Genomic DNA, 70,906 nt, shown 5'->3' on the forward strand with positions numbered 1-70,906 from the left:
GCTGCCCCACAATTCCTCTGCTATTGTCACTCGAGCTAGCTTTGATCTAGCTAGCTTGGGTCTGCCTACGTGTGCTGCAATCACACCTCCAATTGCAGTGCAGACATACCCAGCGAGTGACTTGTCATGGGCATGTAGGAATTCTGTAGCAGAGCCAGGAATTTAACCCAGATCTTCTGAGTCCCAATCCAATGCTCTCCTGACCATCCCTCCTCCCCCATGCAGGCGAGTCAACACCACTAAGCCTTTAATACTTACAATACATTGCTATTGCAAGCTGGGCATCTCTTCCACTTTCCTTATTTAAATGTAACTACTTGGTAGCTGCCCCATGTGCCAGGTAAGTCCCAGGATCAGGGCAGCTCCAGAGCTGCCCATGCACCTTCTGAAGTACTAACTTGCCAATGGAATGGCAGCACTGAGAAGTTTGTCACTGAGTTCTACTACAGAAGCCCAGAGATTAAAGTAATGGTGCGCCACTTTCTTGTTGAAAGTAAAATGTTTAAAAGAATTTTTTGCCTATGCTACTGTTACCATCTCAGATGGTTAAAGACAAAAGAATTCTTAAAATTCCATTTACTTTTCACCAGTTATGGTACTTGTAGCTTTTTAGTCAGTTTGGACTGTGAAATTAGATTGCTTAATTTCACTTTCTGGTTGGCATGCACTAGCACCATGCTATTATCACACTGCAGTGTAACACTTAAGGTCTTGATCCTGAAACCTGCTCCACATGGGCAAACCCCTGGGCCTCTGTGGAACCACACTGGCTTGGTCCTTTGCATGGGAATGGTTTGCAGGATCGGGGCCTCAATTTTCATGTACTAATACAATGCTGCATTTGGGGCTCACAGTATTTGAGGTTTTTAAAGTGTTTAGAGCATAAAACATTTTTATTCATTTTACAATTTGGATTTTGTTTAAAAAAGATTCAAACGGGCCTAAAATTTTTAGCTGACACATTCCATTTAAATCAAGCGTGTTCTCAAACATCACACACACACATAGGCTCTGGGGAACTATGTTTGTTTTCTAAAAGCAGCAAAGAATCCTGTGGCACCTTATAGACTAACAGACGTTTTGCAGCATGAGCTTTCGTGGGTGAATACCCACTTCTTCGGATGTTTGTTTTCTGTTGCTTAACAGTACTGGCGTGTCACCACCAGTACTTGCCGCAAGAAGAAAAGCTGCTGGAGAAAGCTTTTGTGTGCATCATATCAACATTCATCTACTGTTTATGTACTGATTGTGTGTACATTTAGAATACAGGACCTGGAGGAAACAAGGGGCTGAACAGTGAGCAGTAAGAGCTTTTAAAGAAAATTCACACCACCACAGATGGTAGGTCAGAACATTTTATTTACACATTTTACTTAGCACATATTATTGTACATCTGTGGCAGAGATGAGCCACAGTTTCATAAGCTACAAGCAAGGAGAGACATGATGGCAAAATGTGTGACCTGAGTTGAATTTTTGCCATCATTACACAAAGAGTCTCGCTTAACTGGGTGGAGGGGTTATTTTTACGACTGTCAACAACTGTCCCAATTGTGCCCCAATTCCAACTTTTGCCACCTTGTGCACATACCAGTCTTGACCCCCTTGTCCTCTTTTCCCACACTACCTCTTTATGCTCAAAATGCTCTTTGTCAACCCCTCCTTAAGACTCCCCTCTACAAGCCATTAACTAACATAGTGGGGAGGGAGGAGGCATGAAGAAAACTTTCACTGCATGTTTTATCCCTCTGCCCTACCCTTCACCTGTTGCTTGACCACAAGATTGTGAGTTCTGAGAAGCAGAGACTATGTCTTGTATATTTGCACAGTGGTTAGCATATTTATGGGGTTCATTATAAATAAAATTTGTAACATGAAGTATTTTCTACAGCCTTTCACACTGAGCCCATTAAATCAAGCAGATACACAACCTGGTGTAATGGACAGAACCACATGGATCCAGGCAGAGATTCCTAAAAGGTGGCCAATATTTTGTTTTCTTTATTCTATTTTTCCATCAATGGCCAAATGTAACAGGCCAGAGCAACCAGTGCTTATAAAAAAGCCCTCTAATAAATGGAGGCCTGGCTCAATGAAATTGCAGCCTTAATTTTGACAACTGAATTCCAACCTCAATTTCTACCTGTGATGCATGACAAGAAAGGGTTAAGCGTCCTGCAGGATGAATGACTCAAATTCAACCCTTAAAAACATATGGGGAGATAATGTTTGTGTTTTTGTGTATTTACATATATATTGGTAGAGGTCAACAATGTAATCAAACAGTCCCTGTCTATGCTGTAAATTCAGAGATCAAAAGAACATTTTAGCATTTAAATGAACTGTAAACATGGGATATGTTGTATTCATCCGTCTTTGAAATGTATAGCCAATCATCTGTGAATGGTGGAAAAACAAGCAATTGCCTTATGTTAATTTATGTAGCTAAGTACCGGTGATGGACCTACTTCAAAGTTGCCCTGATTGCCTATTGTAAGCCAAGGGACTCTGAACAATCAAAGGCCTGAAATTGTATAAAAGATCCTTGGGTCCTGATCCTGTCATCTCAGATCTGCTTAAGCTTCATCATGGGAAGTTTGAGTGCAAGACTGAGATCCCAGTTAAACTGGAACACCCTGAATATATTGGACTATAATCTATGGACTAAATTCTAAAATAACTCTTTGCAACTACAAAGCTCACCATCTCTGCTATGAATCTGAACCTCAAGAATTGAACTCATGTCTGTATGTATACTGATCTTTTAGCCATACTCTGTCTCCTTTCTTTTTTGATAAATTTTAGTTCATAAGAATTGGCTGGGAGGTAATGTGTCCAGTCCTTTGGGATTGGTAGAAACTTTTTTATATGATGACATAAGATTTTCAGAAATCATCATACCCAACTTGACTGTCTAGGTCAGTGGTCTGCAACCTTTTTGGCTGGCGGGTGCCAGCCGAAGGACCACAGCGGCGTCAGAGCACCTGCCGAAATGCCGCGGTGGCGACGCCTCTCGATGACACCACTTTCAGTCGACAAGCTACGTCATCGAGAGGCGTCCCCGCTGAAATTCGGGAGCAACGCCTCTCGATGACGTCACTTGTCGACGGCAAGCAGCATCATCGAGAGGCGTCCCCGCCGAAATTCGGGGGCGACGCCTCTCGATGACATCACTTGGCGACAAGTGTCGTCATCGAGAGGCATCCCTGCCGCAGCATTTCAGTGGGTGCTCTCCCGGGGGCCAGGACGTATTGGGGACCACTGGTCTAGGTGGATGCCTGAGGCTGGGTTACTTTAAGGGAACTGTGTTGTTGATTTCCGCGTAACCAGTGAGGTACAATAGAAGCTGCTTTGTGCTGGCTTGGCAAATCTAACTATTGGACTATCCATCAGTTTTGGGGCTTGCCTGCCCCATTCTTTGCAGTTCACCCTGAGTGACCTCAGCTGGCTCCCCTGGGATCGCAGTCACTACCATTTGTCAGTGACACTGAAGCATAATTATGCAAGCAGCATTCAAAAATCACTGCTCTAGAGCAACAGGAGAGAAGACAAGGGACCTTTGTGTAAGACACCAGTCTGTCTGCCACGTCTGACCTGATTTCCAAAGTTGCTGAGCGAGCACAGGTAGCTCCCACTTTACTTCCATGGGCTGTTTGGCTAAACACTTCCAAAAATCAAGTGAGTAGGAGCCAGTCAGCGTAGCCCGCCCCATATCCTCTTTAACACTAGCCTGACTGCTCAGATTCAAACCAGCGGAGGCAGATCTGCACCAGGGGAGCTGGGAGGAATCAATGTTTGCAAAGCACTTTAAAGGGGCGGGGATCTAGGCCATGCATGGGGTTGCACTTTCCACTGTGGATTAAGCAGTTCTAGGGGGAGGGCTCTCACCCCCCCGCTCGCTCACACGCGAACGGTGACTGTTACATTTGTTAATGAAACACCTTCTGCGTCTGCGCAGCCACGCAGAGGACAGCAGCCATGGGGACGCAGCTATTTATAGCACGGGGGCGATGCCCAGGGCAGCTGCAGCAGCACACGGTGCAGTAAGGCAAGCGGCCCCCGCTCCCCCTGCCCCGCTCACCTTCGCACTGAGCTTCCTGTCCCCACGGGGCAAGGGCGGCAGCGAGCCAGGGGCCCGTGCACAGCAGGGCCAGGGCCAGAGCTGCACAGGGGCTGCGCACAGCGCGCGCGGGCTGCCGCTGCATGGTGCCGGCGGCGCTGCCTGGCACGAGACGAGACCCGGCCGAGTGACCCCGCCCCCTTCCCTCCTCCCGGGCGCGGCTGCCGGGAGGGAAAAAGTGCCTGGGTTGCTACGCTCGGTGACGACAAACACCGCTCGATTTTTCATTGGCGGTTAGCCGCCGGGTCCGTCCCCGGAAGCACGAGGGAGAAATCTGACCCTGTCTCTGGGATTGGTCCTAACGATAGGCTCGCCGGGGAGCAGAGGCGGAATGTGATTGGCAGGGCGGGCGAGCGGCCGCGCAGGATTGGCGCGGACGGCGTCGCGGTGCATTGTGGGAGGGGAAAGCTGCGGCGGCGCGGAGTAAGGGGCTGATGGCGGCCATAGGCGTCCACTTGGGTTGCACCTGCGCCTCTGTGGCCGTGTATAAGGTGGGCCGCGCTGGGGGGGCTGGGGGCCTTGCCCCCGAACCAGCCGCTGGGGGGGCTAGGGTGACCAGATGTCCCGATTTTATAGGGACAGTCCCGATTTTTGGGTCTTTTTCTTATATAGGCTCCTATTACCCCCCACCCCCGTCCTGATTTTTCACACTTGCTGTCTGGTCACCCTAGGGGGGGCGGAGCCATCTCCGGTGCTGCTGTGGGGGGCGGGGTGCCGGGGCCACCGTTGGCAGGACCCCTGTGGCCACGGTGCGTGTGCGGCACAGTCAGGGGCCCGGGCTGACTAACCCCTGGACAGCCCAGCGAGGGACGTGACGGATTCTCCCTCCCTCCCTTGGTGTCTCTGGGACCCGCGTTACACGGGGGCACCTGGGGGCAGTTCTCTGGGCGGGACCGGGCCGTACGGGGCACCTCACGCTGGCCTCACAATGTGACAAAAAGCAGTTCTGGCGTCAGTCGGTTGCTGTTAGCTGTTCAGTGGAGGCATTTAACTGGTAACGCTCAAGAAAAAGATTTTGGAGTCATTGTAGATAGTTCTCTGAAAACATCCGCTCAATGTGCAGCAACAGGCAAAAAAAAAAGAAAAAAACCCAGAATGTTGGGAATCATGAACAGAGGGATAGATAATAAGACAGAAAATATCATATTGCTTCTATATAAATCAATGGTACGCCCACATCCTAAATACTGCGTGCAAATGTGGTTGCCCGATGTGAAACATGATATATTATAGGGATCAGCAACCTTTGGCACATGGCCCGACAGGGTAAGCAGCATGGAGGGCCGGGCCAGTTTGTTTACCTGCTGCATCCACAGGTTCGGCTGATCGCAGTTTCCACTGGCTGCGGTTCGCCGTACCAGGCCAATGGGGGCCGCAGGAAGCGGCGCAGGCCAAGGGATGTGTTGGCCGCCGCTTCCCGCTGCCCCCATTGGCCTAGAGTGATAAACTGCAGCCAGTGGGAGCCGCAAACTGCCGAATCTGTGGATGCAGCAGGTAAACAAACTGGCCCGGCCTGCCAGGGTGCTTACCCTGGCGGGCTGCGTGCTAAAGGTTGCCGATCCCTGATATATTGGAATTGGAAAAGGTTCTGAAAGGGGTAACAAAAATGATTAGGCGTATGGAATGGCTGCCATATGAGGAGAAATTAATAAGACTGGGACTTTTCAGCTTAGAAAAGATGACTCGGGGGAGGCGGGGAATATGATTGAGGTCTGTATAATCATGACTGGTGTGGAGAAAGTAAATAAGCAAGTGTTACTTACTCCTCATAACACAAGAACTAGGGGTCACCAAATGAAATTAATAAGCAGCAGGTTTAAAACAAACAAAAGGAAGTATTTTTTCACACAATGCACAGTCAGTCTTTGGAACTCTGCCAGAGGATGTTGTGAAGACAAAGACTATAACAGAGTTCAAGAAAGAACTTCATAAGTTCATGGAGGATAGGTCCATCAATGGCTATTAGCCAGGATAGGCAGGGATAGTGTCCCTTAGCCTCTGTTTGCCAGAAACTGAGAATGGGCGACAGGAGATGGATCACTTGATGATTACTTGTTCTATTAATGCCCTCTGGGGCACCTGGCATTGGCCACTGTCTGAAGACAGGATACTGGTCTAGATGGACCTTTGGTCTGACCCACTATGGCCGTTCTTATGTTCCCAATAGAGTATCTTGCTCTGCAGGATGGAATGATGAAATACTAAACTCACTCATAGAGCACAGGTTTTTAATTGGCACCATTGGCTGTGTTTGGTAATAAACGTTGATGCTACATATTTCATTGCTAAGGTAGGTATGTTAATATTTCACTGAATGACTTCTCTCTACCTTTGGATGGTATATTTGTTTTTAGGATGGCCGTGCAGATGTGGTTGCCAATGATGCAGGTGATAGAGTCACGCCAGCTGTTGTTGCTTACTCAAAAAATGAAGAGGTAATTTTTTTTCTCTCACTGTAGCAGTTTTCGGCAGAGAGGAATGTCCATTTTTCATTTCATAATTTCTTTTCCATTTTGCAGGTTGTTGGTTTGGCAGCAAAACAAAGTAGAGTAAGAAATATTGCAAATACAGTAGTGAAAGTAAAGCAGATTCTTGGGAGAAGGTAAGTGAATAGATACGAAAGAAAATATTTCATTTAAGGAGTGTGTGTATGTATATTACAATTTGGGGATGTAAATAGCAAATGCTTATTTAACTCATATCTGTTCACAAGTCTTCTCACTAAAGCTGGTCTGCTAATGATATATATAATTTAAGATCTAAAGGTTAATCAATTTAATAATCTGGCTTTGATAAGAGAGGTCACTACATCCCAAAAATTGTTTCTGGTAGTTTCCTTTCTTTAATGAACTGTGGAATAAGAAGTTAGAGACTTTGAATATTCTTTGCCTGCATTTGTTTGCAGAATCAAACTAGAATAAGACTTTGCCAATAGGTAATCCTCACACTTCATAATTTGCCCAAAATAATGGTGGGTTTGGGCTACTTGTCAACTGTAGTGAGGGCTCTTATTGCCAAGACTTCTGTATTTGTATGCAGAAAATGTTACAAAGGTTAAAATATGCTGCAGTGCATTTACTGAATTATTACTTTGAATTTAAAGTAAAGTACAAGTAAATCCAGAAATTAACAAAGAACATCTTGTGAACTACAGTGAACACAAGACTCATTCATCATTGCAAATTATCAAAGTTCTACTTTATTTGGTTTTAATCCTGCCTAATAAAATACCCAACCGTGTAATCAGAGAGGTGACAAATAAGTCAACAAGAAAGATTTGTAACAAATTAAAAATAAATTAAAATTCTTTATGGCAGGTTGAATGAGAGAATCTACCTGTGTATAGTCTGATTTTTATTTTATTTTCCTTCTGGTGTCGAATTTTAACAGTTAAACTTTCACTCATCTTTTAGAATAAGTTAATCAGCTTGTAACTGCTATGATTATTTACAATTGATATAACAAAAATTATATTGAAATATGGTCCTGAAATAAAAATCATGTTGAATGCAGAAGGTACTGTTAATTGTTCAGATTGTATTTTTTATCCATGAGGGTAGCATTAAGTAAATAAGAAGTTACAGATATTTTTCCAGGGTGCACTTTCTTTTCTTTTTTTAAAATGTAATTTAGGCTTTGTCTGCGCTCCGCACCTTTTAGCGACACAGCTGTGCTGCTAAAAGGTGCGCAATGTAGCTGAGCAAAGCACTCCTGATGACAAAGCACTGTTCACACCGGTGCTTTTCGTCGGTAAAACTTTTGTCGTTCGGGGGTGTTGTGTGGTGTTTTTTTTAAACACCCCTGAATGACAAAAGTTTTGCCGACACAGTTCCAGTGTAGATAAAGCCTTAGAAAAGTTGCCCCTTTCTCTTGGGTTTTTCCATGACAAGGGTGGAGCCCCAGACCTGCTGTTTATTAATAGTAATTGCAACAGGAGTTTTGACTAAAATAAATAAAATACAAGTGGACCACATAGACTGAGTGTCATAAGCTGAAAAAATAAACAGCTAGATAGGCAGAACCACACATCCAATGCCACCTGCAAAATTATCACTCTTAATTTGCTTTGACAGCCCTGGTGACCCACAAGCTGAGAAATATATTGCAGAAAGCAAATGTCCAGTAAGTATGATCCAATTTCTTTTTTCTCCCTAGAGCTGAAAAAATCTGCATTGATTCCATCATTTATTTTAATATCATAAACACCTCATTACAGTGTCTTAGTGATCAGACCCATATGGCACAATCTGAAGCTCTACAGGACACCATGTGTGATAGAAACTTCTTTTTTAACAAGAGAGGTTTTGCTATATTCTGCTTCAAACCCTCTATTTGTCTCTCTCTTGTGGAGTTAGAGCCATCCATTATATGTGGGTTCTCCCTTGGGTAATATGTCTGAAGGAGAACTCCAGAGAGGGTGATTCTTTAATGCAGTCAAAGAGAATAGTAACCATCTTTTTAAAAACATTATAAATAAATGCAGAAAACGCTCAGCATAGGAAGCATGAAATTAAAAATGTTTATTACGCAAGCAACCACATTACTGAATCTTAAGACCACATTATCCTTGCTACAAGAAAGCTTTGTTGCAAAGAAAGATGAAAAGAAAACTTTATTAAATCAAGATACTGGCCTGATCTCTATCTCAGGAGCTCACAGGCGTGGGAGAGTCTGAGTAACAGATCAACGATCAACTGCCCTGTATCCAGCCCTTGCCTCACCTCCTTCCTCCCAGAGGAGTGACAGCCAGGTTGTGTTAATCCTTGACCGCCCATCTTGATAAATTTATGTAAATTGGGGCAAAAACAAGATAATATGGGGGTCTCAAAGTCCTCCCTGTATGCCTGGGAGAAATTGTGTCTTAGGCAAACATTCTCCAACATTTCCGTGATGTTTGAGGTCCAGATCCTTAAGGGTTTTTGCCCTTGTGTTTAAATGTTATGTGCCATGGGCCTGGCTTCTTGATTCAGGCCTGGATAATGTAAGACATCTTTATGAGCCCCTCCTTGGTCAAATCTGTTGGGGAGCCTTCATACCATTTGAGCTAAATACAAACATGAAAATGTTTCCCTGGTCTAGTTTTCTTTTCTGGGAATGGAAACCAAATTTGACATAAACATTAATTTTCATTACAAACAAAATGAGTCTTACCATTTCACATGCACATATGTTGGCTTTATTCCTAGGTCACTGAGAAGAATGGAAAACTCCAGTATGAAATAGATAACAAACTTGTTTGCCCGGAAGAAGTTGCAAAACTCATATTCAGTAAAATGAAAGGTAAATAGGGAGTAAAACTTTAAAAGTTATCAACACCTTCGCTATATTAAGCCACCTTTTTAAAATAGTAATATTTTAATCAACATGTTCTGCCTCTGTTTGTAAACAGAAACTGCTCAGTCTGCGTTGGGTTCCGATGTCAATGATGTGGTTATTACTGTACCATTTGAGTTTGGAGAGAACCAGAAAAATGCCCTTGGGTAAGAAGAATGACTTCTCTTTTCACTTAGATGCAGGGGGATTGCTGATGGGTAGGGCCCTACCAAATTCATGGTCTGTTTTGGTCAGTGTTGTGGTCCTAGGATTTTAAAAACTGTAAATGTCATGATTTCAGCTATTTAAATTGAAATTTCACGGTGTTGTATTTGTAGGGCTCCTGACCCAAAAGGGAGTTGGGGGAGGAGGGGGTATCATAAGGTTCACACACACAAGCTTCACATTGGGTCAGGACCCCCCATTTGAGAAATGCTGGTCTCCCCCGTGAAATATGTATAGTATAGGGTAAAAGCACACAAAAGACCAGATTTCATGTTCCTTGATGCGTTTTTCATGGATGAGAATTTGGTAAGGCCCTACTGATGGGATATGGAGACTTCCATATCTGGATCCCAATCCTGTAACTAATAGTGCATGGGCAGGTTGCTGTGCATCTATGGAGCCTTCACAGGTGTAGCAGTCTGATCGTCCACTAACGATTACAGGATTGTACGCATGCATCCGACGAAGTGGGTATTCACCCATGAAAGCTCATGCTCCAATACATTTGTTAGTCTATAAGGTGCCACAGAACTCTTTGCCACTTTTACAGATCCAGACTAACACGGCTACCCCTCTGATAGTTACAGGATTGGAACCCTAGTTTGCTGGTTCAAATTTGGTAATTTGAATTTGGTTATTACACACCGGTAATAACCAGGGGTAGAATCCTGGCCATGTTGAAGATAGTGGGAGTTTTGCTACTGACTTCAATAGAAAAGACTTCACCCCAGAGGTTTTATCACCTGGTGACTGTTGTGTTCCACTTGAAATGCAAATGACATTGGTGCTGTTCCTCCTTAAGTTTTTACATCACAAATCTGAGCATTACAGTTGGCACCAAATAGCACCTTTATGGGCGATCTTACCAGGGAGGTTAGATGCTGTATGAGTATGGAGACTGAACTCTTATCCCACCATGCTAGGTTTGAAGCATGCTGGCGGGACAATACAGGGCCACTTGCTGTACCACTGTTTATTCTTGTAGGGGTTCTCTCTCCAGGGCTGTCACTCCTTTTTATATTACACAAGTACAAGTCATTTAAAAAAAACAAAGTATTTTACTATAAGTTGAAATGCTCCAGCTTTTAGATTAAAAAAAAAAAATTAGATGCCAGATATCTATTAAAAATCCCTTTGGACAGTAAGCATTGTGAGTCTTAAACCAGCGAATGGTTTTTAAGAGTCGTTGAGCAAAGCGCTTCTGAGGTTTTAGTGCTACTCAGAACATTTCGAACTCGCCAGTTAATCTGAGAGAGGCTAAATTAGTTCAATGGCTATTACAAGATGCATATTGGAGTGTGTCAAAATGACTTAGAACTGTACTTCTGTTTCAAGCATAAAGGTAATAGACTTTTACTTGGAAGAGATGAATTGTAGGAGTTTCAGAGACATTGAATTTTCAAGAGATTTTTTTTTTTTTTTTTGAAGCAGTCAAGGTGGTTTGGATCAGATACAAAACCAAACTTTCCTGCTATATCAGTGCTCAGAACAGTTGATGGGGATTTTTTCTGGAATGTTATCAGTTAGATTTTGTTCTTAAAGTTAAAACTTCTGCTGTCAAATAAAACAGCCAATTTCACTTTGTTATATTTTGGGTCAGAGACTCTAATGCATTACAATACATTTTTCCTTGACACTTCATATATACAATTAAGGCAGTAACAATTTGCATTGTAGACAGGACTTTTAATAGTGTTCCTTGACTAGGTCAAAACCTTGAAAATATCATATTATATCCGGGTAACATGGCTCTGTGATATATGTGCATTGATGAGGCCTCACTAATATGTACCGTTACAGTACATGAAATGCAGACCTTTAGCTGTGGTGTGTCTTATCACAGGCAAGCAGCTGGGGCAGCTGGATTTAATGTTCTGAGATTAATTCATGAGCCATCTGCAGCTCTCTTGGCATATGGAATTGGACAAGATTCACCCGCTGGGAAAAGGTAAAATGCTTTTATCTTATTTCATGTGTGCTTTTTAAAATAGATTTAACTGTGGTTGCTTGAAAACTGGAGGTTTGATAAACAATAGTGGTGTAATTATTAAGGCTTTATGATTACTATAAAAATGGGGAGATGTCATTGTATTCTCATAAAAATAAATGCAAAAATCATAACTTTGCTAGGAAATGCCCAGGGTACACAATATTATAGTTAACATTAAAGTTTGTCATTGGAATTTGAAAAGTTTTTATAGCCTTCATTTTCAATACAGATTTGTTTTAAATTACTTACATGACTTTGAACTGATAACCATAATTAAAAACCCATACTGTGCTACACTGGATATGGAGAAAAATATGTACAAAAATTAAGTCTTGCTCAGTAGTGAGCTGTGATTGGATTGACAAAAGACCATGCCTACTTAACTTGAAAATAAAAACCAAAATGTAAGTCAATTTGTTATGGAAGTCATGGCAATAGTAAACATGTTACTGTTCTATCCAAATTTTAAGTTAATATATGTAACTTCTATTACCTGAGTGTTCAAGTGCTGGACAAAATTAAAAAGTTGAGATCTGCCTAGGCGTCCATTTTCTATCCTGCTGTAAGTATAACTAGGGCTCGTAACGGCAAGTAAATGTTGGTTCCCAGTTATGCTCTGTTTAGTCATAGGCGGCTTGCTACTTGTAAGCATGCTATCAACTATTCTATTTCTTGGGGGAATACGGTAAAATAATAGCCATAGATATGATAGATGTATATATTTCAGTACTTCCAATCAAATGTTATTGACAAGCAATTTAAAAAACTTACTTTATATTGTGTGTATGTGTTTAGTTAGAAAAAAATGAGTATGAGTAAATGTTTATATTTTACTGATCTAGTTTTCAGGTGTTTTTATTTTGTTTTTTTTAACCTGGCAGCAATGTGTTGGTTTTTAAGCTTGGAGGAACATCGCTCTCTGTTACAGTTATAGAAGTAAATAGTGGAATATATCGTGTTCTTGCCACAAACACAGATGATAGTATAGGTGGTGTCTGTTTCACAGAAGCCTTAGCACAACATTTAGCTTCTGAATTTCAGAGGTAAGTGCTGAATATTTTACAGCTACAGAAAAACATACATTGCTATTAATGTTAGGAGGACTACCTTTTTAAAAATTCTCTGCAATGCCCCGTTGTCGAAATAAGCTGTGTTGGAAGGGATGTTGCTCGTTACTCTGAGACAATACTAAATCAGTGGGCACCATGCTTCTGGATGTTCCATATTATAGATAAGATGTAAAAACTAAAGGAGGACTACCTTTTTAAAAATTCTCTGCAATGCCCCGTTGTCGAAATAAGCTGTGTTGGAAGGGATGTTGCTCGTTACTCTGAGACAATACTAAATCAGTGGGCACCATGCTTCTGGATGTGCCATCTTCTAGATAAGATGTAAAACCAAAAGGAGGACTACCTTTTTAAAAATTCTCTGCAATGCCCCGTTGTCGAAATAAGCTGTGTTGGAAGGGATGTTGCTCGTTACTCTGAGACAATACTAAATCAGTGGGCACCATGCTTCTGGATGTGCCATCTTCTAGATAAGATGTAAAACCAATGTTCTCACCAATTATGATCTTCCAGGTTGTAAATTAAGCTCTTCAGGGCAGGGACTGTCATTTGCTGTTAGTGAGGTGCCTTGCATGGTAGGAACCTCCACCCGGTTGAAGGTTCTAGGTCAGTGGTTCTCAAACTTTTGTACTGGTGACCCCTTTCACAAAGCAAGCCTCTTAAGTGTGACACCCCCTTATAATTTAAAAACACTTTTAAATATATTAACACTGTTATAAATGCTGGAGGCAAAGTGGGGTTTGGGGTGGGGGCTCACAACTCACAACCCCCCTCATGTAATAACCTTGTGACCCCCTGAGGGGTCCCGACGCCCAGTTTGAGAACCCCTGTTCTAGGTGCTACCACCATATAAATATTGACTAATAATCCCATGCACTTCAGCAAAAGTAGGATAGGGTGAATTCTAAGTTTCAGATGGATAACATTCATTTTCTGACTCAAACTGGTGTGCAGTGTTGCTGTAAGCTTTTTTTTTTTTTTTTTTTTAAACAAGCTGTCTCATTCCAGCTCTGGGCTGTTGGAGTGTTTTGTTTTGGTTTTAAATAATGGCAGCTTGTATTAAGAAGTTGGTGAAGCAATTGCTATATATTGTTCTTAATCACTTAGTCAAGTTTATAGAATGCTTTGAGATCTTTTGGATGAGGTTGTCACAACTTCTGTTTAATGTTCTTCTGTTTCTTGTAACAACCCTGATAATTGAACTTTAAATTGATTAGCTTCAGGGATCTTTTTCCCATATTACATTCATTTAGGTTAGGAGATTGTTCTGAGGAGAGACTGATGAAATCTGTACTTGTTAAAACACTAATTCCTGGCTTTCCCCAAATAGCACTGTAGAATGTGTCCTTTGCTTGAATTTGAAGCAGAAATTTTGCTTTGTACATGTTGAATGTCATTCAGTGGGGCATTACAAGAATAATTTACTGAAGAATGGGGAAAGGAGCCACTTTAATACTAACCTCTTGAAAGCATTAATGTCTAATGTATTATGTCTAAAACAGTTTCTCAGTCACCCTGAAGACTTCTTTCTAATACAGATCTTATAAACATGATATAAAAGGAAATTCCAGAGCTATGATGAAGCTAATGAACAGTGCTGATGTTGCAAAGCACTCTTTGTCAACCTTGGGAAGTTCAAACTGTTTTGTAGACTCATTATATGATGGTCTGGATTTTGATTGTAATGTGTCCAGGTAAGGGTGATCCTTTTTGAAATTACTTTTGATATTTTTATTATGACTGATTTCTAGGATTATATTTCAATTTTGATTTTGTTTTTTGGGTGTGTTGGGGGGGGGGGGGGAATTTAATTTCAGTGGCAGGGGAGTACTGAAGATGAAAACTGGGTTTTTGATCGCGCATTCCTGCAATATCTAGAAGTCTCTGCTTATGTGAATAGTTCCGTTGGCTTTAGTGTCAGATGAGTAAAGGCTGCAAGAATTGGGCTCTGAGTACTAAGGAAGGCTTCTAGCATTGCATTGCAGGTTCTGACTGTTGACGTTTGAAAAGGTGCCCCAGAATTTAGGTATACGTTTGGGAGCAGAATTTCACCTTTTTTCCTTAGGCACTACTTTCCAGACTTTTACTTGAAAGATGACTAGCCCTAATATAGCATAATGACATAGCATCTGACTTTATTGAAGATGGGGCTTGAAAACTTTACCAGAGACCTGCTGGCCAGAGCTAGATATCAAAGAAAAGTATATAGGGAGCCCTGATTAGTGAGAGGTGTAGGGAGCTGGGATTTGTACCAGCTGTTCCGTTCCAAGACCCTGCACAGAGTAAGTTTTATCTCTTTTGCTGAGAGGGGCAGAAACTTTCTCTCCCTTCACCCCTCCTCAGTTCTCTGGTGTGAGAATGGACTGTTTATACTACTCTACCCCTCCCTGGAGGCTTGCTTTTTTTTTTTTTTTTTTTTTTTCCCTCTCTCCCTTTGGAGGCAGATTGTCATCCTCTGTGAATTCTGCTACTGCTCATTGCTTTCCCAGTTGGCAGTAGAAACTGAATAAAAATAGGATGCTTGACAGTTTCTTAACTGAATAGCAGCAGTTCCATTTTGCTGCTGCAGCCTGGTATAAAAACAAATTTAAAAATAAAAACAAAAAAACCCCACCGCAGTAGCAGAGACAAAGGAGAGATCCATCTGCAGATTTAAGAAAAAACAGTTTGGATTGCTCTAGTTCAGCATTATGGACTAATATTTTGTTTTAATGAAAGTGATTCATTATATACCTTTCGACCACATAGAACTTCCCTGGTCACCTTTGGCGAGCAGTATTCTCAAGCCCTGATTAAAGGTAGTAAAACACATTCGGGTCCACAGTCTACTTGCTTGTGAACATAAAGCGAGAGGTTGACAGTTAATTCTTAAGAATTCTTCTTACTTTTATCTACAGAGGTGAAACAGTGTTCTAGTGTTTCAATGCATCTTCAGATTAAAAATCAAAATTCAATTTTTCCACTTTGTCTCACCACCTTGTTGCACCCCACAACTTGCATATGGAGACTGTTTTCTGTGGACCATCTGGGGTATGTCTTTATAGGAGGAAAAACTGGCCCTGTAATTCTCTACTGGTGTACTGCCACTGATGGAGTTCATAGCATGCAGGCACTTTCTCCACCACATTATCTCATCAGGATTAATGTGTATTGGTGAAACTTTGAGTGGGACAAAACCAGGGTTTTTTTGTATGTCTAAACTGCTGCATTTTTTTCGGCTGTTCTTCACAAAAACAAAATCCAAGTTGAATCCACAGCTTTCTTGGTATATTTGTGAAGCCATAACACTTCTGAGACTCTTTCACACCAGTACATTGCTCCTGCTGTTACTTAATCCTACCAGTTCATGGCTATGGAAACAGAGTATGTGGTGGAAAATATCTTTCTCTTCCATTTTAACTGCTGATTCTTCCAATGGGTGAGAGATTGTATTTGTTGTTTACTTAGCATTTTCTCTCTGTTTTGCTAAACAGGGCCAGATTTGAACTGATTTGTTCTCCACTTTTTAATAAATGTGTAGAAGCAATTAAAAAACTCTTGCAACAAGTTGGATTTACAGCAGATGACATTAACAAGGTAACAGTCTTTATTCTCAGGATGTTTATGAACTCATTTGGAAGAACACCTGGGGAATATATTAACAAGAAATTAGCCAATAGCTGTTAATTTCTGGAGCTCAAAGTATATCATTGTATGTGAAGCATTTTCTGGCTGCTAAATGTCATGATAGTTAAAGGTACACTTTACCCTCTGCGTGTGTGTAGCTCTTATTGCTGAGGGGTGTTGTGTTCACATTAAGGGAAGAACCTAAAACGCAAGACTTTGGGTTTATAAAAATTAAAGGATGACTAAAGCCTTATAGTTTAACTGCCCTTTTCATCTATGTAGCACATTGGTAACAAATCCTTGATCAATTCAAGGAAACTAAAATCAGTTATATGATTTTTTTAATGTTGTGTTTTATATGCCTAAGCTGGGACAGGTACTGTACTAACCTTATCTAAAATGTTGTCTATCAAAAATATTTTATACTTGGAGATTTATTATAACTAGTGATTTCATAGGTTTATTTTAGGTTTTTAAACATTCTTAAAACTTAAACCATGTACATCATATAACTGAGGGCTAAAAGTCTGTTCCAACACCCACTGAAGTCTGTGGAATTTTACATTTGTCTTCATCAGGAATTGGATTGTGCTCTGAATGTGTGAGAGGGGCTTTTTCGCATGTCTTTAAAGGAACTCCTGAGTTCTCGCTCATCTCTGAAATTCACTTTTTGATTGAGTAAATCACTTAACCTCTGCCTCATTGGCCCATTAAATTGGGTTGATATTTACCCAAATCACAAAAATATGAGCTGTTTAGTTAGAGTTAAAAATGTCTTAAAGATGGAGAGGTATGTAAAGTACATATGTATGTATGTAAAGTATGTAATAGTAGTAAAAAAAAATATTTTTTTTAGATTTGCACATTTATATTGTAACTCTGCTTGCAGAACTCAAGATAAATTACAGTAATATTGCAGAATAGTTGAGGCCAGTAAGTATTTCAGTTATTCAGCACAAAGGATACTATTGCATGCCACTGGGATTTCCATAGTCCGTGTTGCACATGTGACATCTGTTTAGTTTCAGTGATAGGATAGAGAAGGGATGGCATCTAAGATATAAAGTTCTGCAATAACTAACAGATCCTCTTAGCACAGTGGGAACTGATCCTTGAATGGGAACTGCAGGCAAAAGAACACATCAAAGTATCCCACAGGGGTTTGAAAGCTGTGAAAAGCTCACTTAAAATGGTGCCTACAAGTCTGAACTGAGCATAGTGTGTTTAAAAGAAATTTCTAACAGGAAATGGTGAGTAGAGGAGTCAACACAAAACAAAGTGAAAATTGCAACATTAAATTTTTTAAAAGGAAACTAAATTCAATGAATAAAAGGGGAATGTTAAGTGAAGTGTCTTTTAAAAGTGAACATTTTTGATAAATGTTCTGCTTTTACCTTGCAGTAAAACTCCTGAGCTCTGTTTTATGTAAATAGTTGTCTGTCACGATTTTTTCCTTCATTTCCAGGTCTGGTTGGCCTCAGCTAAGACAGGGTTGTTGTATTTGGGGGGGGGGGGGGCGGTTTAAGAGGCTCTTTAACAATGTTTTTTTTTTTTTCCTGTATGGAATGCTGTTTTTTAGCTAGCTGACTGATACAATAGGATGCCTTCTCCAGAAATGATTTCATGCTTGCAAGCTGCCTTTCTTTTAAGACAAATGCTAAGGATCCAGAGGTCAGGGAAAAATAATGTTGTTTTTTTTTCTTGTAGCATTTCTGTGTGTTTTTTATACAATGGGCCATAGAGCATTAAACATTGCAGAGCAATTTAACCTTCCACAGTGTAGCTCCATGTTCACTTACATTCTGTAAAAGTTCTGAAGTCACTAAGGAATAATATTTTCTAGGTAGTTCTATGTGGTGGGTCTGCTCGAATCCCAAAGCTACAACAGCTGATTAAAGACCTTTTCCCAGCTGTGGAGTTGCTGAATTCTATCACACCAGATGAGGTCATTCCCATTGGGGCAGCCACAGAAGCAGGGATCTTAGTAGGGAAAGAGAACCTCTCATTAGAGGAGGAGGCACTATCTATTGAGTGTTCTACCAAAGATATTCTAGTTAAGGTAAGTCTCAGTTTAATATTGAAACTTTTGTGCTCCACTAATGCAAAAATGGATCAATATTGGTGGTGACTCACTTGGAAATGTCGTATTCATTGATTTACAGGGGTGGTAGTCTCCAATAACCATTCTAGCACTAGCAATTACATTGCAACTTCCTACTAAATAAGTCAACATGTAGGGCCTGATCCATAGCCTATCAAAATCAATAGACATACTGCTATTGATTTCATTGGGCTTTGGATCAAATCCTTCTTATGCTATAATAGCTGAATTTACCATTCCGTGTGCAGTATTTTTTATAGCTGCAATAGGAAATGCTGTAAATACTACCATGCTGCAGCATTTGCCTTAATTGTGAGTATTAATGCTTCAATTATACTTTGAAGCAGTGACCACTGTATGTAGCCATCTGATAATTAAAAATCAGTTTTCACTAGCTTAACTCTCATTGAGTAGAGCTGGATAAAGCTATAGACTAATGTCTTTACATTTGAACCCCTTCTGTAAAGTTCATGCAAACTTTTCTTGTTTGTTAGGGTGTAGATGAATCGGGGACTGACAAATTCACAGTGCTGTTTCCATCGGGAACTCCCTTGCCAGCACGAAGGCAGCACACGCTACTTGCCCCGGGAAATAATTCCTCTGTATGTCTTGAACTGTATGAGTCTCTAGGGAAAAGTCCTGCAAAAGAGGAAGGCAAATTTGCACAGGTGAGTACATACAAGAAGTTAATATAAAATTCTTGCTGTGAATTATTTGGAAATTCAGTGGATGTACAAGAACAGACTTTTTGTTGGGAGGAGTGGTAGTCCCTACACCAGTCTCACTAGAAATTGCCTTTAAATAATTCCCATGAACAGATCATACTGAGTTTCCAAGCAAAGTATTTTTTAAAAAAGGAATTCTACCTTTACCTAGCACCTTTATCAGGCTGAAGAATCCTGCAAGTGCTTTGCAAGCTGTTTATAAATGAGCACTGCTGAAATGCAGCAAGCAACCAGCCCAGCAGTCTTGCTGCACCGGCATCATGGTGCGCATGAATGTTCTGGCCGATGCCCTTAAGAGCATCAACAATGCAGAGAAACGTGGAAAACGTCAAGTTCTCATTAGACCGTGCTCTAAAGTAATCGTGCGGTTTTTAACTGTGATGATGAAGCATGGTTACATTGGTGAATTTGAGATCATTGATGATCACAGAGCTGGGAAAATTGTTGTTAATCTGACAGGCAGACTGAACAAGTGTGTTGTGATCAGTCCCAGATTTGATGTTCAGTTGAAGGACCTGGAAAAGTGGCAGAACAACCTTTTGCCGTCACGTCAGTTTGGGTACATAGTGCTGACAACTTCCGCTGGCATCATGGACCATGAGGAAGCAAGGCGAAAACACACAGGAGGCAAAATCCTGGGATTCTTTTTCTAAAACTTGTAAAAGAGGCATACTAATAACTTACCTCACAATGGTAAATTAGGAGAGAGAACTTTTTTGGCCAGGAATGGTGGGGTAAATAACACACAGAGTGCTATAGGATCTATTTAAGTCCACCTAGATTGGATAGGATCTTAGTTTCAATTACTGCTTTGAAAAACAAACACAATAGAGTACCATGTAGCATATACTTCTGATTTAGAGAAGTTAAAAATCAGTCAGGTACATCTAATACTCCCTGAATGAGTAGTGGTGAGGATTCAATGTTAGCTTAGTGGATAGAGCACTTGGCTGCAAATCAACAGAATCCCTGAAGAAATGCCGCCTCCTCCTAAAAGCACACTTTAGTTGGTCTGCAGTCTGCACAGTGCTGATCACCTCTAGCCGGAGGTACTTTCATACCACTTAGTAGACAAAGACAAAGGTTTTCCATAACTTGAGGTTTTGGGAATGAGAGTATTCTGAAGTTCGCATAGTGAGTATTTTAGGACCTGATCAAAAGAGGTGGTGAGCATGCTCAACTGATACTGAAGTTAAAGGGAGTTGAAGGTGTGCTGCCCCTTTCAGGATCAGACCTTGCATAGTCTTTCCCATTTCAAGGAGCTACCTTTACATGAAGTGACCTTAACAGAAGAGTAGAACCCTTCTTGCACATACACATGGACTTACTGATTTGCAACCTACCTTGTATCTTAAATTACCAGTAATAAATTCTGAACAGAATAAATAACATTCAGCTTAATTACAGCATATACAATTTTGATTATTTTTGGAAAATGCAGTACTTGTGATTTGGTCACCTCCATTTAGGAGAGTTAAAATCACAGAAATGTAGGACTGGAAGGGACCTCAGTAGGTCATCTAGTCCAGTCCCTTGCACTTAGGCAGTAGTGTGCCTGACAGGTGTTTGTTTAACCTGTTCATGAAACCTCCGGTGACAGAGATTCTACAACCTCCCTAGGTAATATGTTCCAGTGCTTAACTGCCCTTAGTTAGGAAGTTTTTCTTAATGTGTAAGATAAATATCCCTTGCTGCAAATTAAGCCCGTTACTACTACTCCTTATCCAGAGAACAGGACAATAATTTATCACCATTTTCTTACCTACTTGAAGACTGGTCAGTCTTCTCTTCTCCAGACTAAACAACCCCCCCCCCTTTTTTTTTTCTTCAAACTTTCCTTATAGGTCATGGGTTTTCTTTTGTTTTTTTGACGTTTTAAAAAAATAGTCATTTTTATTGCTTTCCTCTGGACTTTGTCCACATCTTTCCTGAAGTGTGGTGCCCAGAACTGGACACAGTTCTCCAGGGGAGGCCTTATCAGTGCTGAGTAGAGTAGAAGAATTACTTCTCGTGTCTTGCATTCAACACTCCTGCTAATACATCCCAGAATGATGTTCTCTTTTTTAGCAAAAAATATACATTGTTGATTCATCTTTAGTTTGTGATCCACTGTAACCCCCAGATCCTTTTCTGCAGTACTCCTTCCTAGGCAGTCATTTCCCATTTTGTATTTGGGTAACTGATTATTCCTTCCTGAGTGTAGTATTTTTATTTGTCTTTACTGAATTTTATCAGACTGTTTTCCAATTTGTCAGCTGAGTTTAGGTTCTTGTTTTAAAATTCTAGACTTTCGAGAGACAGCAGCAGAATAGGCAAGTGAGCAGTGGCCTAGAAAGTTAGAGCAAGGGATTTCATTCCTAACGACTAATGCAGGGGTAGGCAACCTATGGCACAGGTGCCGAAGGCGGCACACGAGCTGATTTTCAGTGGCACTCAGACTGCCAGGGTCTTGGCCACCAGTCTGGGGGGCTCTGCATTTTAATTTAATTTTAAATGAAGCTTCTTAAACATTTTAAAAACCTTATTTACTTTACATACAACAGTAGTTTAGTTATATATTATAGACTTATAGAAAGAGACCTTCTAAAAATGTTAACATGTATTACCAGCACGCAAAACCTTAAATTAGAGTGAATAAATGAAGATTCGGCACACCACTTCTGAAAGGTTGCCGATCCCTGGACTAATGTATTTCTGGAATTTGCACACTAGGTATGTTCATGTGCTTAGCTTACTTTGTATCAGTGCATATAATCAACTTTAGCCTTTTTTTTTTAACAGATTGTACTCCAGGATTTAGATAAAAAGGAAGGTGGTCTTCATGACATATTAACTGTTCTCACTATGAAAAGGTACCAGAAATCCAAAATATTTCCTTGTCTGTGCATTAACTCACTGAGTGCCTATGAAAACTACATTTGAGAGAAATAGACCTTTTTTCTGCTGCTGAACTTCATCTGAGAATTGATTATATTTATTTTCTCTCTAAGAAAGAACAGCAGTTAATTATTTGTGGGGCTCTTGCAACAAGGGAATGAATTTGTGGCGAATCTTTGGTTTATCTTTTTCTGCCTTCCCCAAAAGCAATGTTAATGTTGATTCTTGATGTCCCTAAATAAAATTTTCATACATGCTTTGTTGAGATATATTTTCAAGACTTCTGGTGTACAATATGTAAATATTTATTTTTCTCTTGCTTAGGGATGGATCCTTACATGTTACCTGCACAGATCAAGATACAGGAAAATGTGAAGTCATCACTGTTGAAGTGGCATCATAGTTTCATTTGAAAGGAGCCTTTTTTGGTTGGCTTGTTTCCCTAATGGATGGGTGTATGTTTGTTTTAAATACTTTTAATGAGCCATTGCAGACTGGAATAAATTAGATAAAAGATTTGGTGCTGAAATGCTGTTATTTATTTTGAGATATAGACCCTTTTGGAACTGTTGATACATCAATCATAAACAGCCAACCAGTGAACAAGCAAAAATCAGTCACCTGTCATGGGTCTGTAAAGTTTGTACCAACTTGTACCAAAACTTCAGTAATGAAACTGCTTCTAAAGACTGGAAAGGTGTGATCCCTTTTGGAGTTGGGAGTCCTGAGTGCAGGTTTCACTGTTCAAGCTAATGTCAAATGGCGTTGTGATCACTCTGTGGAAAACCTGTATGAGGGAAGACATTTGTGTGTATTTATTTACTTATGGAATAGCAATAAAATATGGTTTTATATACCTGTTGATGCCCACTATACTTAATGGCATGGATGCAGACAGATTTCTCAAACCTAATACGGTAAATTCAGAGCACTACTTGATTTATGGTGGATAGAAACTTTGATGTGTTTTGCTGCTTAAAGAGTACAGTGGGTATAATAATTGAGTTAACCAGACAAGTATAATTTTTACAGTACTTGGGATCCAAGTTTAGAGAGGCTGAGCACCAGCAATTTTCAATGATACCAGTTCACATTGATTTCAGATCAGTACCAATTCAATTCAAGTAGGATAAATGTTAAACGTTTAAAGTTTTATAACTCTGATTGATGCAGTAGTACTTCACCTTGACAATAAAGGGCTACAAATATAAGGATTGTAGAGGAAGGATGATCTAGTGCTTATGGTGCTAGTATAAGACTTGAGACCCACACTCAATTCCCTGCTTTGTCACAGACTTCCCATCTGTCCATAGGTAAGTCTCTGAAACTCACTGATGCGTTCCCATCTGTAAAACAGGGATAACAGTGTCATGGATACACAGGATCGGTGCTATGTCCACAGCTTTGGAAGAGTCTCTAGGAGGAATCCTTCAGTGTGCCAGATCCCTAAGGGATCTTACTCTTCCTCCAGGGTAGGTCATGCTACATTACTGCCTCCTTGACTGAACCTCTGGGTATCTTGCATACCTCAAAACTTTTCCCTATAAACCTCAGGTGTCAGATCAAACATAAGGAGTAGAGCCTTTTTTGAACTATTCAGAATCCCCAGTATCAACTCATCTATCTGGCTGTATGCCTCTAAAGCTTTGGGATTGAGGGGGTGAGACAGCGGAGCTAGTCTACAGGGTCAACCATATACAAATTGCAGGTCTTTTTAAAGCCTGTGAGGTAGGCATCTATGTCCACCCCTTTCTTAAACTGGGGCAACAATTTGGTATCTAGGCTCCCTGCGGGAATTTAGCATCGCGAGGTCTTTCTCCTCTTACCCTTCTATAGGTCCTGTTGCCCCTCTGCTACTTTCTCTGCTTCCCTTGGTGCTTTTGCTGATTCCCATGGTCAAGTGGTTCCTCCTCAGTCTGCTTGCTCCTTTGCGCTCAGCTTCAACTCCCACCACTTCAAATTTGTCAGTGAGAAACCTGCTCATGAGGACACCCTGCTGGAAGGGGAAGTGGGTCTTGAGGATGCTATGCTGCTGCCTCTGTCACTCAGATCCTCTTGGAACCAGGGCTGACAGCATATTTGTGGCACGAGGGTGGTGGGGGTGGGGGGTTTGGTGGCTTCCAAGCCAGGCTATTCCATTCGGGGAGTGTGAAGGTCAGGCCTCTGGTCTTAACTCTCATGCACCAGTGTATCCAATTCACAGGGTGTACACAGAGCAGACTCTGGGGCATAATCACTTTATCATCCCCATAAGAGGTGAAAGGGGATGATAGAGGTGGGAAAAGAGTCTGGGGTACTGGGACACCGATGCTGAGGTGATACTGCCAAGGCCCAAAGTGGTGGACCCAGATCAGTTTGTGCCCAATGAATAATCCTGAGGAGGAGTTTGGACCCTCAGTTAAGGTGCCTATAGTGAGGATGTACCTGTAATGGGGTACCAAGGAGGAGTGCACACAGACTGGGATATAGGACCTGCGAAGGTGTTCCTGGGAAATGATCTGGATGACTGGCCAGATGGTGCCCAGAATGGCTTGGTCCTTACCAGGAACCAGAAGCACAGAGTACCACCCTGCCCAGACCCAGAGTTGCAGACTACCAAGCTTGAGGCTAGCAAGCGTCTGACTGAAGGGAGTGTGCTCCTTGGGGCAGGGCTGCATTGGGCTAAGCCAGAGAGGGGGAAAACAAGGCACAGACAAGGGCGTTGTGACTTCAGTCCCTGCCAGCAAGGAGGGACAGGTCCCATTCCCTGCCCTAGCAGCTGAATTTCAGGCAGGACTGCAGGAGGATATTCCCCTATCCTTGCTTAGAGAAGCTGAGGACTGTGGCAGGCTGCAGTGCTGCATACTTTCTTAAGGCTGACTGCAGGATAAGATTCCTGTGGGAGAAGCGATTCCTGTATAGGGAATGGGTTTCTCCCCAGCACTGAGTCTTGGGTCACCAGGAGGTAGTTGGTGGTTCCTCAGAGGTACCGTCAGAGGCTATAATAGCTGGCCCATGATGTCCCCCTCTCAGGATACTGGGGATCCAGTGCACCAGGCAAAAGCTGCTGCAAAACTTATTGTCCCAGACTTTTCCGGCAGTCAAGCAAGTTCTGTGATCCCTGTCGGAGGGTAGGAGTAAGTGTAAAGCAGCCCTGAGACCACTGCCCATCATAGAGGGAACCCTTCCAGAAGGTGGCGATGGACATTGTGGGGTGCCGTAGCAAGGCAACCTGGTCAGGGAAGAAATACATTCTGGTGGTGGTAGATTTTGCCACTTGCTAACTTAAGGCAGTGGCTCTGTCCTCTGGCAAGGCAGATGCACTGCTGACCAGGTTTGGGTGCAGGGGGTGAGGGCTCTGGCGGGGGCTGGGAATGAGGGGTTTGGAGGGCAGGAGGGGGATCAGGACGGGCAGGGAGTTCGGGCATGGGACAAGGTCAGGGGTGCAGGATCTGGGCAGAGCTTACCTCAAGCAGCTCCCAGAAACAGTGGCATATCCCCACTCCGGCTCCTACGTAGAAGCATGGGCAGGCAGCTCTGTGTGCTGCCCCATTCTCGCAGCTCCTGGAAGCAGCAGCATGTCCCCCCTCTGGCTCCTATGTGGAGGCGCTGTGCTGGCCAGGCAGCTCTGCGCACTGTCCCATCTGCAGGCGCCGCCCGTGCAGCTCCCATGGGCCGTGGTTCCCAGCTAATGGGAAAGGCAAGGGCAACGCTTGAGGCAGGAGCAGCATGTGGAGCCCCCTGGCTGCCCCTACGCATAAGAGCTGGAGAGGGTACATGCTATTGCTTGCAGGAGCTGCACAGAGCCACGTCACGCATGGAGCAGGGCAAGCCCCTGACCCCGGTCCCTGGTGGGACTCAAGGGCTGGATTAAAACGTCTGATGGGCCAGACATGACCCGTGGGCTGTAGTTTTCCCACCCCGATCTATGCTTTAACTTTGTTCTCTGTGCTAACCTAAGGGCTTCCTATGTTGTGTTCTAGCTGACTAATAAACGCTACTGTTTTAACAACACTGTGAGTGTCACTGCAAATACTTGGTACAAGGCTCTGCCAGCAGTCTCCCTCAGTTGGACTCACTGAACAAAGCTCAGTGTGAAGCAGGAGAGCTGAAACTCCAGAGGTCTCAAGGAGACTGTGAGGTAGCATGGCCTGCCCTGGGGGAAGAGTGAGAACCGTTGGGGGTCTGGCACACTGAAATGGATCCTCCAAGAGCCTGTTACAAAGCTGAGGGCATAGCACCAATCCTGTGGATCTGTGACAACTAGTACTCTATCTCATAAGGGTGTCGTGAAGATAAAATCACTAAAGATTGTGAGGTACTCAGATAGTACAATCTAAAACTTTTATTCAGTGGCAAAATAAATGCACTCAGTCAGTGTTCCCAATAATTCTTCCTAACAAGAAACAAACAGTCTTTAATGGTTTAGCAATCTAAACCATGGGTTTTAAATGCCTAGACTCAGTGGAATGAATTGCAGGTGAAATCCTGGCAAGTTTGTCTTGGTCCTTTGAGGGCCCCATTTGTGGTGTACAGAATTTTAGGATGAGACCTTAAAAACTATGGTCCTGCTTGCTCTGCATACACACATGAGATAGGATTGCCAACCCTCCTAGTTTGGCCAGGAGTCTCCTGGAATAGGGCTCGATCTCCCGGAGGCTACTTAAGCCAATCTGGGAGATTTTAGGCTGCTAAAAGTCCGGTCTGCAGTGCAGTGGGGCTAAGGCAGACTCCTTATCTGCCCTAACTCCACGCTGCTCCTAGAAGCGGCCACATGGCTGACAATGGCTCCCAAGCGGAGGCGCGGCCAGGGGGTCTCTGCGCACTGCCCCTGGCCAGAGCGCAGACTTCATTGCCCAGGAATGGGGAACCTCAGCCAACTCTCTCCCACACTGAAACTCCCCCCCAGAGCCCACACCCCTCATCCTCTCCTGCACCCCAATCCCCTGTCCCAGCCCTGAGCCCCCTCCCATACCCAAACTCCCTCTCGGAGCCCGCACCCCCTCCCACACCTCAACTCCCTGCACAAAGCTCAGCTCAGAACCCCCTCCCACATTCCACGCACACATTTTCGTTGTACATATTCCTGAAGGTTTCATCACATGACAATCTTTAATTAAAGATTAATCTTTAATTCCTGGGGACAAGGAAAAGAGCCAGATTTTTAAAGGTATATAAGTCCCTATCTGTATCTTTAGGCACATAAATACCTTTAAAAATCTGGCCCAATGCTCATGTCTATCATTGTTCCAACAAGAAAATGAAGGTGTTATATAGTCTCCAAAAATGAGGGGACCTGGAACTATTTTTATTTACTGAAACAGCCAAGCCATCAGTCAATCATTCAAACCCAGGGAATGAAGCAAACTGTGTGAAATCAAACAATTTTATGATTATTCCCACCCTGGGCTCTTTCAGGTGGTTAAAGTTATCTCTGCTGGTCCTCCATCTTGCTAGGGGGGGAAGCACAAGAGTGAATATCACCAAGGTACATGGCGTCACCAGGCTGCAAGGAGAAGGAAGTGCTGCATTTGAGTTCAAATTTTTAAAAATTATTTAAATTAATGTTTAAAATTAAATATACACAAGTTAAGAGGGAAGGTACTGTACATCTAGGGTCAAGCTTGAGTTGTGAGGGATTACAGGTATCTGTTACAAGGATGAAGAGATACATACATATCACATAACCAGCATAGACCCAGATTGGGGTGTGGGAGTTTTTAGAACGTCAGTGGATAAGTGGGCTCAGATACGCAACCCATGGAATGTATAAAGAGTCCAAGTCAGTATTGGCGTAGTGAATAAATTCATGGGTGGGGTGCGTCCCTTGGTTCGTCAGGGAAGGAAGTGGGTTATCAATTACTCAATGTGGTATTGACGGTATCCTGTGACATGTTCCATATAAATGTCTTTGGACCACCCAATGGTGTCAGACACCATGAGCTGTCTCATGAGCCGGGCGCAGCACTGATGGACAGGCTGATGTGGGTTGTGGTCAGCATGGACTAGCAGTGAATCATTGAATCATAGATTAGGATTAGAAGGGACCTCAGGAGGTCACCTAGTCCAACCCTCTGCTCAAAGCAGGACCAACCCCACCTCCTGGGGGGGGCTTAAGTGGGTCAATCCAGAAGAGAAGCAGCCAGGACCCCCTTCTCCTCAAGCCTCCTGAGAGTGGCTCTGTAGCAGGGGTCTCAAACACTTGCCTGCCGGGCTATTTTCTGCAACCCGCGAGCCTCCCCCAGTGTTTACGTAGAGCGGCTCTGGCCCCACGTGTACCAGGGGCAGGGCATGCTCCTACCTGCAGGCCCTGCCCTGCTCATGGAAGAGGCTGGAACATGGGGAAGAGTGGGGGAGGGGCTGTGTGTTGCTGTTGCTTCAGGCACCGCCCCCAGAAGCTCCGATTGGCCGGGAACCGCGGCCAATGGGAGCTGCTGGGGGCGGTACCTGAAGCAACAGCAACACACAGCCCCTCCGCCTCCCTCTTCCAGCCTCTTCCCGGAGTAGCGCGGGGGCAGGGCAGACAGGGAGCCTGCCTGCCCCCGGGTAGGCACTGGGCCAGATCCTGCCCCCCGAACCCCTCCTGCAGCCACACACCCCTGCCTCGCCCCGCTTGCACCCCAACCCTCGGCCCTGAGCCCCCTGCCCTGAGCCCCCACCACACCCCACATCCCTCCTGCTCCCCCTGGGGGCAGGGAGGGGGTAGAGTCGGTGTGGGGACTTCGGGGAAGAGGCGGGCCGAGGGCAGGTGTCAGTAATACGCCCCTTGGGCCAAGGTACTAGTCCTCATGTGGCCCGCTGGTCCTATGAGTTTGAGACCCCGGATCCGGAGCACAGACACAAGCCGCCCAGAAACACGCGGCCCTGGAGAGCATTTCCAGGCAAGAGGCGACCCGCCAGGGCCGCCTGCCACGTGTCGGCAAGGCTCCAGGTCTCCAGACCGCTCTGCCGCCGGCTCGGACTGCGGAGTAACCAGGGCAGCCGCGGGCCGTTGTTGTTCGGGGCACGTCCGTTTACAGGGAGCCGCCGCCGAGGGGCTGCGGCGAAGATGCCGGGGTGGGTGGCAGCGTTTCGATGCAGGCGGGGGCGGCCTGGACGTGAGCGGGGCCGAGCTCCCTCCCGCAGTTCCCACGGAAGCCCCGAGACGCGGTCGCGGCTGCTCAGCCCCGCCCAGGAACACGCCCTCCCGGCGGGCAGTCCCAGAGGCGCGGGGGGCCCGTTGGTGACGCGGGGCTGGACTCGAGACCAAAGGCAGCGCGGGAGGCAAATTCTCCTAACGGCTCACAGCACCTTTCAGCGCTAGTCTCGGTTAGCTCGGGGGACACGAGACCCCAGTCCGCGCTTAGAGGGGCTTTTACCTCAGCTGAGCGCTGAAGGGTGCGCGCGCGCGCGTGGGAGCGACGCCGGCCGGCTTGCAGGGCGCGCGCGCGCGGATGTGTGGGGGTCTCTCGCCGCGACGGGCAGCCTGGGCGAGGGAGGGTCGCGAGCCCCCCCGGTGTTCTCTGCCCACGCGCGGGGCGGGGTCGGGGGTGCAGCGTTTGGGACCCGCGGAAGGGCGGGGCCATCCCGGCGTGGGCGGAGCCTGCAGCTGGCGCCCTCCCCGGCGGCCCCAGTTCCGCAGGGTTTGAATGCAGCCCCCTGCAAGATGGCGGGCAGGCGAGGAGGTGAGGGGCCGGCTGGGGATGCCCCCTTCCTGGGTCAGCGGGGATGGGGGTGAGGAGCTTCCCCCCAGCACCCCTCGGGGTCCGTGTGGCCTCCGCCCCCGCACACCCCGAGACCTAAGGCAGGGCCCCGCGGGCTGGGGAACCTGCGGGGGGCACTGTGGGGTGCTCGTTGGCGGCGGCGTGCAGTGCCGGGCAGGGGGGACATTGTGAGGGGTGCCTGGAGGCGGGGCGGCAGCGTGCGGTGTTGGGGGGAGGGGTGGGGGTGCCGGGGGGGTTAGTGTGTGGTGCCCAGGGGGTGGGCGGAGGGGGGCAGTGTGGGGGGCTTGGGGGAGGGGTGTGGGGGGGCAGTGTGGGGGGCCTGAGTGACGGCGGCGTGCAGTCCCGGGGGAGGGGCCGTGGGAGGGGTGGGGGGCATTGTACGGTGCCGGGTGGGAGGGGCACTGTCCGGTGCTAGGGAAAGCTGGGGGTGGTATCACTGCCCTTTGCCTGCGGGAGGCTTTTGGCGGGAGAGGTCGCCGCATGAAGTTAGACAAGGCAAATAGTCATGGCCTCCCCCAGACTGGGTAACCTCCAATGCCTCTCCCACTCCTCTCCTTTCCAACAGTGATGTGCTAATTGCAGTTCTGGTTGTGACACAAGTGAATAATCCCCTGCTAACGCAGAGGAAGGAATTCAGCTGCTGTCAAATACTCTTACTAAAACAGGAAAAAAAGCTGTTGCTTTGGGCTCCAGACTTTGACTTGCTATAAACTTTGGACGATCCCTCCTAATAGAGTTCTGAACTGTTGCAATTATTGTTCCATAGTCGGCATCCTTACATCTTTGCAACAGTCACAGTGTCTGTAAATTGTAACCCTCCTCTGATTTCTTGTCAATTGGGCAAAATTTAGATGTTTCTGGAAGAGGATTTGCCTCTGTCTCATCCTGATCACCATGGTTGCATAGCAAGTACAAGAGTGTTAATTCTACTTGACTAACTGCAGATACTTAGCAGTCTTGTAAAAGAGAGTGAAGGGTTTCTACATAACTGCAGTCAAAAGCATGAACTTCTGCTAGGGTACCTTAAGGTCAGGGTAACTATTTATTTGTGTTTTGTTTCAAAACTGGTAACTATACGGAGAATCTTTTCCTATGAAGAATTAGTATGTCCTAGGTAGGTTGTTTTTTTTTAATCATTACATGAATGCACATAGTATCATGCACAGAGCTGAGGTTCAGGCAGAGAACTATTACAGACTTGCTTTATATTTAACTGGAGTAGCATTGGTTCTGTCTGCCTGTGCTACATTTATAGTTCTATAAATATATTGTGGACAATTCTTACAAATTACAATCTGGGGGCTCGGGAGCAGACTAAAAATCAAGTGCTTAATTTTTTTCAACTCAGCTGAGATATTAAATTAGTAAAGAATCCTATTTTCTTATTGTAGCTTGGTATGTGCCTTGTCTAGCTTCACTTGAGACCATCCAGGAATTATGTAGGAAGGAAAATCTCACATGTAAATCCCTTGGAATCACCAACAGGAATCTAAAGAGTTATGAGGTGGAATATTTATGTGACTACAAGGTAGAAGAGGTAAGATAAATGTCTAGTCTTACAGAACAGTTTGATCAATATTTCAGTTTGAAATTTGGAAGTGAGAGGCAGTGTTTTTCCTTAAGGTTTGAAGTGCTAGGCTAGCAGAGGGCTCTTGTTAAGCTACTGCTGACATTGAAGAAAATATTTCAGAATGTTGAAGCCTAAAAAAAATGTTCTTTAGTTCTGACTCTCTAAGGAAGGAAGGTTCCGCTGAAATAATGGAAATGTTAATAATAGAGCACAAAATGTCTGATCCTTGTATAACAGTGCTAAAGGAAATCTTACTGTGCTTAAATAACAGCGCAGTATGTATTATTATGATGCTTCTCTTCTCCCTTGTTTGCAGTTAAAAGAACACTTCTTCCTCTATACTACTGCAGTCTGTTCCTTGAACAGTTAAGGCCACGTGCTACAACTGGATCCATTGCCAGACCCCAGTTATGTGCCGTGTGTGTGCAGAAGCCGACCAGTGTGTCTCTGGTTTAAGGATTTGGCCTTATTGTGCTATTCCCTTTGAAAAGAAACCTCCCTTTGAAATAATTACATTTTACAATACATATTCTTCTTAGTAGTAAATATAGTTTTAAGAAGTGTTTTGACTATTCATCCTCTAGGATGACTCATGTAACTATTACCAGTAGTACTGTTAGAGGTTTTTTGGTAAGTTTTGATTTTCTTTTTGTTCTGTGTAGGGTGTTACTTTATTCTCTTTATAAAAGTTATTATATATGACCTTAACTGTGGCTGTGCTAACAAACTAACCCATGCTGGTATAATTTGTTTTGGATCATTCTATCCAGCTGTACAGTTATCCGTGTCCTTACAAGTGGTGCACAAAGTACATACCCAGTTACCTTGCATTTGAAATGCTTGATTCTCTACTGTTAGGACCAGATGGCTGTGAATTTAACTATGTAGTGTTATGCCTCAATCATGAGGGTGTTAAGGATGTTAGTTTGACCACCTCTCAGTTTATGCATTTTTGCCACCTCCTTAATGACAATCACTCCTCTGTTTAATTTTATTTAATATGGATGTGATACCAAAGCAGTTGTATCATTGAACAACCACACTTTATTTTGAAGGTATTTTTTGATTAACTGTTGTTGGAAATGTTCTGGCTAAATCTGTATCTATTTCTCTATTTCAAGGGCACAGAGTACTTCCTTGTGAAATGGAAAGGATGGCCAGAATCCTCAAATACCTGGGTACCTTTGAAAAATCTTAAATGCCCATTGCTCCTTCAGTACTTCCATAGTGACAAGAATGAATATTTATCTCAGCTAAAGAGAGGCAAAGCAGTAATATTGAAAAACCATATTAAAGCTTTGAACCCTGTAGTAGCACAGTACATAGTAAAGAAGGCTAAACAAAGAATAGCTCTACAGAGATGGAAGGAAGAACTCAACCGGAAAAAGAACCATAAAGGAATGATTCTTGTAGAAAACACTGTGGATCTTGAGGGCCCTCCTTTAGACTTTTACTACATTAATGAATATAAACCTGCTCCAGGAATAAATGTAATGAATGGAATCACAACCGGCTGTGAATGCTCTGATTGCCCTGCTGAGAAGTGTTGTCCAGAAGAGGCTGGATTTTTCTTGGCTTACAATAAACACAAGCAGTTAAAAATCCAACCAGGCTTGCCTATCTATGAATGCAACTCATACTGTAGATGTGGTCCTGAATGCCCTAACAGGATAGTACAGAAAGGCACACCATATTCTCTTTGCATCTTCAGAACTAACAATGGACGTGGCTGGGGAGTAAAAACCCTCCAGAAAATTAAAACAAAGAGATTTGTGATGGAGTATGTTGGAGAGGTATGTATTTATCTCAGAGATGAATTATTTGGAATAAAAGATTTAAATGTTAGAAGAACACTTCTTAAAAATAAAAATTCTTTCCTTTTTCAACACTTTTTGATTGTTACATAACAGATAAATATGCACTTGGTGTTAATGAAGTACACTGAAGACATCTCATTTGAAAGTCAAATTACCTTTATATTGTATGACCCAGGGTGTTTTCTGCACCAAAGTAATGCAAAGGGGCTGAAGTGCAAAAGAGATTCTTGGCATTATGTTTTTTTATATTGTAACTTTTAGAACCAGGTCTTGTCTCTTCTTTCACAATTTTTTTTTTTTTTAAATTAGGCCCTTCTTTACTATCTTGTCAGTCAAATTCCTTGTCAGTATCCTGATCATCTCCCATCTTGACTACTATGGCCTTCTCTTCTAAGGTTTTCTTAATACTGATCTCATCCCAGGCCAAATTATTGCAAAAATTATTTTTTATCACTTGTCATGCTGATCATGTCAGCCCTTGTATTTCACCATGTCTAAACTTGGAAAATAGGTTGTGCTTTAAAACGTATTGGTCAATACCAGTTAACACGTTGTTAAAATGATTTGCCCTGTCTGCACTAGGTGCAAAATTATCTAACATGTCTTAAAACTGTGTTTTTCTAGTCTAGACATGGCCCTTGAGTCACACACTGCGACTGTGAACCAGTGAAGTATCAAGTTAAACTTGTCCTTGCTTTCAGGGCTCCTACATGATCCAATTTCTGCTTACATCTCTTCCCCGTAATCTGTGGTCCACCACTGATGCCGGCATCAGTATTGTATTTGTCCCCTTGCACAACAATTTCTTTATCTTCTTCCATGTGCTGCTTCTATGTTTACCTTCCTCAAACTATCCAATTCCCATTCAGATCCTTCCTAAAAACTCACTTAGAATGTACAGGAGATCAGTTTCTCAACATAGAATTACTCCTGTGTGATGTTAATGAGGACACTTTTGGGGGGCAGGAAGGCGGGGGAGGTGTGTGGAGAGAGGCAGGACTTTAAGTGAAGGTGGTGATTAGTTGTTTGTGTCCTTCCCTTGCCTCCTTCCTCCTACCCCTCCTCTGGCTGTATGTGATTATACTTTGTTGTTCAGAGTGTAAAACTGAGTGGAAATCTCCCAAATCCAGGTTTCCTATCTCAGGGCTATCTTGAGGGGATTGTTGTAATGTTCACTATTTTTCTTTATTATTACCAGAAAAAGATTTTGTTTTGCTAACTCTGCCAGTAAAGTATATATTTAAAGTAGAAGACTGGGGATAAACTTGCATAATCTGCAGCCTCAAGCAGAAGCCCTCTTTCCGACAGTTTCTGCATGTCTCCATTGTGTTAATGTGTGCTGGCCATCCCTGACTAATGATAAGCTATACCAGTAAAAGTTCAGTTTTGCTTGTATAATTTTGTCTACGCTAGGGGCTACTGCCAGCACGGCTGTCAGTCAGGGATCACAACTCTTCACACCTTTGACCAACATAGTTGTGCTGGCAAAAGTCTGTAGTGTAGATATAGCTATTAGCCTAGTCCTGCAAAGTCATCCATTTGCAAAAAAAAGTCACATTGAAATCAGTGGGACTTTATTGTGGGCATTACGGTCTGCATAGGTAAATTATATTACAGAATTAGCGCCATACAGAGTAACTCAGCAGGGAGTGGGGAGAAAAGGAAAGTTTTGAGAGTAGCTAAAGTTACAAGTGTAACCTAATATATTGATTCTCTCATACTCTGAGGGAAGTGTATGGGGGGAAGGGGGCATGGCTGGTTCCACCTTCCCTGAACCTTTTGTGGTTCTGCTTGAAGTGAATAATTCTGTACAGGTCTGCTGGAAAAATAATATGGAGGTTTTATGTAGTAAATATAAACTCTTTAGGAGAAATGATAAGGCACTGTAGATAAGGTAGGCTGTAGTTGTCTAATGACCACATCCTCCTTTAGGGAGCCTGTGATTTAAAGTTTATTTAAAATGTAGATATGAGGATTACTTATAGAGGAGTTCAGAAAAGTTGGGGGCAAAGATAAATAACTAGTAGCCTAATTATTATAGAGCAGGTCTTTTATATTCAAGTTTTTATTCTACACACAATGGGAACATAACTTTGTCTGTAAATACATATCCAGGGAAACTGTCCAATATTATATTGTTTGAGGAGAAAATACCATCACTATCTATTAATAGGGCATTAGTGACTTTAGAAACAATCAGTAGTCAATTTAAATAGTTATGTTTAAGTGTTCCTTATTCCTTACAGATACACAGCAACCTTCTTACTTCCTTTAAAGACAAGTCTTCCTACTTCTGTTCAAGAACATGTAAAAGTTTTTTCTAACTTCTCTGTGGTTTTGTTTCAGTTCAGTAACAGTTAATAATATGATGCAGGTTTCTTTTTTTAGGTGATCACAAGTGAGGAAGCAGAGAGACGAGGTCAACTGTATGACAACCAAGGAAATACATACTTGTTTGACCTGGACTATGACTCGGATGAATATACAGTGGATGCAGCTCGATATGGAAATGTGTCCCATTTTGTGAATCACAGCGTAAGGGCTTTTTTTGTGTGTTGGAGAACTGTCCTGTTTGCCCCAAGAATGCCTTCTCCTTTTGTAAATATCTTGATATCAAACACATAACTTTAGTGGAATTACTTGTTTCATACCCACCTCTTTCTTCCCCTCCAAAGAGACTGTCTTGAGAGTGGATTAATGCTCTTATGGCAGCACAGTCACATAAACTTGAAATCTTTGAGGAAAAATTGAAGTCACTTTGTCTCATGATGTTTTAAAAGTCTAAATTAAAATAATAAATTTTATGAAACAGCAAATGTGAGGGATCCTAAAAAGGACAGAGTGCACGAAAGTGAAAGGAGCCTCAAATATTCCCACATGCCCCACAATCGTAATTTTTATTAATGATTTCTTCTTGTATGTCTAGAAAGATGCCTTTCTTGCAGCATCCAACATAACAAATGATCAGTTAAATAGGATGGAAGAAATACTGATACATACCTTATTTGGAGCAAAATTAAATGTGAAAGAATATAAAGTAGCTTAGATTTAAGACATAATGTTTGAAAAGACATAATTATTCTTTAGTTTTCACAAACATTGGGAGTGCAAGGTTGTTGTTTTTTATTAACAGGATCACTCCACAAGACATCACTTTAAATAGCAATTTTATTTTACCTGTTGAAGTAAAACTAAAAGAGTTTTCACAGTTCCTTACTCTTTCATGTTCAGAATTACCTAAGAGGAAGGTGTCAGTTTCTGAATTTTTGTTAAAATGTAAAATAACATCTGTGGTCCTGATCCTGCAATCTGATTTATGTGGATGGACCTCTGAGCTCAAGTAGAGATCCACTGACCTCATTGGAACTCAGCCTAAGGATAAGGGTTTGCCTAAGTAGATCAGGTAGCAGAGTTGGGATCATAATCTATTTCCAGCGTATTCAATACTTGTTTCCAGACACCCAAAACAAATTTTTCTCTTCAGATAATTGAATACCAACAGTATAGGAAATAATGGCATAATTTAACCCTTGTCTGCTGATTAATATTATATGAACTATCAACCTCTGTGAAATACAGGAAGAGGAGGAGAGCATCAGAATGTACTTTTGTTTCAATTGTAAGTAATGGAGAGAAGGAATTTTCCTGCCTTTTCCATAGCATGTCTCTCCCCTACAGTTTTCCTCCTTTCCTCAGCACCATTTGTAAACTCATTGGGGAACTTGAAATTGTGTTTTGGTTTTTTTTAAATAGTTTAAGTAAAACTGAAAGGACCTAACACAGAAGACTTACTTGAACCCAGGCCCTCCTGTGCATGGAGTTACACAATTTTTTAGTTTAAGAAATTACTATTACTTTTTTATTTGAAGTAACTTACTACAGCAGTTCATCTGTTTCCTTTTTATTGTGTGAATGAATTGTTGATCCTACACCTACTTTTGTGAAGGTGAGTTGGGGAGGAGGAAGGGATGTGCTTCTAGATGTTGCTGAATGCTCTGCACTTTTGAAAATCGGGCTGCTGTATTTAGATGTCTAAATATGAATTTTGGAGGCTGACTTCAGGCACACATTTTTTTGAAAATACGTGACTAAGTATTCTGTCCAAAGGCAAGACATGGGTAGAATTTTCAGAAACGCCTAGCTGACTTAGGAGCGAGTCCCATTTACTTTTGAAAATTGTATCTATAGTTAGCAGCACACTTCCCTAATTAATGCTCTGGCTTTTTTCATGGGCTGTTAGATAACTACAGAGGCCAAACCGGTATGAATTAGAAAACAGAACTCCCACCCACTTCACCAGGATAATATTTCTGCCCTTGGGAGAAAAGTTGAGGTCTAATTTAAGTACAGTTAGTAGGTGTGGCTTGAAAAAGTCACTCTCCCACCTTTTCATCTTTTAGTAATTCTTGTTTAACTTTAAATTGCCTTTTTTGAAATTGTTTTGATTCACCCACTCAGTTCTTTTGATTCATTCCACCCTACTCAGTTGCAATCACTTTCAAGCTGTAACTTTTTTTTTTAAATAGGTTGTTACAGTTTTAATGTGCTATATCTGAAGAGCTCTGTATAGCTCAAAAGTTTGTCTTTTTCCACAAACAGAAGTTGGCTCAATAAAAGAGATTCTCTCTCACCATGTCTGTGTACTATACCCACATAGCCATGGTGTCAATACTGTTGCTTAACAGGGCCCTGCTTTCATTTAATAGCGATGTTTCAACAGATGTGATTTTTGCCAATGTAAGTCAACAGAATTACAAGTAACTCCACTGAAACGGAGAGGAGACTCAGCCCCTAAATTGTTATAGTGTCATTTTCTTCTCACTAGTAGCACATAATACGTTTTAATTGCCATTCCCTACACTGTCTATGGTTCTATTTTGATAGCAAATGTACACCTGAATTACAAAACTATAACTTTGCTTTGCAGTGTGATCCAAATCTTCAGGTCTTCAATGTTTTCATTGATAACCTTGATCTACGGCTTCCTCGGATAGCACTGTTTTCTACAAGAACCATCAAGGCTGGAGAAGAGCTCACCTTTGATTATCAGATGAAAGGTATGTAGAGTGTAAATCTTTGTGTGCAGGATAGATGGTACTAGCTGGTTTTGTTGCAGCCTGATCAATTTTCAGCATGGGTTTGCTGAAATCAAAGTGTTTGGTCTCTCCAAAGAGAGGAAGTTACTCTCTTCTCTGTTTTTCCCATTTTGTTATGCCAACACCTCCTTCCAGCTAAGAGGGCTGGATGGAGCTCCCACTTAATCCAGTCAATAATCTGTGCAGGACAGGTTTAAAGAATGATGCACAGCACCCCTATGCATATAACAATATATTAAGTGAAGTGGATTAGAGCCCTGCATGGGACTATTTTTTTAATCCAAACCAAAAAGAAAAGGTTGGTTTATATATAGGGAGAGCTGGGTGGCTGGAAAGTGGTGGCTGCTGGCTGGGAGCCCAGCTCTGAAGGCAGAGCTGCCGCCAGCAGCAGCGCAGAAGTAAGGATGGCGTGGTGTGGTATTGCCACCCTTACTCCTGTGCTGCTGTCTTCAGAGCTGGGCACCTGGCCAGCAGCCGCTGCTCTCTGGCCACCCAGCTTTGAAGGCAGTGCAGGGGTAAGGATGGCAATACTGTGACTCGTCCCCTACAATAAACTTGCAGCTCCCCCTCTCCCACTACACCCTTTTGGGTCAGGACCCCCAGTTTGAAAAACGCTGTTCTTCCCTGTGAAATCTGTACAGTACAGGGTAAAAGTATAGAAAAAAACAGATTTCATTGAGGGAGACCAGATTTCAGTCTGTGATGTGTTTTTCATGGCCATGAATTTGGTAGGACCCTAGTTAGGCATTTGATATACTGAGACCATTGTCTATTTTAATGAGAGAATATTGGTCAGGACTTCCTCTTGCTTCCTTGTCTGTCTGTCTAGATCCACCCGTTGTCTTATTGTACTTTAGATTTCAAGCTCTTTGAGCAGGGACCGCCACCTTAGTCTGTGTTTATACAGCACCTAGCATAATGGGGTCCTCATCCTTGACAAGCTCAGAGCTGATCCACGATAATCTGTACAATAAGATTCCAGGATTGTCACTTTGAAACCTAAAATGTCTGTGGAGTCAGTGTGAAGCAATGAAAACAGGAACAAGCATGACTGAGAACTCTTTATTTAGAATGTCACCAGGTTCAGTCATCACTGGAATTCATGGTCTGTTACTGTTCAACTTTTAAATTCTCAGCCATTTAGACTTCATGAATTTCACCCATGCAACAGCATGAGCTTTCAGCTACTAGTAAATAATAATTGTGGGTAACAATTCTTCAGACTTATACTAATGCTTAACTTTGCGCGCACACAAATAGTCACATTCAATTCAGTGGGACTTACTCTCGTGTGAAGCTAAATATGTGCATAGGTCTTTATTGAATTGGGGTCTTGAATTGTAAACTTTTTTTTTGGAGGGCAGAGACTACCTTCTTCTTTCTTGCACAGTTCCAAGCACAATAGCAATGTTTAACAAATAATATCCATTTCCAACAACCATCAATTCTGTTTCTGTATATTCGTATGTGTTTAGGTTCTCTAGATGTGACTTCAGACTCTGATGCTGTCAGCCCAACGAGAAAGAGGATCAGAACTGTGTGCAAGTGTGGAGCTGTGTGTTGCAGAGGGTATCTCAACTGAATTCTCAATAGCCAAAGTTGCACATAAATTATTTCATTTTGGGTCTTTTAAAATATATTTTAAGACTGCCATTCTAGTTCACTTATACTTATGAACTGGAGTATTTTTACATATGAGTGAATCAGTATAATGAAAACAAAACATTACATTTGTATTTGAAAATGTCATTAGCCAAAGAGAAAGATCTGATATTCCAACTGCTCTTAAGTATGAAAACTGGCTATGTGGATTATTGGAATTATTTGCACACTGTGGATTAGGAGCTGATGGAGGTGCATGTTAATGTGACATCAAAGTTGAATATTCAAGTGTGTATTTATGATTCCAATCCTGTGAAGAGCTGATTTCAATATGAGGATGTTCCACATCTTGTGCTCTAGGAAATGAAAATCCAATACCATTGATGTACTAGAAATCACAGCTGACTTATCATTTTTCTTAAAAGGGTTTCAAGAAGTAGCAGTAAAATTTGGGGCCCCATCCTCTATTGGGATCTACCGCCATTTAAATTCTGCATAACTACACTTCATAGAGTACACTTAAGAAATAGTTTTTGTTTTTTGTTTTGTTTTGTTTTTTGAAGTATCCATGGAACTTCACACAAGGAGACTGATCAGTGTTAGCAGATGCTGGATACAAGATTGGGTAGTCATCACTGAAACAAATCATTGGTGACGGTTTGGAAAGCGATAGACAGGAATTGAGTTAAAAAAAAATAGCCAATATTTCTTTCATGAACCTAGTGCATTGATACTCAGTTATATGGCATAGACATAAAAGTATCCCAGCAATGTAATTGTATCAACAGCTGTCTTATATTATGTTACAAACTTTTACATGTTGTGAATTTTTTCTACCTAGTGGTGGATTTTAAACACATTAATGCCATTTTTTTCCCTGTTGTAATAACATAACTTCAGTGAAGTTACAGAAAGGGTGATTTTGCCCATTTACTGTAGTCAGTAGTAAGACGTTCTTTGAATCTTGAATGTAAAAGGCTGAAAAACTTACTGTTCAGCTTCTTGAATATTTGTTTTTTCTGTTAATCTTCAAAAATTTCAGATGTTTATTGAAAATGTGGTGATGTATGCTAAATTTCTCTTGACTTCAGAGAAGCACCCAACAGCAATTAAGTTAGTTGTAGACTATGGGTGGAACCACAAAGTAACTGATTGTACTCCAGGGACAAAAGTTAAATTCTTATTTTCTCATTGATTGTAAACATTGCATATTTCTTGGAAGTGATGTACAGAATCTTTAAGGGGATCGGGCATAACTGTTGCTCATCAAATAGACATTTGCTGTATGTCATGAAGTCAGCTACTTACTTTTATAAGGTACAGTGCTGTTGGCTCAGGTGGTTGAGGTCAAGTGTTCAGCCTGTGATTATCTACTTGGTTTGTTAAAAATATGCCTTAAATTTCATGTTTGTTGAAGGACAATATGATCATTTTGTTAATTTAAAAGCACAAATGTACTTGAACTGCAGAACTGGCTCTGTGTAGGGATAGTGAAATTTTGTACACCAAGGCTTATCCAATTTGTGATTGGGCATACACACTGGGGGCTATTAGCAATGCACAAAGCTATGTATCTGCTTGTAAACTGACGAGATTTTAATTTTAAAGTAGATGATTTATATTGTTTCATGAATGGCACACTAATTGCGTAGGTTTTAAACACATCTAACATTGCGATGCTACCTGGAATCCATTCTTGGATGAAACTGCTGTATCTAGTCATTTTTAAAGGTATTCTTGTTATCGGATAGAATTAGTCATGTGTCTCCCACATAAGTATTTTATAAATCTTAAGGGAATCTTAAATGCCCTTTTTTTAAAAAAATAATTGTTTGAGCCAAATTAATTCCTCTTCCATTTACATATTGCCCCAGCAAATGGGGTTGTGTGCACCCATGTAATCCTTCATTTCATTTAAGAACATAAGAACGGCCGTACTGGGTCAGACCAAAGGTCCATCTAGCCCAGTATCCTGTCTACCAACAGTGGCCAATGCCAGGTGCCCCAGAGGGAGTGAACCTAACAGGTAATGATCAAGTGATCTCTCTCCTGCCATCCATCTCCACCCTCTGACAAACAGAGCCGAGGGACACCATTCCTTACCCTATTCTGGCTAATAGCCATTAATGAACTTAACCTCCATGAATTTATCCAGTTCTCTTTTAAACCCTGTTATAGTCCTAGCCTTCACAACCTCCTCAGGTAAGGAGTTCCACAAGTTGATTTTGTGCTATGTGAAGAACTTCCTTTTATTTATTTTAAACCTGCTGCCCATTTCATTTGGTGAGCCCTAGTTCTTGCATTATGGGAATAAGTAAATAACTTTTCCTTATCTACTTTCTCCACATCACTCATGATTTTATATACCTCTATCATATTCCCCCCCCTTAGTCTCTTCTTTTCCAAGCTGTAAAGTCCTAGCCTCTTTAATCTTTCCTCATATGGGACCCTCTCCAAACCCCTAATCATTTTAGTTGTCCTTCTCTGAACCTTTTCTAGTGCCAGTATATCTTTTTTGAGATGAGACCACATCTGTATGCAGTATTCAAGATGTGGGTGTACCATCGATTTATATAAGGGCAATAATATATTTTCCGTCTTATTCTCTCTTCCCTTTTTTATGATTCCTAACATCCTGTTTGCTTTTTTGACCGCCTCTGCACACTGCATGGATGTCTTCAGAGAACTATCCACGATGACTCCAAGATCTTTTTCCTGATTCGTTGTAGCTAAATTGGCCCTCATCACATTGGGGTTATTTTTTCCAATGTGCATTACTTTACATTTCTCCACATTAAATTTAATTTGCCATTTTGTTGCCCGGTCACTTAGTTTTGTGAGATCTTTTTGAAGTTTCCTTGCCCCTGTCCAATCTGTTCCCCAGGCTCTCTCTACAAGACATGAAAGGCCTCAGATACCTTGGTTGGCTGCTCTGCTCCTTCCTCTTTAGCCCTGCTCATGGGTATCCTTAACAAAATACATGGATCGGCAATTACAGAGATCTACATTTTAAGTAGATAAAGGTCTGCCTGCTGTCAAAACCTGAATTTAGATCCTGTATTTTTACAAGTCAGTGTGTATAGCACGAGCTGCTCTACTCTAGGGGCTGTGTTACCTCTCCTGCAGGCCACAGACAGGACTCTGGATTCAAATCTTGGCAGGTAACAGGAAAGTATTGAAGTCTACTGCTGTATCCTGTTACTTATTTAGGACCTCAAACCATGTTTTGTGTTTACCTATTTACAGTGCATTTCAATTTGCCTTGTGTTAATGGGACATCAAGTTGTTTTTAAATGTGACATTGAAAAAGCTGTTTTTCAGTTTCTTAGCAAGCCTAGGCCAACCTTGCTTTAGCCTTTTCTGCTTTTTTGTAGGCATTACCATGGTTACCACTACAGCTGTGTGAATAGCACTTGGGTACGGGTAACCTATTAACTATCTTCTGGCTGGTTTTGAGGTAGCAAAACTAAAAATGGTGCAGCATCCTCACCAAGCAAAAGCTATTGTGTATTTATTTAAGTTGTCAGTATGCCAACTCTTTGTGTATTGGGGCTGTGTACTTGTTTATAACCTCAGGAACATTACTTTTTCATAAGATGTGTAATAGCAGTTAGTTTCCTATAGTTTTTTGGTAAAATAAATTAAATTTAGTTTTTTCTTTTGTTGTTGGCAGTGTATAACTACCATTCCTGCTGTAGGTCTTAAATGTTGTTCATGTAATCGCTCACACAGCACTTGCCAGCAGCTCAGAAAGTCCTGCTGAATTACTTTTGCAAGTCTGAGTGGCATCATTTTACCAGCATTGTCTGTATTAGAAATGTGCAGCAGTTTCTGTGAATATATTCATAGCCCTATACAGTCTGATAGTGAATTTACTGTTCTATCTTCCCTCTCCAGAAACTTGGCAGTTGCCTCTGATTAAATAATTGGTAACACTTCTGCATGTTTAGAGAATGACGTGGGCTTAGTGAGCTCAAGGATTTTAATGCTGTACACTAGTAACTACAACTGCACACAAAGTCTGGGTGTGGGGAGAGATTCTCTACTTGTCAGATTTATTTGAGCTCCCTCTCTTGAAAGGGACACCAGGCTGGTGTAAGGGGATCTAAATACTGAATCCAAAGATGCTTTAAGCCTCCAGAGTTTGAATGGAGCCTAGGCCCTGGCCCTGACTTGAAGTCTCCATGTATGTTCTCAGCATGCCAATCATCAGTCTAGCACAAGGGTGGGTAAACTTTTTGACCTGAGGGCTGCATCAGGTTTCAGAAATTGTATGGAAGGCCTGTTAGGGGAGCCCCTGCCCCCCCAGCCAGGTGGGGCCCAGCCCCTGCCTCCTACCCTCCCCCAGAACCCCTGCCCCATCCAACCCCTCCTCTCATTCCTGGCTACCCCCAACTGCCCCATCTACCCCCCCCTTCCTAGTTACCCCCCCCATAGCCCCTGTACCCATTCAACCCCCTGATTCCCTACCCTCTGATTACCCTGCCCTCTATCCAACCCCACCTGCTCCCTGCCCCCTTTACTGCACTACCTGGAGCACCAGTGGCTGGTAGTGCTACAGCCACATCACCCAGCTGGAGCCAGCCAAGCCACTGTGCAGCACAGAACGCCAGGCCAGGCTCTGCAGCTGCACTGCCTGGCCACCCAGAACATTGTGCCAGTGGCATGGCATGCTGAGGCTGCAGGGGAGGGGCTAGAGGGTTAGCTGCTCAGGGGCCAGGCAGGAGGGTCCCAGGGGCTGGATGAGGCATGTGGGCCAGGTGGGGAAGTTTGCCCAGGGCCCTGCGAGCCCTGGCGGCAGTCCGGATTTCGGCAGCATTTTGGCAGTGGGGGGCCCTTCAGTGCTGCCGAAGACGCGGAGTGACTGAAGGGTCCCGGCTGCCAAAATGCCGCCGACCCGGACCACCGCTGGGTGCGTACAAGTGCTGCAGCTTCCTCCTCTTTGCCCCAGGCCCCCTAAATCCTCTGGGCAGCCCTGCCTCTGGTCTAGCACCACCCAGGAGAGTTGAGACCCACTCCCAGAACACCACCTAGGTGAGGGCTCTGGGTTTTCAATTTCTCTTCAGGGGCACACTAGCTGTAACAGCCCAGCAATCTGGACAGGATTCTAAAACACCCTTGCTCTTTACTTAAAAGCATGAGAAACAGGTAAGAAAAAATAAAGGAATTATTTCCCTTCCTTACTCCTGTAACATGCTTTAGGGCTCGGTAACCAGAATTCTTCTACAGCAAGATGGGTCAGTCTCTTTCTCCAGGGCTGCAAACTTTGAGCTCAGTTGATCCCATAGCTAAACCAGGCCCCCCCTAAAAAATATGCTTATCTTCTCCTGCCCAAAACTTCATATCCCAAGAGTGCTTTTTTCGCTCCAGCAGTACCCTACAGCATCACTTGCTCAAACTGCTTTCCTTACACGTGTCCACTGAGGCATTCAAAAATACAGCATTTTGTAATAGCTTTAGAATGAACACACCTTCTCCCCCCCCCCCCACACACACAGAGTCCCCTGCTCATCACACTCCTATAGCCAACAGGTATGATTTGAGATGAAAAGAGACAGGAACTACCTCTGATAGAACTCTTCCAGTGAAACCATGTTTACAAGCCTACCTTCCCTGAAACTTAGTTCTATTTGTTTTAGCCGAGAGCTAGAGAGCTAGAATTTTAGCAAACCTTTCCAACAACTTACTATATACAGCAGAAGGGATAGGACACCCTAGAATAGATAAGTTTGCAGGTGTGCCTAAATTAGGCTTAGTCAACTTTTTCTGAAACTTTAATTTTTTTTCAGTGAGTTGTAAGTTATTTCTTAAAATCCATGTTCTTGTGCATAAGTGATCTGTTTCCCCATCTGTGGATTAGTCAGTCCTACTTCATATTCAAAGTTATGTTACTCCAGGAGGGTGCAGGAGCTTAGTATTACACTCCTCTATGCTATGGCTGAGGCCTGTGGCACACAGTCTTAGGGATTCTATTTCTCTCCTCCCTCAAAATATTAACACCTCATAAATTGAATGACTCCTGTCCATTTAAGAAGAACAGCTCAGTTGCTTGAGCTAACACAAATTCAAGTAGGGAAGCTTTTTTTTAAGTCTAAAACCAGTATGTAGTAGAATCAAAAAAGTGCTACAGCAGCTCCCTAGCTTAGAGCAGAGGGTACATGGCTAGATGCTAGCATATTCTGCTTTAAGAGTAAAGAAATAACAAACATAGGGGTCATTTCAAGTGTTACTTACATACCCACTTAAGGTCCACAGTGAAGGTCTCTCAGATCTTTGTTATTTAGATCATTCACTGGAGCGAGCTCCATATTACAAAAGAAAAACAAAACCACTACCACCCCAACACCTTGGAAGACTGCTAGCGTGCCAGTATTCAAAGATGAGTAGGATAACACAGGTATACAGGCTTGACATGAATCCAGGACAAATTAGAAAAGCTGATTCAGGATTCATTTGGTAAAGAATTAAAAGGACAGGAATACAGTTGCCACCATTTTATGGAAAACAGATTTTGCCAAACAAACCTAGAAACTGGAGCCGGTGTGGAATAGAGGCACATGTTAGTTGAGAGCTGGAGAGAATGTGTTACAGTGAGAGAATTAGAGTCCAATTTGTTTGGCTTATCAAAAAGAAAGGAAGACTTAAATTTTAAGTAACTGCACAGGGAGAAAACAGCAGGTACTAAAGAGCTCTTAAATCTACCAGAAAAAGGCATAACAAGAACCAATGGCTGGAAGCCAAAGTCAGATTTAAATTAGACAAAATTTTTAAACAGCGTAAGGGTCATTAACCACTGGAAGACAACCAAATGGAGGATTCTCTGTCTCTTGGAATCTTCAGCTCAGGACTGGATGCCTTTCTGGAAGATGTGCTTTAGCCATACACAAATTATTAGGCTCCATACAGGGGTAACTCTGTGAAGTTTACAGACTTGTGACATACAGGAGGTTAAAATAGATGATCTATTAATTGTCCCTTCTAGTCTAACTCTAGGGAGTGTGACAATTCACAGGAATTGGTTATGTCAAGACTTGATCCCAGCACTATGGTGATTATACATTGCAATTCACTTAGGGACAGCTTCAAGTTTACCTTTTCTAAACAACATACACGCAAGCAGACATGTACCAGGAACCAAATGGAAGAATAAGATAAACTGAGATTGTGTGAAAACAGAAGTTTAAACAGACAACATTAGGAAATATTTTTGGGCGAGTAATGTTTAAATCACTAGACATAGTTTGGAACCGTTCTTTTCTCGAAAGCTGAGCTGTGTAGGACTAATGACAAGAGGGGGTGATGTTTACAGTTGGTTTGCAACATCTCACTTAAATTGTTCTTTACAGCCAAAAATCTGCCTTTTGACCTTAACAACAGTTCCTGGGTAGGCCCAAGCCATTTGCTATACAACTAATTTTAAAGGTCTTTTGAAAATTAAGCAAATCCAGTACATTTCTAAGACTACAGTCTTCTTTCTTAGTCTGGTGACTAGAGAGTAAAGAACGGTTACTCACCTGTAGTAACTGTTGTTCTTCGAGATGTGTTGCTCCAATCCATTCCAGTTAGGTGTGCGCGCCGTGCGTGCACGGCTTCTCTGGAACTTTTTCCCTAGCAACCCCGGCGGGCCGGCTGGCGCCCCCTGGAGTGGCGCCGCCATGGCGCTAAATATATACCCCAGCCGGCCCGTCCGCTCCTCAGTTCCTTCTTGCCGGCTACTCCGACAGTGGGGAAGGAGGGCGGGTCTGGAATGGATTGGAGCAACACATCTCGAAGAACAACAGTTACTACAGGTGAGTAACCGTTCTTTCTTCTTCGAGTGATTGCTCCAATGCATTCCAGTTAGGTGATTCCCAAGCCTTACCTAGGCGGTGGGGTCGGAGTGAGACGTGGCGGAATGCAATACCGCAGAGCCGAAGGCTGCATCGTCTCTAGACTGCTGCACCAACGCGTAGTGGGAGGCGAAGGTGTGGACCGAAGACCAGGTGGCCGCTCTGCAGATGTCCTGGATGGGGACATGGTTCAGGAAGGCGGCTGACGAGGCGTGTGCCCTTGTAGAGTGAGCGGTGAGTCGGCATGGTGTCACGTGAGCAAGCTCGTAGCATGACCTGATGCATTGAGTCACCCAGGAGGAAATGCGCTGGGTAGAGACCGGTTCGCCCTTCATGCGATCAGCAACTGCGATGAAGAGTTGGGTGGAACGCCGAAAGGACCTTGTCCGGTCGATGTAAAACGCCAGCGCCCGACGGACGTCGAGAGTGTGGAGCTGTTGCTCCCGGGACGAAGCATGGGGCTTCGGAAAGAAAACCGGGAGAAAGACGTCCTGATTAAGGTGGAAGGCCGAGACCACCTTTGGTAGGAAGGCCGGGTGAGGACGAAGCTGCACCTTATCAGCGTGAAAGACGGTGTAGGGGGGGCCCACCGTCAACGCTCGGAGCTCCGAGACTCTCCTTGCAGACGTTATGGCAACCAGGAATGCCGTTTTATAGGAGAGGTAGAGGAGAGAACACGTGGCCATAGGCTCGAATGGCGGACACATGAGCCTGGCCAGGACGAGGTTCAAGTCCCAGGTCGGGGCAGGGCGACGTACTGGCGGGTACAAGCGGTCGAGGCCCTTCAGGAAGCGGGAGACCATCGGATTGGAAAAGATGGTTCGACCCTCCACCGACGGACGAAAGGCGGACAGTGATGCGAGGTGGACCCGCAAGGAGGAAACCGCCAGACCCTGTTCCTTAAGGTACCATAGGTAATCTAGGATGGTAGGGACAGGTACCACGAATGGGTTGAGCCCTTGCTGGTCACACCAGAGCGCGAACCTCTTCCATTTTGCCATGTAGGTGGTACGAGTGGAAGGCTTTCTGCTTTCAAGCAGGACTTGCTGCACCGCTGCCGAACAGCCCCTCTCTGCGTGGGTCAACCACGCAGGTACCAGGCTGTAAGATGGAGGGACTGCAGATTCGGATGGTGGAGTTTGCCGAAGTCCTGCGTGATGAGGTCCGGCCACAATGGGAGGGTGATGGGCTCCCGAACGGAGAGCTCGAGCAGCAGGGTGTACCAATGCTGCCTCGGCCAGGCTGGAGCCACGAGTATCATGGTGGCTCGATCCCTCCGAAGCTTCTGGAGCACTCTGTGCACGAGTGGAAACGGAGGGAAGGCATAGAGGAGGTGAGTCTGCCACGGATACAGGAAAGCGTCCGACAGAGAGCCCGGCGAGTGCCCCCGGAACGAACAGAACTGGAGACACTTCCTGTTCGCCTTGGAGGCGAAGAGGTCGACCCGGGGAAACCCCCACTCTGGAAGATCGTGAGAGCAACGTCGGGACGGAGGGACCACTCGTGGGAGAGAAACGACCTGCTGAGATGGTCGGCCAGCGTGTTCTGCACTCCCGGAAGAAAGGACGCTTCCAGGTGAATGGAGTGGGCCACACAGAATTCCCACAGGAGGATCGCTTCCCTGCAGAGAGGTGACGAGCGGGCTCCGCCCTGCTTGTTCACGTAGAACATTGCTGTTGTGTTGTCCGTGAATACTGTCACACAGCGGCCTTGCAGCTTGGTCCGAAAGGTGTGACATGCAAAACGGATTGCTCGGAGCTCGTGGACATTGATGTGGAGTGTGAGCTCGCTTGCTGACCAGAGGCCTTGAGTGTGGAGGTCTCCCAGGTGAGCCCCCCATCCGAGCGCAGAGGCGTCCGTGGTCAACGTTGCCGATGGCCGGGGAGGGTGGAACGGAACTCCGGCGCACACGACCTCCGGGTCGAGCCACCAGCGGAGGGAGTCGAGAGCCGTCCTGTTGACTGTGACCACCATGTCGATGGCGTCGCGATGCGGGCGGTACACCGTCGCGAGCCAGGACTGAAACGGACGAAGGTGAAGTCGTGCGTACGCGGTGACGTATGTACACGATGCCATGTGGCCCAGGAGGCGGAGGCATGACCGCACCGTCGTGGTCGGGAAACTGACGAGGTCTCGGATGATGGAGACCATCGTCTGGTGTCGAGCGCGAGGGAGACAGGCTCTGGCCATCGTGGAGTCGAGGACCGCCCCAATGAATTCGACTCGCTGCGTCGGAATCAAAGTTGACTTCTCGGTGTTGACAAGAAGACCGAGGCGCCGAAAGAGGGCCAGGACCTCTATTATCTGACTCTCCACGAGCTGTCTGGACAGACCGCGAATCAGCCAGTCGTCCAGGTACGGGTATACGTGTATCTGGTTCCGTCGCAGTGCTGCGGCGACGACCGCCATGCATTTGGTGAATACTCTGGGGGCGGTCGAAAGGCCGAATGGCAACACGGCGAATTGGTAGTGGGCGTCGTTGGCCACAAACCGAAGGTAGCGCCGATGAGGGGGGTAGATAGCGACATGGAAGTAGGCATCCTTCATGTCGAGGGCCGCAAACCAGTCTCCCGGATCCAGGGAGGGAATGATGGTCCCCAAGGTGACCATGCGGAACTTGGGCTTGAGTAGGAATCTGTTCAGCCCGCGAAGGTCCAGGATAGGACGTAGCCCGCCTTTTGCCTTGGGGATGAGGAAATACCTGGAGTAAAATCCCCTGCCCCGCCTGGAGGGAGGCACCTCCTCTATGGCACCCACGCTCAACAGAGTCTGGACCTCTTGTAGGAGGACTTGCTCGTGAGAGGGGTCCCTGAAGAGGGACAGGGAAGGCGGGTGGGAAGGAGGTGGAGAAACAAACTGAAGACGGTATCCCGAGTGGACCGTGCTGAGCACCCAGCCGTCCGACGTTACTCGGGACCACTCCAAGAAAAAACGGGAGAGGCGGTTGTGAAATAAACGATGAGGATCCGTAGGGGAGAGTGATGTGCAGCCCTCGTGCGTCCCATCAAAAGGGTTGCTTCGCTGCCTGTGGGGCTTTGGAAGCGGCCTGGCCCCGGTTTCGGCGGTTGCCCGACGGGCGACGGCGATTTTGGGCCGGTCGCCGAGCCGGGTAGGGTCGGTACCGCGACTGATAGCGGGAGGGCTGCGGGCGGAAAGGTCTACGTTGCGTAACCGGCGTATGCATCCCGAGTGTCCGGATCGCCACCCGGCCGTCCTTGAGCGACTGGATCCGCGAATCCGTCTTCTCCGAAAACAATCCCTTGGTGTCAAAGGGCAAATCCTGGAGAGTAAACTGGACTTCTGGAGGCAGGGTGGAAGATTGGAGCCAGGCGATGCGCCGCATCGTGACCCCTGTTGCTAAGGTCCGTGCCCCTGAGTCCGCCGCGTCGAGGCCGGCTGTAATGGAGGAACGAGAGGACCGCCTCCCTTCCTCCAACATTGTGGTGAAGTCCTGGCGGGATGTTGACGGCAGGAGGTCAGTGAACTTGGCCAGAGACGTGAGTATGTCGAACACGTATCTGGCCAGGAGGACCTGTTGGTTACCGATCCTCATCTGCAGGCCCCCTGCAGAATAGACCTTTCGGCCGAGAAGGTCCATCCGCCTTGCCTCTTTCGCCTTTGGGGCAGCGGCCGGCTGGCCGTTACGCTCCCTATCGTTAACGGACTGTACCACCAGGGAGTCCGGAGTTGGATGCACGTACAGGTACTCATAGCCCGATGGAGGGACTGAGTACTTCCTTTCCACTCCCCTGGCTGTGGGAGGCACGGAAGCGGGCGTTTGCCAAATGGTGGTGGCGTTTCGTTGGACCGTGCGCACAAAAGGTAACGCAACCCGGAGTGGCACGTCTGACCCCACCACGTTTGTGATGGGGTCCTCGTCCTCTTTTACTTCCTCTATAGGGAGGTCCATAGCCGTCGCCACACGGCGGAGTAAGTCTTGATGCGCCTTCGCATCAACGGGGGGCGGCTCCCTTGATGCCGCGCCGGCCACTGCCTCATCGGGAGAGGATGAGGAGGATAACTCCTGAACGACCTCAGCCGAAGAGGGGTCCACTGCGTGGTGGGCTGGGGGTTCGGAGGGGCACTCTGGCACCACCGGAACGGCTGGCGGTGGGGATGGCGGTGGTCGGGATATCGATGCCTCTGGGACTCTGCGGTGGGCCGCTGGAGGCCTCGGCGGAGCAGGCATAGCGTCCGACTCATATTGTGCCCATGGGACCCAAAAACCGCACTGCTGGGCCCCGCTAGGCTGGGCTGGCGGCGTTGGAGGCGGGAGCCCATAGGCTTCTGCGCCGGAGGCGACCGACTCAGGGCGGGAAGGCCAGGGAGGTGCCAAAGAGGGTCCAGGGCACACCGCCGGGGGATGCTCTTCCCCTCGGCGCTGGGAAGGCGACCTCGCTCGACGGTCTTCACGGTGCCGGGAGCTCGACCGGTGCCGGGAGCTCGACCGGTGCCGGGAGCTGCGCCGGTGCCGGGAGCTGCGCCGGTGCCGGGGGCTGGTCCGGTGCCGGGAGCTCGACCGGGAGTAAGATCTCCGATGCCGAGACCGACCATGATCACCGCGGTGCCGGGAGCTCGACCGGTGTCGGGAGCTCGACCGAGAGTGCGAACTGCGACGCCTGGAGCGTCCGCGGGAGTCTCGGTGCCGGGAACGGTGCCGGGACTGAGACCGGCGGTGCCTAGCTGGTGGCGACCTCGATCTGGTGCGACGTCGGGAGTGCGACCGGTACCGCGAAACGGAGCGGTACCGGGACTTCGACCGACGAGGAGACTGCGATCGGTGCCGCGATGGGGTGCGGTGCCGGGAGCGCGATCGGCGGGACGGCAAGCTGTCGACGGTGCGGGAGCGAGACCGGGACCGTGACCGACGTCCACGCCTCGATTCCATGGAGGGTGGCCGGACCATTGCCGCCGGTTTTCCCCTGGAGACGACAGCCCGCGCCGGCGGTGCCGGGGGCCGGAGGCCTGGAGCCTCTATGAGCTGTATCAGCTCTCGCGCAGAGGCGAACGTCTCCGGCGTCGACGGCCGCCGAGGCTCGACCACGGACGGCACCGGGGAGCGAGGCGGCGCCGGACTCGACGGCCCTTGCGGCGCCGGAGTCACAGGTGCAATGCACTGTTTGTGCAGAGGCACCACAGGGGCTGCAGGCTGCGGAGTCGCCTTGGCGGAGTCCTGCACGCGCGCCTGAGCCAAAGCCTTCGCCAGTCTTTGCTTCCTGGCGGGCGAGAGGGAGCGGTGCCGAGTCTTCGCAGCCGCTTTCTTCGCCGGCGGTGCCGCAGTCGGTGCCGGCGGTGTGTCCTGCACGGGAGGAGGCCGCGGAGGCGGCGCGGGCGGTGCCGGTGGTTGGAGGGACTCCTCCATGAGGATCTGTTTTAAGCGGCTATCTCGATCCTTGCGGGTCCGCGGCTTGAATTTTAAACAGATCTGGCACTTGTCAGTTCGGTGCCCTTCGCCTAAGCAGCGGAGACACGCGTCGTGCGGGTCTCCTACGGGCATCGGTTTCTGGCACCCCGTGCAGGGCTTAAAGCCCGGTGCTTTGGGCATGAGCCCGCACCGGCTAAGGCAAAAAAAGGGGGAACCCCCCCTTTTTTAGCCTAACTAACTAACACTAACTATGCTAACTGAACAACTATAACTAACTATGCTAACTATGTACAACAATGAACTAGAGAAAGCTAGGGACGTGAAGAGCTATCAAGCACTCCACAGTTCCAACTGCCGTCACGGGCGGTAAGAAGGAACTGAGGAGCGGACGGGCCGGCTGGGGTATATATTTAGCGCCATGGCGGCGCCACTCCAGGGGGCGCCAGCCGGCCCGCCGGGGTTGCTAGGGAAAAAGTTCCGGAGAAGCCGTGCACGCGCGGCGCGCACACCTAACTGGAATGCATTGGAGCAATCACTCGAAGAAGAACAAGTGTACTTTGCTCTCTGAAAGAATTATTTGCCTGCGTTAAATATATGCAGAGTTAAGAGTTTTATAAAAAGTTTATTAAAACAGCTTTATAAAGATTGCCTTGGATATAGACATATTTACAAATTCAAAGATCTGGTTAGCTACCTGCCGACTCTTAAAGAAGGCTTGATATCACTCAACTAAATTTCACTTAGCGCTCCTGTCTTTACTTTCTTTGGTTTATTTCTCCTTCCCTTCTCTACTGCACACCTGCATGTCTCACCGGCCTAAGACGCACTGTCCACTTTTTTGTTGTTAAACACCTTTTTCAGTTTGTCAGCTTAGTGTTTTCCTCCTACCAAGTATAGTCTTTTAATTTCTCTTCCAGGAATATCTTCCTTTTCAGGAGTTCATTGAGGAGGAAAAATTTATTGCATATCCTAGTGTCTCTACAATCAGTAGTGAGAGATTTCCAAGGAAATGTAGTAAGTCTGCCCTGAACAGAGAAGTGGGGATAAGTACAATTTTTATATACCTCTGAATACAGCTTAGGTTGACTCGTATGTGTGTCTGTCCATATTTTAAGAGAAGCTCCTAAATTCAGAAGAGATTCCCTTCAGTCAGTATATCGTTTCACCTGCTGCTAGCTTCTTGTACAGACAGTGCAGCTTATCTGGTCTAGGTAACTCAGCATCAGGGGTTGAAGGGATTTCAAAGTCAGAGGAGCTCTGAGAGTCTCTTTCTAATTCTGGATTAGGAGTCTTCGATTTCTCATTATTCACTTCAATTAGCATGTTTTGTGTTTGAGCAGCACCAGCTTCTGCATTCATCTCTTGGTTTTTCCCTTTCAAATCAGAGTCAATATTACCTGGGCAAGGTTTATTTTGCTCTAAAGGCTTCCACCTATGGGATTCAGTTTGATTATCCATGGCCATGAAATGTGACACAGAAACTGTTACTCTGCTCCCACCTTTGTTCAAAAAGCTGAAATCTGCACCATGTGTCTGTTGGGAGGTGATGAGTACTGTGTCTGCTTGGCTGTCCAAACCCTGGCTCCCCTGCTCTGATATGTGGGTTGACTGAGAAGAATTTTGTGAGGAGATGTGGGTAGAATCACTTAAACTATCTGAATCACTGAACAAATTTGGTGACTGGGACCTACCAACATCTATGGAAGATGGGGGATGGTCCTCGTTTTCAGAACTATCATCTGTAGTTTTAATATCTCGCTTAAAGAAAACATCCCACTGTGGCATATCTGCATTAGATTCCTGCTGGCTACTAGTCAATGCACAAGTCAAGTCCGAATGGACTTCTTCATTTGGATTTCCCAGTATCAAAGTGGAGTCTGGATTGTGGGCTACAACTTGAGCCCAAACTGTATTTTTTTCAGATTCTTCATCATCATCTTCACCATTTGATTCCTCACAGTCTATGAAGTCTACCTGCGAAGTCATAGGCATAGTGGTTGCTTTGTAACTTCCCATGTTCTCACTACGGCTTCCTTCAGAGTTTTCAGATGAAGCCTTTGTCTCAGGCAGCGTTGTCTCCACGTGATGTTTTGGAATCTTATGCCTTACAGGAGTCAATTCTGTATCGAAGAGATCATCACTGCCCTCATCTGTCAAGACAAAAACAAAAAAGATCACAATGAGCAGTCTCAGAGAATTTAGCAAAGGGATTTATAGGGACTACACAAACTCGGTCAAATACGTATACACAAATTTGATTACTTAAAACAGTTCTATCTGTAGACAGACACCAAATCAATCAATTTATTATGCCTGGGGAGGACTGTGCAGATCTGTATTAATATTGACATGTAATAAACAAACACTTATCACAATAATCATCATTGGCCAATGGGTACAATTGGTTCCTTGTATTGAGTTGTAGCATTTTAATGGATCTACCCTCACTTTAGTGGGATTACCCCAGGTATTGGTATTTGTCATAAGTATTTGTAGGATCAGCCCTGTTGTGGGCACAGAACAAGCAATCACTGTCTCAGAAAGTAGTTTCAAGAGAACAGGTGTTCCATTCACTAGCTAAAAGCTTATTTTGTTTCAGTGAGCACAGGAGGGAAAAAAAAAAGTTGCTTCCCCCCACCGCCCCTTAACGTATCTACAAGGACTGCATGTCTTGTAATGAGGGACACAAATTTGGTCAAATCTGTGTGCAGCGTCCTTTAGTCACAGCTAGAATTGAAATCTATTTGGAAAAGTCATACAATTGGGGAGTTTGATCAATAAAAAGCTTTTAATTAAGAAAAGCTATTTCAACTGTGAACTAGCTTTTAACAAGCTGCAGTACAGAGTACAAGTTATGAAAGCAGGGGAAGCCCTTAAATACAGCCCTTGAAACACTATGGTGTGGATCAGATACAGTATTCGTCTTTAAAAGCTGCGGCTGTTCCTGATTGTAACTCCCATTTCACAAGTACCAGGATAATAATTAGGGGTCAAAGAGCTGCATTCATGCTAAACTGAGAGTGTGGTTTTGTAAACCACACTCTCAGGAGCACAGCAAGTCACTGTCGTTCAAATAATGTTGGAATTATTTTTAATACATCAAGATAAAAGTTACCTCCTCTGGCCAGACACTTTAGAACCTGCAGCAGTAGTTGAGTGCACTGTCAGGTTTAACCTCAATCACAGGTTTTCTATTTTATAAAGCTTCAGTCCTCTGTTGACCTGGCATTACCTGAAGCCCAAATTCATTTGAATCTACATTCTTCCCTCTCCATTGGGCATTTATACAGCACCTATCAGGAGTAGCTACATGCTAAAGAGTCCACAAAACAGCGTTTCATATCTGTTTGTCAGTGCTTGTTTGCTACCCTGTGCTTGATCAGATGGAAGTGGCCAGAAATACCACTTTCAGCTGACACTGGGATTACAGTAACAGGTCCATGCATGCTTCACTGACCCAAACCGGTCTCCTTTGCTATAATCATCCATCCCTGGAAGATCCTCTTTCCGTACCTGTGTCTGTTAAGTCCATTGTTCTGGATCTCTTCAGTGTTCCAAGTGGTTTATATTTGGGCTCGCTATTTATACTGTATGACTTGCAGAGTGGCTTTAAGCTGATAAGAACAAGGAAAACAGATCTTTAGAACTCTTCAGACATGGAAAAATATTATGCGAGAAGATCAGGAGCAAAATTAAATTGGTTAATTCTTTTAACACCACTGCTTCATGCCTTTCATGCTAGTTACTGGAAAAAAAAAAAGGTGCTAAAGTTACTGATGACATTAAGAGCTGCGGTAAAAAGGTATAACGTTCTTGATAGGCTGCATGCAATTCAACAGGATCACAGGGCAGCACTCCTGATGCTATCAAGTTAAATGCATTTAAGTATGCACCAGCCACAAAGGTAGGGCAGGCGGAAAGGAAGATGGGAATTCAGACAGACTTTGGAGAAACTCAATGCTGCTGAGTAAGAACATTTTTCTGTGTAAAAGGGTCTCTGTAACAGAGCTCAAGCTGCTCACTGGGCCCTTTCCCCTCTAACACTAACTTTGTGTGCTAGTATTGCAAAGCTCTTCTGACCCCTGCATTAGCTCACCTGGAAGGGCAGGATTAGAGACACTGGTGACAGCAGGGAACACTGGAACTTTGTACAGAGAAGGTAGGAGTTCAAGTCCCTGTGGAGATTTTATTTTACTTTTTAAAAGGAAGTGTCCTACTGAGTTTCTCTACAGTAGCATTACTAAAAGGGGTGAGACAAGGCATAATGAGTTACGTTCAGAAGACAGGGATGTCCCTAATTCAGCCAGCATAAGAGCATCAATGGAGATGCCTAAAAATGAATATATCCAATTCAAATATGTAAGAAGTGGGTGGGTGAATTACACAGACCATGTTTAAGAATAGTAACAGAGCAGAATGTAGACATGACAGCTCCTTGAAAACCAAACATGATGAGGGTGTTGAGTACAGGAGACTAAAGGAGAGTATGAACAGATGGGAGGAAAAGGAAAACCATGCTGGCTATGGAAGATCTGGAAGATTTCCTTCTTGAAGCACAGTGTGGGTTGCCATCATCTGCTTTACAGCAGTCAAACTGAAGCACCACCAATATAGTAGCCCACACCAACCAACCAAACCACACTTACATTTTTACAACTTCATCTGCTGTTGAGCCCACCGGAACTACATTGGGATACACATTCACAGGGCGGATATAACCCAAGAAATCCTTAATCTAAATAAGAGGAAAAGTAGCTTATTACTTACACTGAAATATATATATATATATATATATTCATAAGACTACCCCATGGCAATGCAGATCACAGCACATACACAGGACCGGCTCCAGACCCCAGTGCGCCAAGCACGCGCTTGGGGCGGCATGCCGCGGGAGGGCGGCAGGCGGCTCCGGTGAGGGCGGCAGGCGGCTCCAGTGGACCTCCCGCAGGCGTGCCTGCGGAGGGTCCGCTGGTCCCACGGCTCTGGGGGACCTGCCGCAGCCGTGCCTGCAGAGGGTCCGCTGGTGCCGCGGCTTCGGTGGAGCATCCGCAGGCGTGCCTGCGGGAGGTCCACCGGAGCCACGGGACCAGCGGACCCTCCGCAGGCACGGCTGCAGGAGGTCCACTGGAGCCGCGGGACCGGCGACCGCCAGAGCGCCCCCCCCCCCCCCGGCGGCGTGCCGCCCTGCTTGGGGCGGCGCAATTCCTAGAGCCGCCCCTGCACATACACCAAAGAATGTGTTTTGCCAACAGCCTCAAAGCTGATTAGTCAGCACAGCTCACATTCTGGAACTGTGTCAAAGTGGACAACTAGGCTATAATTTAAATAAGACACACTAAATATTTTTCTTATGCGTTTTTTTATTATTATTTTTTGAATTAAAAAAGTTTCCCTGCCCCTTCCCTTGCAATATTAAAATCATCTCACTGGTATTTTAAAACTGAAATCTACTTCCCTAGGAAAGTGAATTGTCCTCCATTGCATATGTATTGGTTCATGATTGGATGGTTATTTTTCAGCATTAACTTGATTTTTTTTAAATGGTGGAAGAAACATTTGTATTGTCCTTTTAAATTAAGCCTCATGATCCTGTACAAAGTGCTGTGATAACACAGAGGTAGGAATTCTCTATGGCACAATTTGGATCAACAGTGACAGCCAGGACATGGAAAAGTTGTACGCTCTGTTCTCTCCCCAGAGCAACAGAAAAGAATAAAACAAGCCAAATGCAATACCTAGATGTTTCCCATTAGAAATGCAACAGTTTTGTCTTGTATTCTGTAATATTTTAAAAAAAACCAAAACAGCCATACTTAATTATAGTAGTAGCCCAATCAAAAAAGACTGGAACTATAAAAGGTTCAGAAAAGGGCAACAAAAATTATTAGGATTATGGAACAGCTTCCATATGAGGAGAGATTAATAAGACTGGGACTTTTCAGCTTGGAAAAGAGACGACTAAGAGGGGATATGATAGAGGTCTATAAAATCATGACTGGTGTGGAGAAAGTAAATAAGGAAGTGTTATTTACTCCTTTTCCTAACTAGGGGTCACCAAATGAAATTAATAGGCAGCAGGTTTAAAAACAAACAAAAGAAAGTATTTTTTTCACACAACGCACGGTCAACCTGTGTAACTCTTTGCCAGAGGATGGTGTGAAAGCCAAGACTAACAGCGTTCAAAAAAGAACTAGATACGTTCATGTAGGATAGGTCCAGCAATGGCTATTAGCCAGGGTGGGCAGGGATGGTGTCCCTAGCCTCTGTTTGCCAGAAGCTGGGAATGGGCAACTGGGCATGGATCACCTGATGATTACCTGTTCTGTTCATTCCCTCTGGGGCACCTGGCATTGGCCACAGTCAGAAGACAGGATACTGGGCTAGACGAACCTTTGGTCTGACCCAGTATGGCCTTATGGTTCTTAATCATAGATAACTGCTAGAGAAATGATGTTAGCCCTGGTATTGGGCAGGATTACAACATGGGCTTGCCACAACTATGATAGAGCAAGGTTGTTTTTACAGTGCCTCGATCTCTACCTTTTCAACACACTCTCCCCCTCTCATCACCAGACAACTTGTACCAAAGCTTGACAAGTCAGAACGCAACAACCTCTATTCTAAAGTGACAAAAATGACTTCAAACATTCATTCCTGAAGCAAACACCATTGTACGTACCTCACTGTAAGAGGAATGAAAAGAGAAGCAAGCTCTGTATGAACTCTCCCCAGTCCTATAGAGAGAGATGGCAAAATAAATATTACTTATCCAGTTAGTAGTTGCAAGTTTCTTATAAGTGAACACTATCAAGTTATAGGCGAAACAAGTGTGCTCTGAGGAAATCCATGTTAAGGCACAGCAAAGTGGATACTAAACAGGCACCCTCAACTGCACTTCTCTGAGCATTCACCAATTAACTGCTGTGTAAGCACATTCTACTACAATAAGCAAACTCAAAATTGCCAAACTTATTTCAGCTGCAGTTTAAGTGGACTTTTGGAATTATTTCAAATTCCAGAGAGGACTAAATAGCTGTGCACAACTCAGGCAAAGCATTAGTGAGCACCCAAATAATGGTTTTATTTGTAGCCCAAATGCCTTGATAATACTCTGCTCACCTTACTATTATATTGGTTTTTCTTGTCCTCTCTCCAAACCACATTGTGGAAGGCTTGACACTAATTATACGTAAAGGGGTTCCATTTCGGGACGTCATTCCACAAGGCAACCTATTCCCTCGAAGATAGTCATCATCCTATCAGATAAGAGTGTCAAATGAAAAACAGAGGCAATGCAATCATGCCCTTTCAATCCCTATGTCTTAACGTACAATTTGTATGGGAACATGAGCAATACCATACCTGACCAGACCAACTTTCCAAATAACCTCCTTCACTTCTACTGGAATGAGAGTTTTGAAAGACTATGTCCTCTCCATTCCATCTTGGTTCCTTCCCATTACCAGACTGGCTTCCTCAGATGTGGTATTGGGCCCTGCCTGCAATGACCCTGTAGGCTGTCTAATCCCATCTATCCTCCTCCAGTTAAGAACTTCAGCTTCAAGATGCTGTACTTGGCTCTGAGGGTCATGAGCTTTTTGAGCAACTGCACTCATACACCACTTGGCCACAGAGCAGGTAATCATATATTCTGTTTTATGTGCATTGGCTTATAGTAGTTTAGTCTCCTGTGGTACACTTTGGTCCAATTTCCATCATTGGGTTTAGCGTGTGGGTACTAGGTGGTGTTGGTGGCCTAATATACAGGGGGTCAGACTAGATGATCTGGTGATCTCTTCTGGCCTTCAACTATAAATAGTTTAACCTCCCCACCACCACCACACACACCCCATTTAATCTGAATTTGGTCTTTCTCCTCCAGAAACTGGGATTTTTATTCTAGATACTAGTGACACCAGGAACTTGTTGGTTCCAACTGGCAGAGGGTATAGGGGGTGCAAAAGGTTTTACAAGGATCATGTAAGGTCTCAGTTGAGAGCCAGTAGCCTACTGGTCATAATCATTGCAAAATTTTATATACAGATAATATTGAAGAAGTTATGCATCTATACAGAAAATTATGTTAAGGGCTTGGGATTAAGGCAGGTGACATACCTCAGCAACATGCCTTTCAGGCAGGTGGTAACAGACGCTTATCTCCCTGTCAGGTCATATATGTATTGTACCGCCTCACCACATATGTCTATCTGTATACTGAGCCTGAGGCTAATCAAGAGATTGCAAAATCAACAAGAAAGGAAAGCCACAGGAAGAAACGATCAGCAAGGGGTGTCCTGTTTAGGAATAAGGACAAAGGATTGTTCTGATAAGTCTACCAGTATCAAGAGACACCCTGAATCCTTCACCAAGGAGACAAGCTAACTGCCTGTTTGTCTTATGAAAGGAGGGTCAAAGCCAGCCTGGCTGTATAAACACTGGAAGGACTTTGCGCAAGCATTATGCCACAAGACATAACAACATCTAGTTAATTAAGTCTGTGTTCTAAAACGTTATTTTATTTTATGTGTAATCATTGTTTCCAATTATGTCTACCTGCTATTGCTTGAATCTCTGTGGTTTGTTAAATAATCTTCTACTTGATTTCACTATAAACACATCTAAGTGTTGTGTGGTAAGCAGTGTGGTGATCTGAATGGAAGTGGTTAGCTGAGGTGGACTGTTTTTGGAAGCCACGGATCCAGGAATACTATGAAAGTTCAGGGGCTGGATGTTCCAGGAAGATGCTTGGAGAGGATTTGATGGCTGGAGTGTATCTATTGCTAATGTGGGGAGAGAGAGCGAGAGCACAGCCTACGTAGACTACGAGGGAAGTGCTTGTGTTGCCTGTGACCGGTGGAGCTGGGGAGTTGACCACCAGCAGGCACAACAAGGCTCCCTCACGCTAAAGGCAGGTGGTTTCTGAGGTGCCTCACAGCTCTGGATACCCCCTGGAAGTACACCTCTACCCCGATATAATGCTGTCCTCAGGACCCAAAAAATCGTACCGCGTTATAGGTGAAACTGCATTATATCAAACTTGCTTTGATCTGCTGGAGCACGCAACCCCCGCCCCCCTCCTGGAGTGCTGTTTTACCGCCTTATATCTGAATTCATGTTATATCAGGTTGCATTATATCAGGGTAGAGGTGTATCACAACTAGGTTTTAAGTATGAAACTAAGTTTTTTTGTTGTTTAACTTTTCCTTTACTTTAGTCCATTAACTACTGGCTCAACTTCTTACTCCCCTCAGTACCGTACTGCCACTCTGTCTGAGCTTCCTCGGGGAACTCTCTGCTTGAGAAGGTTAATATTGTAAATCACTCATTTTAAAAAGAAAGTTCACAGTTGATTTACAAAATGATACGCACCCGTGGATGTCGACATGCATGAATCTGAGTGTGCCGATCTGTGGTAACATGGTAGAGGATTTCCGGCATGTTTTTGAACATGTCCAGTTTGTTCACATGGACCTAAAGAAAATATATTTAGTCTTGTAAGTAGCTTCATGCATTTAACAATCTGGAGTTGGACTATATCGATAACCGCTCATCAGGAGTAAATCTGCTACCAGAAATACTACCAGAGACCAAGAAAAGGAGAATGGTCAATTACTCAGACATTATCAACAAGGGAAGTAGAGCTAAGGATCTGGCACATCGTTGGCTAATGTCTACAACAGGTAGATTCTGTATATTCTAGGAAGGATAGGGACTCCCTGAACATGCTCAGTGACATCCACTGCCCATCAATATCAGGATCTTACTTCTCATATGTAGCCCAGGCAACTCCCCACCATAGAATTCCTTACAGGGCATTCCATGGCTGCCATAGGGTAAAGGGTAGAATGTGTCTCTTGGAGAATCAGAATGAACTTCTGACTGGAGAACCCAGAAGTCTGAGTAGATAGCAGCCACTGAAGTGGTTTAGTTGGTATGGTTACTATGCACCACAAAAGCTCATTTACCAGGTTACCATTAGTATAGTGAACGAAAGTGTGCAAACCTTTCAGACACTGCAGAAGTCCTCTGAATGGTCATTTTCCAGGTCAGTATACTGCTCACAATCAGCACTGAGGTTCTGTTTATAAAGCAGTTATTATGAAAGTGTTACCTTGACTCCAAGTTCTTCACTGAGGTTTGTGAATAAATATTCATATCCATAGGCAGCTTTGCAATTTAGCCATACAACATGATAGCGACTCAGAGTGATCCAGCTCCGCACTAACTCTAATATCCCATTTAAACATTCCTCCTAAAAAGGTTAGAAAAGTTTGTGTGTTTAACTTTGTAGATGTATCCAAGTCACTGGACTTCAGAAATGTTTTAGATCAGTGTTTCTCAACTTCGGGGGTCATGACCCCAAAGGGGTCCCAGGGCGTGTTCAGGGGTCACAAACAGACCAGTAGCCTTGGGCCCCATGCCACAGGAGGCTCCACAAAGCAAATGTACATGTTTCAGCCCAGAGCCCTGAGTTTAAGGTATGGCATCACTATTTGGGGTCAGGAAGGAATTTTCCTCCAGGACAGATTGCAGAAGCCCTGGGGGTTTTTCGCCTTTCTCTGCAGCGTGGGGCACAAGTCACTTGCTGGAAGATTCTCTGCACCCTGAAGTCTTTAAACCATGATTTAAGGACTTCAATGGCTCAGACACAGGTTTGATACAGGAGTGGGTGGGTAAGATTCTGTGGCCTGCATTGTGCAGGAGGTCAGACTAGATGATCATAATGGTCCCTTCTGACCTTAAAGTCTATGATTCTATGTGCCTCCAGCTAAAGCTTGATTGGACTTACTCTGCTTGGTATCTGATAAAATCTGGGATCACAGAACGTGGTGTCTAAATATACACTCTGAATGTCTTTCACTCTGAAAGAGAGAATTGAGATTGTCATATCAAATACTGCATCGCGATACCCAGGCGTGCCCTATTGACTGATCTAGTCAGAAATTTCTGTCTATTTGAAAATGGAAAAAAAAAATTTCCATTATGGAAAATGGTGAGTCAAGAGGCCAGATTCTAAACTCTGATTATAGTAACACAAGTTAATTGCCCACATATTGGGCAAGAGTACAAGCAATTCTTCAATATTGTAGTCCAAACTCCATATAAAATAGATATTAGAATAGCAATGCAACACATAGATCTTGTATTGTACTATTACTTATGGTGGTATTTATGTCCTTGGGGAAACTGCTAATCTCAGCTCGTAAGTGCAATATGAACACACAGACTATAAATACAGAAACAGTGATCAGTGATTTTAAAGATACAGTGATTTGGGAAATACAGGGATTTCCTATGTTTTCTTTAACACATGCAAGCCTGTCATTAACATTGCTGTTATCAAAATCACAGAGGCAGAGTTTGATACATTAAGGTAACTGAAGAAATTTTAAATAAGCCATAATTCAAACTGCAATACTTGTAACTGTATTAGTACATTTTACAACACAGTAAAGTTAGATTTCTGTCTTATTTCAGATTCTTCTGTAGACTCTTACAGTACTAACAGTGATCTTTTTAAACTAGCTTCTGTGGCAGCAGTTTTCAGGTCCGTGAAAGCCACCTCCTTATCAAGAGCAGGGGTTCTCAAACTGGGGGTCGGGACCCCTCAGGGGGTCGTGAGGTTATTACATGGGGGGGGGGTCGCGAGCTGTCAGCCTCCTCCCCAAACCCTGCTTTGCATCCAGCATTTATAATGGTGTTAAATATATTAAAAATTGTTTTTAATTTATAAGGGGGGGTCACACTCAGAGGCTTGCTATTTGAAAGGGGTCACCAGTACAAAAGTTTGAGAACCACTGATCAAGAGGAATATGGAGTCATTAGAAATGATTTCTGAGAATCAATTATCATGGAAACACCTTGCTAAGGACTATGTTTTTAAAACCAAAAATTATGTGGGAGCTGAAGGAAAAAGATGTCGTAAGTCTTGAACGTCTATGACTAGAGAGTCTCTAAGTCTTTCTAAATTTCACACCCAGATGAACTCTCACCAGAAAAAAATAATTTCAGATTTTTATGAATTTTTGTACCTGGTCCCCGAATGCAAGAGCTCCATTCTGGCTGCTTCTCCTTTTGCTAGTCTGAAATCTCCAGTATAAAGTACAGTGCCATTTTGGCCTTGAAACAAAAACCTAGAAATAAAAGCACTAGTTAATTACAGTAACACAAAGTCCTGCAATTGTTGGGCTCTATGATCATTTCCTTTGGAGAAATCTGTGCAAATGCAGAGTTTCAGAGAAAGCCCATGATGCAATAAAGGTAATGGGCCAGATTTATCCTTGCAGTAATTTCACTGAAACTGAACTACAGAAATACCAAATTTGGCCCAGAAAAATTGAAATCTGCTTTCACCCATGTCCAACCTCATTGCAAACTATGGGGTCTGCATGGGTATTAGTAAGGGTAGAATTTGGGCCCAGGTGCATATTGTAGCCATCAGTCCCAGAAATTTACCATTGAAGCTAAACTTACAATGAACTTCTTGTTTAATTTTAATATCACACTGCATCAGAGGATGCTTTATTTTACTAAGTTCTTGCATTGCTTTTTTAAATACCGCTGCAGTCCTGAAAGGTACTTATTTGTCAGAGTGGGAAAAAGTGTGTTCCACCTCACTGGCACAAATGAAAAATCTTGTAACAAAGAAAAAAACTAGAGAACATACCCATGCACAAACCAAACAAGAGTTTAAAAGTATCATTTCTTTCTTTCAGTAGTAGCCAGAATTTCCCATCCTTTTCCAAGCAAACACCCCTGATGTCAACTGTGCTTTGCAGTAAGATTTAAGAAGCTTAATATAGGATCAGAGTCTAGAAGTACCTAACTAGGGAATAAATCTGATGCTAGAGGGCTATTTCATCTCGCAGACCCAGCCGCTGAACCTAGTTATGTAAACTGAAGCTATAGAAATTCAAATTGAAAATAAGACAGATTTTTATCAATGAAGGTAATTAACTACTGGAACAATTCACCAAGTAAAAAGGTATGCATTACTTGACCTCTTGAACAATCAAGATTGGATGCCTTTCTAAAGACATGGTCTAGCCAAACTAGTTCCTGGCCTGGTGCAGAATTACTGGGTGGAATTCTGTGGCCTGTGTTATGCAGGAGTCAGACTAGATTATCATAATTGTTCCTTCTGGCCTTTAAATCTAGAAAGATCTTGGCCCTGATTGAAGATGTGCTGAATTCCTCAACTCTCATTGAAATCACAGGGAGGGTAGGGCCCTATTAATAATGTTTACAGAGGCAGTTAACAAAGGGCTTTCTGAGGGAAGGGAAGGGAAGGGGCAGGATGCAGAAACCGCTTCCACAGTTTTATCTAAATAATATGAAATTTTAAATAAAAACTAGGTAATTGAAACCAACTGATCCAAGTTCCCAATTGATTTCCTAAGGGTCATATTTTCCAAACCAAAGCTAAAGTGCATCTGCTAAAAGACAAAAACGCACACAGAAAAAAAATTGTTACTAAAAAATGGTTCCAGAACACAGCAACTGCAAAGTAACGTGCTCCTAGGAATACACATATCATATAACCAATAGAAAAAGCAAGGTTCTTTATGTTTGTAGATCTGACACAGCATAATGCTGCTCCAATCCTGAAGGGGGTGTTTGGGTGCAACCATAATACTATTAATAATAAAGGTAAGTATAAGCAATTAATCTTCACTAATTTCTTCTAGCTAGAAAAATAGAATCTATTTCTACAAAGAACTGTTCTGGACATTTAAAAATATGCAGAATCTATTGAAAGCACATACATGACTGATCCTGGGCAGTGACCAGCTGGTAGAAGTGTCACCACTATATCTTCTTTCTAGAAATCAAGAGACATTTTAACAGGTTAGGGTTAGTTTCAGTCTGTGGGACAATACTGGTGACACTGGAAGTGACAATGGTCCAAGTGTACGGATTTATATAGCCACTTCAACTGCTCTTGGAAAAGTGAGGGTGTCTTCCCCCGTACACTGGTCTCAGACCCTGTATGGCAGTGATTTTCCAGTCAACTCCAAGCAGCTGATTAAAGTTCCCACAGATGCTCTAGGACAAATCATACTCCCCTTCTCCCTTGTCCCCTCAGAACTTGTTTACTGAGGGACCAATCTCAAAACATATTGTTTTGCCCTGGACGGGATGTGCAGGACAAAGTGTTATGTGCATGCGCATATGTTTCAACCAGCCTTGAAATGAGCTAAGAAGCAATGAAGACTCATGAATGAAAAAATCATGAGAGAAGAAAGAATAGGTTGGAGACCTCAGATACAGCAGAGAGAAAGACAGAACAACACTAAGCAGAGGGGGAGAATAAGTGATCCAGACATGGGGCAGAGTGGGGAAAGGGTCTCTGAGTGGCTAAACATGGGTTCGAGCATTTTGGAATCTCATTTCTATCCAGTTAAAGGGAGCAAAAAAAGCGACATTTATGATTTAAATATCACCTTAACATTTTTTAAAACTTGAAATTGGTTGTTAAAAATACTTGTTTTGAAATGGTTACCTCACCCGATGCTTCATCGAGTAAAGAAATCTGAGCTGGAGTTTCAACTTCAAGGGCAACCTACAACAAACAGAAAAAATGCATCATAAAATGTAGTTCACATTGTGTCTGAGGTATGATTATATCTAGGTCTTGGCTGATATGCCACAGACATCTTAAACTTCTACGTGCCCAGGGCAAGCAATCCAAGTCTGCAGAAAAAGGAAAACAAAACTTCCCCAAAAACTCACATAATTTCAATTAAAAAAAAAATACATTCTGACAACTGTAAATATGTAATGGAAAGACGCTAACTAAGCCGAGCACACCTGGATCAAAAGACAATGTTACATCTGAGATCCCAATGTTTTTAAGAAGTTGTGTTGATTTTCTCACTATTATATGGCTTATTTTTGGTTGAGAAAGCAATGACGCCAGCCGCAAGTGTTTAAAAATAACCTGCACAAACAAGCAAACATGAATCAGACTCCCACTTATCCCCCACCCCCAAAAAGTCATGAGATAAGCTTGGGTTTTTGTTCTTTTTAATGACTCAGTTCTTCATTTCTTGTGGGCTTTGAACTTGTACGGCACATTGGGGACATGTTTTCAAGCTTCAATCCTGCAGATTGGAAGCACGCTTGACAATAAAAGTTAAGTATCTCACAAAGTAATATGACTCCAGATGGTGGGGCTTTAATATAAACGACCACGATTTGATCACAAGTCTCACAAGAGCTGGAAACAGAGAGTGGCTTATTGTTTTTCTGCCTTAAGGACCATATCATTCCCTAAAGGGAAAATCCAGGAGGCACCAACAAGTTACTCTGAAAACTCTGTGGGGTTTCCAAAGCATCATCATGTCATTGGGTGTGGCAGGTATGTCTTCCTGTGGAGAAGACAGGGAATGCAGCCCTCACAGCCCAGCGATATCGAAATTCCCTAGATCCTGAGCCTTTCCCGTGGAGATGTCTCTCTGTATCATGACCACCACCACATCAGCACAGCTTCCTTTAGCTTCCCATTGATTCCTAGACTCTATCCCCTCACCCCTGAAGGAAGAAGCCACAAAGCAGCTTTTCAGACATCAGCAAGCTGTTGGAATTTCTGCATATTAACACGGAGATGCCATGGAGAGGAGTTATCCTCCCTGTTTTGCCCAATCCTCCTTCCAAATACCCTTGGAGCTTCAAACTAACGTACAGTAAATTCTCGCTTAACGCTGTAGTTATGTTCCTGACAAATGCTACTTTAAGCGAAATAATGTTAAACGAATCCAATTTCCCCATAAAAATTATTGTAAATAGGGGGCTTAAGTTCCAGAGAAATTTTTTTCACCAGACAAAAGACTGTCTGTCTGTGTGTGTCTCTCTCTCTATATATGTATATGTATATACACACACACACAGTATAAGTTTTAAATAAACAATTTAACACTGTACACAGCAATGATGATTGTGATGCTTGGTTGAGGTGGTGAAGTCAGAAGGTGGAAGAGGGTGGGATATGGTAAATGATGAACTAGCACTGGGCTGAGCTCTCAAGGGCTAACACACTGTTAATGTAACTTCACACTCTACAAGGCAGCACGAATGGAGGGAGGGGAGACAGCATGGCAGAGAGAGAGAGACGCGCATTGCCCCTTTAACTACGCTGACCACACTCTAAGTACACTGCCTTTTTAAGTAGATTAGCAAATTGAGACAGCAGCTGCTGGCAGCAAGCGCCCTCTGTCCTGAGCCCTGTCATGTCCTCCCCGCTCTGTGGAGATGACTGGATGCAGAAAAGCAGTGGTGCACCCTGACATTAGCATCCCTCTTCCCCACACCCGCCTTGCACAGCAAGCAGGAGGCTCCCTGGAGCAGCTCCAAGGGAGAGGGCAGGAGCAGCACATGGCAGTGGGGGTAGGGACAGCTGAACTGCCCGGCAATTGATAGCCTGCTGGGCAGCTGCTGCACAGGGAACTTAGGGGAGCGGGGAGCTGATGTGGGGGTTGCTGGTCCACCTTGGTTCCAAGCCCCCACCAGCTAACTCCAACGGGCTGCTCTTCCTGCAAGCAGTGGACAAAGCAGGTGGCTGCCAAACAACGTTATAAGGGACCATTGCACAACTTTAAATGAGCATGTTCCCTAATTGATCAGCAACGTAACAATGAAACAACGTTAACCAGGACGACTTTAAGTGAGGAGTCACTGTACCATATAGAAGCCCCTCTGAACTACTGATGAGGAGAAAGATACTGCTAACTAGGCTTCTTTCCTACTCTCAAATTTTCTATTCAGTTCTGGTCAATATTTCCAAGCATTTCACCGTCTCCTGCCAAAAAGCAGAGAGGATCATTTGGTCTCTATTGGATTAAAAACCCAACACTGGGGGAAGACTGGGAGAGTTGGGGTCATCATCCCTCCAAGCAAGAGCTGCAACACTTGATATCCCAGTTTCTTAGCTAAACAACCAGTCTACACAGCACTCTAGGTTTGTTATGATAACAAACAGAGTCAAAGATTCCAGGACCAGAAGGGACCAGTCTGACTTCCTGTATTACAGTTATTCCCCAAAAGAATTCCTGGAGTATAACTTTTAGAAAAACATCCAATCTTGATTCAAAAATTGTCAGTGAAGAAGAATCTACCATGACCCTTGGTAAACAGTTCCAGTAGTTAATTATTCTCACCGTTAAAAATGTACACTTTATTTCCAATCTGAATTTGTCTGGCTTTAATTACCAGCCATTGGATTGTGTTATACTTTCTCTGCTAGATTGAAGAGACCATTATTAAACATTTGTTCCTCCATGTAGGTACTTACGGACTGTAATCAAGTCACCCCTCGGCTTTTTCTTTGTTAAGCTAAAGAGATAGTGAGTGAACTCTTTGAGTCTATAAGGTATGGATATCTTACAGTTTAATATTTAATGGTTTGTGTACATCAATAATATGGACTGTGATGAGACAATCTCAGAGCTGTGGTGTTGGATTTTCCAGCTAGCTAGCCAAGATTTAAACAAAATACATAGAAATGTATCAAACTTGTACATTACCTAGCCACAAAATATAGCTACATATGCCAAAAATGCAAGGAGCTGATATGTAAGGAACAATAGCTATGTGTCACTTTTGTAGTATTAACACCACAAGAAGTGAAATTCATAACACCTTGGACTATCAAAAGATTTAAAAACTATAATTAATACTGATACACTTTTTGCACTTCACTCATCTTAGACAATTAAAACAGGCTGATCAGTTTTCACTTTGCTACTCTCATGACTTAGTACAATGCTGCAGAGTTGGGGTTTCAAACATTGGTTAGGAATATTTCATTCCAGAGATAAACCTGTTTCCCACTGGAATTATCAGATATCTAAGTTTTGCGTCTAAATTTCCTGAAGAATGGTTTTACGACCAGCAAAAGGAAGTTTGCTTTCATATTTCTG

The 70,906-nt window shown here is 44.0% G+C and overlaps 4 protein-coding genes across 5 annotated transcripts in view; 3 read left to right on the plus strand and 1 right to left on the minus strand.

Moving 5' to 3' along the window:
• Positions 1–4,464: 4,464 nt before the first annotated feature.
• On the plus strand, positions 4,465–22,880 carry LOC123375099 (heat shock 70 kDa protein 14). Its single transcript, XM_045025738.1, has 14 exons — positions 4,465–4,611; positions 6,475–6,555; positions 6,640–6,722; positions 8,194–8,242; positions 9,307–9,400; positions 9,510–9,600; positions 11,502–11,606; positions 12,530–12,691; positions 14,254–14,409; positions 16,189–16,291; positions 18,165–18,380; positions 18,917–19,090; positions 21,929–21,999; positions 22,349–22,880. The coding sequence occupies exons 1-14, from the start codon at positions 4,555–4,557 to the stop codon at positions 22,425–22,427; spliced, it is 1,521 nt and encodes a 506-aa protein (XP_044881673.1). The 5' UTR covers positions 4,465–4,554; the 3' UTR covers positions 22,428–22,880.
• Positions 19,374–19,843, plus strand: LOC123375108 (40S ribosomal protein S15a-like). The gene has a single exon (XM_045025750.1). It carries the CDS (start codon positions 19,408–19,410, stop codon positions 19,798–19,800), a length of 393 nt encoding a protein of 130 aa, XP_044881685.1. The 5' UTR covers positions 19,374–19,407; the 3' UTR covers positions 19,801–19,843.
• Positions 22,881–29,602: 6,722 nt separating the features above from the next.
• LOC123375114 (histone-lysine N-methyltransferase SUV39H2) lies at positions 29,603–41,371 on the plus strand. Of its 2 annotated transcripts, XM_045025760.1 has the most exons (6): positions 29,603–29,667; positions 31,098–31,243; positions 32,398–33,069; positions 35,482–35,628; positions 38,021–38,150; positions 39,665–41,371. In XM_045025760.1, exons 1-6 carry the CDS (start codon positions 29,649–29,651, stop codon positions 39,769–39,771), a joined length of 1,221 nt encoding a protein of 406 aa, XP_044881695.1. In that variant the 5' UTR covers positions 29,603–29,648; the 3' UTR covers positions 39,772–41,371. The 2 variants fall into 2 exon arrangements, with proteins under 2 accessions (XP_044881695.1, XP_044881704.1); XM_045025769.1 differs by lacking the exon at positions 31,098–31,243.
• Positions 41,372–53,587: 12,216 nt separating this feature from the next.
• The window catches only part of LOC123375132 (protein artemis-like), a 27,375-nt gene continuing 10,056 nt past the window's right edge, over positions 53,588–70,906 (minus strand). Inside the window, exons 4-14 of the mRNA XM_045025796.1 lie at positions 67,492–67,551; positions 66,755–66,810; positions 65,021–65,122; positions 63,778–63,850; positions 63,100–63,240; positions 62,358–62,459; positions 60,108–60,244; positions 59,668–59,722; positions 57,632–57,720; positions 56,499–56,599; positions 53,588–55,135 (exon numbers count right to left, since the gene is read on the minus strand). Coding sequence (XP_044881731.1) covers positions 54,135–55,135; positions 56,499–56,599; positions 57,632–57,720; positions 59,668–59,722; positions 60,108–60,244; positions 62,358–62,459; positions 63,100–63,240; positions 63,778–63,850; positions 65,021–65,122; positions 66,755–66,810; positions 67,492–67,551 — 1,917 coding nt within the window. The 3' untranslated portion in view covers positions 53,588–54,134. The remainder of the gene's footprint in view (positions 55,136–56,498; positions 56,600–57,631; positions 57,721–59,667; positions 59,723–60,107; positions 60,245–62,357; positions 62,460–63,099; positions 63,241–63,777; positions 63,851–65,020; positions 65,123–66,754; positions 66,811–67,491; positions 67,552–70,906) is intronic.

The sequence above is a fragment of the Mauremys mutica genome, chromosome 1 (genome assembly GCF_020497125.1).
Source record: "Mauremys mutica isolate MM-2020 ecotype Southern chromosome 1, ASM2049712v1, whole genome shotgun sequence".
Taxonomy (NCBI): domain Eukaryota; kingdom Metazoa; phylum Chordata; order Testudines; family Geoemydidae; genus Mauremys; species Mauremys mutica.

Excerpts from the sequence above, each read along its gene's own strand:
- LOC123375099 (XM_045025738.1), top strand. The coding sequence starts at position 4,555 with ATGGCGGCCATAGGCGTCCACTTGGGTTGCACCTGCGCCTCTGTGGCC. Across the intron at positions 4,612-6,474 it reads CCTCTGTGGCCGTGTATAAG|GATGGCCGTGCAGATGTGGT; the intron begins GTGGGCCGCGCT and ends ATTTGTTTTTAG. Across the intron at positions 19,091-21,928 it reads AGGAAGGCAAATTTGCACAG|ATTGTACTCCAGGATTTAGA; the intron begins GTGAGTACATAC and ends TTTTTTTAACAG.
- LOC123375108 (XM_045025750.1), top strand. The coding sequence starts at position 19,408 with ATGGTGCGCATGAATGTTCTGGCCGATGCCCTTAAGAGCATCAACAAT.
- LOC123375114 (XM_045025760.1), top strand. Across the intron at positions 33,070-35,481 it reads TGATGGAGTATGTTGGAGAG|GTGATCACAAGTGAGGAAGC; the intron begins GTATGTATTTAT and ends TTCTTTTTTTAG. Across the intron at positions 38,151-39,664 it reads CTTTGATTATCAGATGAAAG|GTTCTCTAGATGTGACTTCA; the intron begins GTATGTAGAGTG and ends GTATGTGTTTAG.